Source organism: Panthera leo, chromosome D1, assembly GCF_018350215.1.
Source record: "Panthera leo isolate Ple1 chromosome D1, P.leo_Ple1_pat1.1, whole genome shotgun sequence".
In the NCBI taxonomy this organism is placed as follows: domain Eukaryota; kingdom Metazoa; phylum Chordata; class Mammalia; order Carnivora; family Felidae; genus Panthera; species Panthera leo.
The window spans coordinates 101693-173781 of NC_056688.1; the positions used below are offsets into that span (position 1 = coordinate 101693).

The 72089-nt window shown below is 42.7% G+C and overlaps 2 long non-coding RNA genes across 2 annotated transcripts; both read left to right on the forward strand.

Moving 5' to 3' along the window:
• Positions 1-21336: 21336 nt before the first annotated feature.
• Positions 21337-51701, forward strand: LOC122199549. The gene is made up of 4 exons (XR_006193555.1): positions 21337-21708; positions 48750-48888; positions 51132-51188; positions 51621-51701. It is a non-coding gene; the product is annotated as an uncharacterized LOC122199549 (long non-coding RNA).
• A 398-nt stretch (positions 51702-52099) lies between these two features.
• On the forward strand, positions 52100-55461 carry LOC122199550. Its single transcript, XR_006193556.1, has 4 exons — positions 52100-52163; positions 52271-52306; positions 52503-52668; positions 55374-55461. It is a non-coding gene; the product is annotated as an uncharacterized LOC122199550 (long non-coding RNA).
• The last annotated feature ends 16628 nt before the right edge of the window (positions 55462-72089 follow it).

Here is a 72089-nt window from a genome sequence, read left to right on the forward strand (position 1 = left end):
CCTGAGCTTGTCAGGCACATACTCCTGCATCAGGTCTTTGCACTCACTTTGCCTCGCTCTGTCGGGGATATACTTCCACGTGTCAACAAGACATACTCCCTCATTTCCGTCATAACCTTGCTCTGACATCACCTGCTCAGTGGAGTCTCTGCTAGCTCTCTATGTAAAACTGAAAACTGTTCCTTCTCCGACCTGAACACCCGATATCCCTTCCCTGCATTCTTTATCTTCCTGGCCCTTGGCACCATCTGTTTTTCTTTCTTGCTTGCTGGATGTCGCCTACTGCAGTCCCTGCCAGATTGTTGGCTCCATGGGGCCCAAAGACCAAACTCTCTTTGTTTAGGGCTGGTTCCTTAGGGCCCTCGAACAGTGCCTAACTCCTTCAAAGGCTCACACACCATTTGCTGAGCAAGTAAATATTAGGATTTCGTATTATTCTGCTGGGCCCGCCATCACAATGTACCACAGACTGGGTGGCTTAAGCAACAGAAATTGATTTATTTATTTTCTCACACTTCAGATCAAGGTGTGGCCAGGGTGGGTGTCCTCTCTCCATGACTGGTGGATGTCCTCCTTCCCACTGTCTTCACGTGGTCTTCCTTCTGTGTGTGTAGTTGCCCACTCTCTTCCTATAGGACACCGGTTATCAGACTAGAGTCCCTCCCCGCAAATGAGCTCATTCGACCTCCACTTTACCTTTCAAGATCTGGTATCCAAGTACAGTCCCATGGGTAGTTAGGACTTCAATGTATGGATTTTGGGGGCAAATCCATTCCATAACAGGTTTCTGTCTGTTGTACCTAGTCACTACCTACATGGGTTTTTTTTTCTCTATGCCCTTGTGCCCATTATTTGCTCACACAGTGCTAATCTCAGTTTGCCCTTAGCCCAAGTTATAACTCTGTTTGTTTATTTATTTGTATAGGCTTGCATCTTTCCCTTTATCAAATGGAAAACTGTTGCCAAAGCAGTTATTTTATGTTTTATAGGAAAACTAATCTTTTATGTCCTTACTGCATTTATGTTATATCCTATTCACTTTTGTTTAATGCTATTTGTGTGTGTGTGTGTGTGTGTGTGTGTGTGTGTGTGTGTGTGTGTTTGCAACTAAGTGAAATGTGCAATATTTGGTCATTTAAATAGATTCACTAATTTAGGCAAAGTCAGCCATAAACAAATGCAATACATTATGTCCAAAGTAGTCAAGCAGATTTTGCATCATGAGTAAAAGTTGCTTTATCTTAAATGAATTTGCTTTTCTCTTTTATTTTTAACAAGCCAAGTCAAAGGTGAATATATTCTTTCTGCTCACCTTGAGGCAGGGCAAGAGCAGATTTGTGTCAGAGCGCACTGTCCGTATTTATGAGAAACTAGGGAAATTAAGAAAGCCACTTAGGTACAAATCTTAGTGGGGACTCATGACTGACAGCTTTTCAACAATATTCTGTTGGGATGTCTTTTATTTACTGGGTTAATTTTTTTTTTAATTTTTAGTTAATTTATTTTTTAAATTTACATCCAAGTTAGCATAATGTGGAACAATGATCTCAGTAGTAGATTACTTAAAGTCCCTTATCCATTTAGCACATCAGCCCTCCCACAGTCCCTCCAGTAACCCTGTTTATTCTCCACATTTAAGAGGGTTTTTTTTATGTTTTTGTCCCCCTCCATGTTTTTATATTATTTTGCTTCCCATCCCTTATATTCATCTGTTTTGTATCTTAAAGTCCTCATATGAATGAGGTCCTATAATATTTGTCTTTCTCTGACTAAATTCCCTTAACATAATACCCTCTAGTTCCATCCATGCAGGTTAAATGGCAACATTTTATTTTTTTGGATTGCTAAGCAATACCCTATTGTGTGTGTGTGTGTGTCTGTGTGTGTACACCACATCTTCTTTATCCATTCATCCATCAATGAACATTTGGGTTTTTTCTATACTTTAGCTGTTGTTGATGGTGCTTCTATAAATTTGGGGTTCACTTTTCCCTTCAAAATAGCACATCTGTATCATTTGGATAAATACCTAGTAGTGCAACTGCTGGGTTGTAGGGTAGTCCTCTTTTTCATTTTGTGAGGAACCTACCTACTGGTTTCCAGAGTGACTGTGCCAGTTTGCATTCCCGCCAGCAGTGCAAGAGTTCCTCTTTCTCCGCTTCCTCACCAACATTGCCTGAGTTGTTAGTGTTAGCCATTCTCACGGGGTGAGGTGTTATCTCATTGTGTTTATGATTTGTACTTCCATGATGATCAGTGATGTTGAGCATTTTTTCATGTTTCATTTGGCCATCTGGATGTCATCCTTGGAAAGTGTTTGCTCATGTCTTTGCTCATTTCTTCACTGGATTACTTGTTTTTTGGGTATTGAGTTCGATATGTTCTTTATAGATTTTGTATACTAATCCTTTATCTCATATGTCGTTTGCAAATATCTTCTCCCATTCTGTTGGTTGCCTTTTAGTTTTGCTGATTGTTTCCTTCACTGTGCAGAAGCTTTTTATTTTGATGAGGTCCTAATCGTTCATTTTTGCTTTTGTTTCCCTTGCCTCTGGAGACTTGTTGACTAAGAAGTTGTGGAAGCAAACATCAAAGAGGTTTCTGACAGCTTTCTCCTCGAGGGTTTTGATGGCTTCCTATGTTACATTTAGGTCTTTCATCCATTTTGAGTGTCTTTCATCCATTTTGAGTGTGAGAAAGTGGTCCAGACTCATTCTTCTGTATGTCGCTGTCCAGTTTTCCCAGCACTCTTGCTGAGGAGACTGTATTTATTCCATTGGATATTCTATCCTTTTTGTCAAAGATTAGTTGGCCATACGTTTCTGGGTCCATTTCTGTGTTCGTATTCTCTTCCACTCATCTGAGTGTCTGTTCTTGTGCCAAGAGCATACTGTCTTGGTGATTACTGCTTTGAATACAGCTTGAAGTCCAGGATTGTGATGCCTCCTACTTTGGTTTTCTTTTTCAAGATAGCCTTGGCTATTCGGGGTCTTTTCTGGTTCCATACAAATTGTAGGATTCTTTGTTGTAGCTCTGTGAAGAATGATGGTATTATTTTGATAAGTATTGTGTTGACTATGTAGATTGTTCTGGGTACTATTGACATTTTAACAATATTTGTTCTTCCTATCCAGGAGCATGCAATATTTGTCTTTTCTGTGTGTTTGCCATCTGCAATTTCTTTCATAAGCTTTCTGTAGTTTTCAGTGTATAGATTTTTCACCTATTTGGTTAGATATTGCTAGGTATTGTATGGGTTTTGGTGCAATTTTAAATGGGATCGATTCCCTGATCCCTCTTTCTCTTGCTTCATTGTTGGTGCATAGGAATGCAACTGATTTCTGTGCATTGATTTTGTATCCTGCCACTTTGCTGAATTCCTGTATTATTTCTAGCAGTTTTTTGTTGACTATTGTGGGTTTTCCACATAGCGTTTCATGCCATCTATGAAGAGTGAAAGGTTGAGCTCCTCCTGGACGATTTGGATGCCTTTTATTTCTTTGTGTTGTTTGATTGCTGAGGCTAATACTTCCAATATTATGTTGAATACCAGTGGCGAGAGTGGACATCCTTGTCTTGTTCCTGACCTTAGGAGGAAAGCTCTCAGTGTTGCCCCTTTGAGGATGATATTAGCGTCGGGTCTTTCATATATGCCTTTTATGATCTCGAGGTATGATCCTTCTATCCCTACGTTCTTGAGGGATGTTATCAAGAAAGGATGCTGTATTTTGTCAAATGCTTTCTCTGCATCTATTGAGAGGATCATGTGGTTCTTGTCCTTTCTTTTATCGATGTGATAAGTCACATTGATTGTTTTGTGGATATTGAACCCGATTTGCATTCCAGGTATAAATCCCACTTGGTCGTGGTGAGTAACGTTTAAATGTATTGTTGGATCTGGTTGGTTCATATCTTGTGGAAGATTTTTGTATCCATGTTCATCATGAAAATTTGTATATACTTCTCCTTTTTAGTGGGTCTTTTTCTGGTTTTGGAATCAAGGTAAAGCTGGGTTCAGAGAAAATGTTTGGAAGTTTTCCTTCCATTTCTTTTTTTTTTGGGACAGCTTCAAGAGCATAGGTGTTAACTCTTCCTTAAATGTTTGGTAGAATTCCCCTGGAAAGCCATCTGGCCCTAGGCTCTTTTTCTTGGGAAATTTTTGATTAGTAATTCAATGTCTTTACTGGTTATGGGTCTGTTCAAATTTTCTATTTCTTCCTGTTTCAGTTTTGTTAGTTTATATATTTCTAGGAATTTGTCTGTTTCTTCCAGATTGTCCATTTTATTGGCATATATTTGCTGATAATATTCTCTTATTATTTGTATTTCTGCTGTGTTGGTTGTGACCTCTCCTCTTTCTTTTGTGATTTTATTTCTTTGGGTCCTTTCCTTTTTCTTTTTGATCCAACTGGCTAGTGGTTTATCAATGTTATTAATTATTTCAAAGAACAAGCTTCTGGTTTCATTGATCTGTTCTACTGTTTTGTGTGTGGGTGGAGGGGGGTTATTTGTTGTTTTTTTTTTTCTGTGTGTGTTTTTGTTTTTTTTTTCAGTTTCGATAGCATTGATTTTTGCTGTAATCTTTATCATTTCTTGTCTTCTGCTGGTTTTGGTTTTATTTGTTGTTCTTTTTCCAGCTCTTTAAGGTATAAAGTTAGGCTGTGTATCTGAGACCTTCGTACCTCTTTTGGAAGGCCTGGATTGCTATAAACTTCCTCTTATGACTACCTTTGCTGAATCCCAGAGGTTTAGGGGTGTGGTGTTATCCGTTTCGTTGGCTTCCATGTACTTTTTAATTTTCTCTTTAACTTCTTGGTTCACCCATTCTTTCCTTTTTTTTAATTTTATTTTTTATGTTTTAAAATGTACATCCAAATTAGTTAGCATATAGTGCAACAATGATTTCATGAGTATATTCCTTATGCCCCTTACCCATTTAGCCAAACCCCCTCCCACATCCCATCCAGTAACACTCTGTCCTACATAGTTATGGGTCCATTCTGTTTTGTCCCACTCACTGTTTTTATTTTATTTTTGTTTCCCTTCCCTTATGTTCATATGTTTTGTCTCTTAAAGTCCTCATGTGAGTGAAGTCATGTGATTTTTGTCTTTCTCTAATTTCACTTAACATAATACCCTACAGTTCTAACCACGTAGTTGCAAATGGCAAGATTTCAGTCTTTTTGATATGTATATATATATATGATTTATATATATATATATATATAAATCATATATATAAGTGATATATATATATATCACTTATATTTATCACTATATATATATATCATATACATATAAGTGATATATATATCACTTATATTTATCACTAACTATATATATATATATATATATATATATATATATATATATATATATATCACTTCTTTATCCATTCTTCCATTGGTGGACATTTGGGCTCTTTCCATACTTTGGCTATTGTTGATAATGCTGCTATAATCATGGGGGTGGTGCATGTGTCCCTTCAAAACAGCACACCTGTATCCCTTCGATAAATGCCTAGCAGTGCAATTGTCGGGTTGTAGGATAATTCTGTTTTTAGTTTTTTGAGGAACCTCCATACTGTTTACAGAGTGGCTGCACCAGCTTGTATTCCACCATTCATTCTTTAGTAGTATGTTCTTTAGTCTCCAAGTGTTTGTTATCTTTCCAAATTTTTTCTTGTGGATGATTTTGAGTTTTATAGCATTGTGGTCTGATAATATGCACGGTATGATCTCGAACTTTTTGTACTTGTTGAGGGCTGATTTGTTTTCCAGTATGATATCTATTCTGCAGATGTTCCATGTGTCCTGGAGAAGAATGTACATTCTGCTGCTTTAGGATGAAATGTTCTGAATATAACTGTTAAGTCCATCTTGTCCAGCGTCTCACTCAAATCCATTGTTTGTTTGTTGATTTTCTGTTTAAATGATCTTTCTGTTGTCATAATGGGGTGTTGAAGTCCCATACTATTATGGTTTTATTATCAATGAGCTCCTTTATACTTGTGATTAATTGATTTATATCTTTGGGTGCTTTCACATTGGGAGCATAAATGTTTACAATTGTTAAGTCTTCTTGGTGGTTAGACCCCCTCAATATGATACAACACACTTATTCATCTCTTGTTACAGTCTTTATTTTGACGTCTAGATTGTCTGATATGAGTAAGGCTACTCTGTCTTTCTTTGGCGATCATTAGTATGATAGATGGTTCTGCAGCCCCTCACTTTCAATCTGAAGGTGTCTTTAGGTCTAATATGGGTCTCTTGTAAACAGCATATAGATGGATCTTGTTTTTTTCCCCACCCTGTTACCTTGTGTCTTTCGATTGGAGCATCTATGCCATTGACGTTTAGAGTGAGTACTCACAGATATGAGATTATTGCCATTATGTGTCTTGTAGCGTTGGATTTTGTGGTGGTGTTTTTTTGTGCTATCCAGTCTTTGGTACTTTTGGTGTTTTTTTATTCTTTTTATTTTATCTTTTCTCCCCTCAGGGAGCCCCCCTGAAAATTCCTTGAGGAATTGCTTAGTGGTCACGAACTCCTTTAAGCTTTATTTGTCTGGGAAACTTTTAATCTGTCCTTCTATTTTGAATGACAGACTTGCTGGATAAGGAATTCTTGGCTGCATAGTTTTCTGATTCAGCACATTGAGTATATCTTGCCACTCCTTTCTGGCCTGCCAAGCCTCTGTGTGTAGGTCTGCTGCAAACCTGATCTTTGTTGTCTTCCCTTGTTGGTTAAGGACTTTTTTCCCTTGCTGCATTCATGATTCTTTCCTTGCCTGAGTATTTTGTGAATTTGAATATGATATTCCTTTTACTGGTGGATTTTTGTGGAATCTTATGAGAGTCCTCTGTGCTTCCTGGACTTTAATGTCTGTGCCTTTTCCTAGGTAAAAAAAAATATATATATCCGCTATGATTTGCTGACTTAACACTTCTATCCCTTTGTCTCTCTCTTCATCTTCTGGGAGCCCTCTGATTCTGATGTTGTCCTTTTTAATGAGACAGGGTTAGGTGTAGGTTGAGGGTTATGGTTAGGGTTAAGGTTAGGGTTAGACTTAGGACCCAGGATGCTCCAGGCACTGAAACCCCAACAGTGCACTTGTCTCCACGAAGGGCTGAGTGGAGTACACAAGGGAGGGTACCAGTCAGGATTAGTCTTTGGGTTCCAAGACCAGACAACTCTATGGGACGTTCTTCAGGTAGGCCTAAGAAATACTCTCTTGTAGGCACACTCGCGCTTTGGAAATCACATGGTGATGTTTCAGGTTCCATGCCAAGTGTTTCTGCACCTATTTTCGAACCCGTGTGCGTGTTGTAGTCAGACTTTGGAATTGGGTCCCATGGGGAGAGAGCCATAGCTATGGTTAGGGTTCGGACCAGGGACATCGACAGGGCTGAGACGACACCAGTATCATGAATTCCATGGAGGACTGAGGTGACGGCACATGCACAGCTGTGGGCCTGCTGTAGAGTTAGTGTGATAGATAGGGTTAGGAGCAGGTTGAGGGCTAGGGTTAAGATTACGGTTAGGGTTAGGGTATGTCCCAGGAGACTCCAGGCACTGACCCCACATCAGAGCAACTGTCTCCCCGAAGGGCCGAGTGGAGTACACAAGGGAGGATGCAGGTCAGGATTAGTCTTTGAGTTCCAAGTCCAGACAAATTTATGGGCCACCCTTCAGGGAGGCCTCAGGAATTCTCTTGGGCAGCTGCAGCCAGGCCTTTGAAAGGACATGGTGATGTTCCAGGTTTTTTGCCGAGTGATTCTGTACCACTTCATGCGCCCAGACTCGTGGTGTTTTCAGACTTTGGTATTGGGTCCCCATGGGGAGAGACCTTAGCTAAATTTAGGGTTCGATTGAGTGACATCACCAGTGCCGAAGCGAATCCAGTCTTGTGATCTCCATGGAGGGTTGAAGTGAGGGCCCATGTGAAGGTGCAGGTCATGAGTAGGCTTTGAATTGAGATAGGGTTAGGGTTTGTTGAGAGTTCTGGCTAGTGTTAGGGTTAGGGTTAGTTTCCAGGGGGATGCAAGCGCTGACCCCACAGCAGTGCAGTTGTCTCCCTGAAGGGCTGAGTGAGGGTACAGTGGATCGTGCTCGTCAGGATTAATTTTTGGGTTCAAAGACCAGACAACTGTATGGGCCACTGGTCGGGTAGGCCTCAGGAATTCTTAGGGGCAGCTACAGTGGGGCTTGGAAACAACATAGTGATGTTCCAGGTTCTATGCCAGGTGATCCTGCACCGCTTCAGGACTCCAAGTGTTGGGGTTGTCAGACTTTGGTATTGGGTACCCATGGGGAGAGAGCCTTAGCTAGGGTTAGGGTTCGATCCAGGGACATCGCCAGTGTTGATGAGACCAGTCTCGTGACCTACCTCGAGGGCTGAAGTGGGGGCCCATGTGATGGTGCGCTTCAAGTGTAGGGTTAGAGTTCGAGATAGGGTTTGGTTTCGCCTGAGGGGTCTGGTTAGGGTTTCTGTTAGGTTTAGGTCTCAGGAGCCTCTAGACACTGACCCCAAGGCAGTGCAGATGTTTCCCCAAAGGGCTGAGTTGAAGACACAAGGGAGGGTGCCGGTCAACATTAGGCTTTGGGTTCCAAGGCCAGAAAAATGTATTGGCCACCCTACAGGTAGGCCTCAGGAATCCTCTCATGCAGCTGCAGTTGCGGTTTGCAAATTACATGGTGAATTTCCATGTTCCATGCCGAGTATTTCTGCACTGATTGTTTATCTCATGTGTGTGCTGTTGTCAGACTTGAAATTTATTCCACATGGGGAGAGAGCCTTAGCTAGGGTTAGGGGTCGGTCCTGGGAAGTCACCAGAGCTGAAGCTACTCCAGTTTCATGATCTTCCTAGAGGGCTGAGTGAGGGCCCATGCGAAGTTTCAGGTGAAGTACAGGGTTAGAGTTAGAGATAGGGTTAAGTGTAGGTTGAGGGTTATGGTTTGGGTTTCGGTTTCAGTTAGGGTTACGTCCCAGGAGGCTCCAAGCACTGATTCCACAACAGTGCTGTTGTCTACCTGAGGGGCCGAGTGGTGTCCCCAGGGAGGGTTCAGTCAGGATAAGTCTTTGGGTTCCAATTCCAGACAGATGTATGGGAGACACTTCGGATAGGCCTCAGGAATCCTCTCGTGCAGCTGCAGTCGTGCTTTGGAAATGACGTGGTGATGTTCTACATTCCGTGTAGAGTATTTCTACACTGATCTCGAAACCGTGTGTTTGCTGTTGTCAGTTTTGGAATTGGTTCCCACGGGGTTAGCGCCTTAACCAGGGTTAGGTTTAGGTCCAGGGAAGTCGGCAGGGCTGAAGCGACTCCAGGTTCGTGATCTCCCTCGTGGGCTGAATTGAGGGCCCAGCAATGATGCGGGTCAAGTGTAGGGTTAGAGTTCAAGATAGGATTAGGTTTCGGTTGAGGGTTCTGTTTAAGATTACGTTTAGGGTTAGGGTTAGAATTAGGTCCCAGGAGGCTCCAGGCACTGAAAGCACAGCAGTGCCGTTGTCTCCCCGCTGGGCTGAGTGTACAAGGGAGGGTGCTAGTCAGGATTATTCTTTTGGTTCCAAGGCCTGACAACGCTATGGGTCACTGGTGTAGTAGGCGTCAGGAATCCTGTCAGGCAGCTATAGCCAGGCCTTCGAAAGCACATGGGGACCTTCCAGGTTCTATCCCGAGTGATCCTGCACCGCTTCTGGAGCCCAGGCATGTGGTGTTGTCAGACTTTGGTATTGGGTCCACATGGGGAGAGAGCCTTAGCTATGGTTAAGGTTCTGTCCCTGGACGTCGCCAGGTCTGAAGCGACTCTGGTCTCGTGATGTCCCTCCAGGGATGAAGTGAGAGCCCATGCGATGGTGATGGTCAAGTGGAGCGTTAGTGTTTGAGATAGGATTAGGTTTCGGTTGAGGGTTCTGGTTAGGCTTAGGTTTAGGGTAGTGTTAGGACCCAGGATGCTCCAGTCTCTGAACCCACAGCAGTGCAGTTGTCTTCCCGAAGTAATAAGGTGAGGGCACATGGTAGGGTGCTTGTCAGGATTAGTCTTGGGCTTCCAAGACCACACAACTCTTTGGGCCACTGGTCAGTGAGGCCTCTGGAATCCTCTCGGGATGCCGCAGCCGGGTCTTTGAAAGGACGTGGTGTTGTTCCAGGTTCTATGCCGAGTGATCCTGCACCGCTTCTGGACCCCAGGTGCATGGTGTTGTCACACTTGGTTTTGGGTCCTCATGGGGAGAGAGGCTTAGCTAGGGTTAGCTAGGGTTAGGGTTTGGTCCAGTGACATCGCCAGGGCTGAAGCAACTCCAGTCTTGTGATCTCCCTCGAGGGCTGAAATGAGGGCCCATGCGACAGTGCGGGTCAAGTGTAGGGTTAGGGTTACAGATAGGGTTAGGTGTAGTGTGAGGGTTATGTTTAAGGTTATGTTTAGGGTTAGGGTTAGGTTCCAGGAGTCTCTAGACACCCCACAGCAGAGCAGTGTCTCCCCAAAGGTCTGAGTGGAGTACACAATGGAAGGTGCCTGTCAGGATTAGTTTTTTGGTTCCAAGTCCAGACAATTATATGGGCCACCCTTCGGTTAGGCCTAAGAAGTCCTCTAGTGCAGCTGTCATAGCTCTTTGGAAATGACGTTGTGATGTTACACGTTCCATGGTGAGTATTTCTCCACCGATTCTTGAACGTGTGCATGTTGTTGTCAGACTTTGGAATTGGGTCCCCATGGGAAGGAAGCCTTACCTAGGGTTAGGGTTCGGTCCAGGGACATTGCCAGGGCCAAAGTGACACCAGTGTTGTGAATCCATGGAGGGTGACGTGAGGGCACATTCACGGCTGTGGGTCTGGTATAGAGTTAGTGTGATAGATCGGGTCAGGTGTAGGGTGGGTTATGGTTAGGGTTATGGTTAGGGTCAGGGTTATGTCCCAGGAGCCTCCAGGTACTGAACCCACAGCAGAGGAGTTGTCTCCCTGAAGGTTTCAGTGGAGTACACAAGGTAGGGTGCCGGTCAGGATTAGTCTTTGGGTTCCATGGCCAGTCAAATGTATGGGCCACCCTTCTGGTGGGGCTCAGGAATCCTCTCGTACAGCTGTCTCCCCGAAGGGCTGAGTGGAGTACACAAGGGAGGTTTCCAGTAAGGATTTGTCTTGGGTACAAAGTCCAGACAAGTGTATGGAATGCTCTTCTTGTAGTACTCATAAATCCTCTGTTGTAGCTGCAGTCGTGCTTCAGATATGACATGGTGATGTTCCATGTTATGTTGAGTATTTCTGCACCGATTCTGGAACCCATGTACGTGCTGTTATCAGACTTTTGAATTGGGTCTCCATGGGGAGAGAGCCTTAGCTAGGGTTAGGGTTCAGTACAGGGACGTCGCCAGGGCCGAAACGATACCATTCTCGTGAATTCCATGGAGGGCTGAAATGTGGGCACATGGGCGGGTGTGGGTCTGGTTTAGAGTTAGTGTGAGCGTTCGTGTTAGGTTTAGGTGTAGCGTTAGGGTTACGTTTCTGTTTATGGTTGAGATTAGTTCCCAGGAGGTTCTAGACCCTGAACCTACAGCAGTGCAGTTGTTTCCCCGAATGGCTGACTGGAGTGCAGAAGGAAGGGTACCGGTCAGCATTAGTCTTTGCATTCCACGGCCCCACACCTATATCCACACTCTTCAGTAGGCCTCAGGAATCCTCCTGTGCATCTGAAGCCCTGCTTTGGAAATGACATGGTGATGTTCCACGCTTCACACACAATTATCCTGCACCGCTTCTCAACCAATTGTGCCTGCTCTTGTCAGACTGTGGAAATTCGGTCTCCATATGCAGAAAGCCTTAGCTACAGTTAGGGTTTTGGCCAGGGAAATCTCCAGGGCTGAAGTGACACAAGTTCTGTGATCTCCCTGAATCGATGATATGAGGGCACACGCATGGTGCGAGTCAGGTGTAGGGTGAGTGTTAAAGATGAGGTGAGGTTTAGGTTCACGTGTATACTGTGGGCCACTGTTAAGATTAGGGCTTGGTCACAGGAGGCTCCTGGCACTATACCCCCAGTAGGGCCATTGTCACCCCACAAGGCTGAGTAGAGGGGTCTAAGGAGGTTCCCAGTCAGGCTGAGTTTTGGGTGCCAGTGCCACTCCTCGGTTAGACCTCAAGAAGTCCCCTGTGGAGCTCCTTCTGGTCTTTGGAAATGACATTGTGATATTCCAGGTTCCATGCTGAGTAATCCTCCTCCGCTTCTGGGCCCCATGTCCGTCATGTCCTCAGACTTGGGAATTGGGTCCCCATTAGGAGAAAGCTCTTGCCAAGGTTAAGTTTCGTTCCATGGATGTTGCCAGGGCCAAAGCGACACCAGTGCCATGATCACCCTGAGGGCTGAATGAGGGTCCATGCACGGGTGCGGGTCATGTGTAGGGTTAGGTTTAGAGTTGGGTTGAGGTTTAGTTTGAGCGGTATGTGAGTGTCACAGTTAAGGTTAGCGTTAGGTCCCAGGAAGCTCCAAGCGCTGAACCTCCGCAGGTTAGTGGTCTCCCCAGAGGATTGTGTGTGGACCTCATCAGAACGGGCTGTTCAGGCTTAGTCTTTGTGTTCCAGGAGCAGCCTCGTGTGTGTGCCATCTTCAGTTGGGCCTCATCAGCCCCCTTGTGCTGCTCCATGAGGGCATTGGAAATTTCATGATGATGTTCGATGTTCCATGTCGAGTAATTCTGTACCGCTTTGGGCCATTTGTTTGTGGTGTTCTCAGAGATAGGAATTGGGTCCCCATCTAGAAAGATTCTTAACTAGGGTTAATGTTCTGACCAGGGACTTCACCAGTGTGTATGTGACACCATTCCTGTGTGTCGTGTGCGTTGGGTTAGGGTTTGGGATTGGGTTTGGTGTTAGGCGTTAGGGTTATGGTTAGGGTTGTTGTTAGGGGTTACTGTTAGGGGTTAGAGTTAGGTTTATGCATTAGGGTTATGTTTAGGGTTATGGTTAGTGTTTAGTGTTATGGTTAAGTGTTAGGTTTAGGCATTAGGTTTGGGCTTGAGTTAGGCTTAGGTTTAGGGTTATGGTTTGGGTTTGAGAGTTAGGGTAATGGTTAGATGGTGGGGTTAGGGTAAGTTGATAGCATTAGTGTTAGGGTTTGCGTTAGGTTTAGGGATAAAGTGAGGTCTAGGTCTAGGACTTGGGTTCGGGTTATGGGTGTGGAGATTCGATTAGCGGTTAGGGTTAGGGTTAGTGTTCGAGTTTTATGGTTAGGGTTAGGGTTAGTGTTAGGTTTTATAATTTTAGGGTTAGCGGGTAAAGTTAGAGCATTAGGGTTATGGTTTTAGGGTTAGAGTTATATGGTTAGGGTTAGAGGTTTAGGCACAAGGTCACAGTTAGTTCAGGGATTGTTTACTTTCTCAGTTCGGTAGGGTTAGGTTTGGGTTTAGGTGTAGGGATAGGGACAGGGCTTAGTATTAGGGTTATGGTTAGGGTTAGCTGTTATGTTTAGGTGTTGGGATTTGGGTTATTGTTAGGGTTAGGTCAAGGACAAGAATTAAGTTATGTTTGCACTCCCACTTGGAACGGGGAGATGTTTATGCGTAGACATCGACCTGGACTGAGAAAGTAAACAATCCCTGAACTAACTGTGACCTTGTGCCTAAACCTCTAACCCTAACCATATAACCTGGATCTGGGAGGGAGTGTTCATTCTTTTCGCCCCTGTCTCTCTGCACCGGAGGTTCTTTTTGCCTTGCCCCATTCTTGCTTGGCTCTGGACTGTTTCACATCGCCACCCTGCCTCTCTAGGTATGGTAGGATTTCACGTACTGCCTCATCCGTTTTTGATGCATGGGGTGCATAGTTTTAATCTCTATATCATTTGTTTCTTTTTTGATTTTAATTATTTTCTTCATTCTGTCCTTTGTGAGTTTTGTTTGTTGTCCTTTGTCTGGTTTTTATTTTATAAAGTTATGGAGTTTACTTCAGTGTGTTTTTTTTTGTTTGTTTGTTTCTTTTTGCCTGAGGCAGACTTGTATTGTTATAAACTTCCCTGTTAGAACCAGTTTTCCTGCTTTACAGAAGTTTGGATTCTTCTGTTTTCATTTTCATTTGTTGCCATGTTTTTTTTTTTTATTTTCTCTTTGATTTGTTGGTTGAGCCATTGTTTGTTTAGTGGCATGTTAACTTCCATGATTTTGTGCCTTTTCCAGATTTTTTTTTTCTTGTTGTAGACTTCTAGTTTCATAGCTTTGTGGTCTGAAAAGACACATGGTATGGTGTCAATCAGTTTGATTTTGTTTTGGCTTGTTTTATGACCTAATATCGAGTGTGGGGAATGTTATGTGCACGTGAAAAGAATGTGTATTGTGCTGTTTTAGGATGGAATGTCTAAAATATATCGGTTAAGTCCATCTGGTCTACTCTATCATTCAAAATCTCTACTTCTTTGCTGATTTTCTGATGGAAATATCTCTCCATTGATGTAATTGGGGTGTTAAAGTGCCCTACTATTATTGGATGACTATCAATTCTTTAGTTTTGGACTGTTTTGTGTATTTGGATGCTCTCAGTTTGAGCGCATATATGTTTACAATTGTTCTATCTTTTTGTTCGATTGTATCTTTTATTATTATAGTGTCCTTTGTCTCTTGTTACAGTTTTATTTTTAAATCTATTTTGTCTGGTAAAGGTACTGCTAGTGCAGATTTCTTTTGAAACCTTAGTTCTATAATTAGTCTCTTGTAGGTAGAAGATAGATGGGTCCTATATATTTACTCATTCTATCACCCAGTGCTTTTTATTATGAAGAGAGTGAGCACAGGCATGGGAGGGCGGGGTGGGGGGAATGAGGGAAGAGAGAGACAGAGAGAGAGTGAGAGAGAGAATGAGAATGTGAATGAATCCTCACCAAGTTCCATGCTCAGTGCAGAGCCCAGTTGGGGCTCAATCCCATGATCCTGCGATCATAGCCTGAACCGAAATCAAGAGTCGAAATCTCAAGCGATTGAGCCATCCAGTTGCCCCTATCTGTCACCCAGTGCCTTTGATTTGAGAATTTATTCTGTTTCTATTCAATGTAATTGATAGACATGTACTTGTCCTATTATTACTTGATATTGGTTATTTCTGATTTTTTCTGATCCTTTGTTCTCTTTCTCTTATTTTGATTTGCTGGGTTTCTTCACAATTTCACAGTTGAAATTGTTTGTCTTTATACTCTGCATATGTATTAGTAGTGTTTGATTTGTGGGTATTATTAGGTTTGTACCTAACCACTTCTGTATATAGGAGTCTATATTAAGTTGATAGTTGTTTAAGTTTGAACCAGTTGTTTACTCCTCTCCTTCCCGTGTTGTAGCTATGTAGTGTTCCTATTTTGAAACCTTTCATATTGTGAATACCTTGACTGATGTTTTACAGATATACTCATTTTTATTGCTTTTGCGTTTCACACTTTAATATTGTCACTTTAGGTGTTTCTTTTCCACTTAAAGAGTCCCCTTTAACATTTCTTGCAAGGGTGGTTTGTTGATTGTGAACTCGCTTAGTATTTATTTGGGAACCTCTTGATCTCTCCTTCCATCTGAATGATAGTTTGCTGGATAGACTCTTTGGCTGCAGATGTTTTCCATTCGGCACCTTTACCAAACCGTGCTGCTCACTTACGGTTTCAAAGTTTCTTCTGAAATACATCCAGTGATAACTTTATGGGGTTTCCCTTGTAGGTAACTGTCAACTTTTGTTTTCTTGCTGTGAAAATTTTTCTTTATCACGACATTTTGGGTTTTAATTACTATACGACTTGGTGTGGATCTGCTTCTGTTGAATATAATGGGGGTTCTTTGTGCCTCCTGCTCTGTATCTCTTTCCTTCCCCGCATTAGGGAAGTTTTCATTTATTGTGTCTTCAAATAAATTTTCGGATTCTATTTCTCAGAGTTCTGAGAATGAGAAATAGGACAGAAAAGACTTATTGAAGGTTCTCTGATGAGTCACTGGCTTTGCATGCGTGGAGGATAGATTTGAGACTCAAATGAACAACCTACCTTTAACTTCTAAGAACTAGAAGAAAAAAACAATCTATGCCCAATGTTCTCAAAAGGGAGAAATTAATCCATATGAGAGTGGAAACCAATGAAACAGACCATGAAATCAATAGAAAATATGAAGAAGACCAACAGTGGGTTTTCAGAAGAGTGAAACAAAATTGTCAGGACTATACATAGACTATGCTAAGACATAAAGAGGACCAAATTCAAAAGAATTATACATAGAAGATATTATGCCTTATACAAAAGAAACATAAAGCAGACAAAGTGGCAACTATGGCCAAATTAGATGACAGAAAACTACCTACCTAGAAGAAATGGATAGGTTCTTAGAAACACACAACCTACCAAGATTGTATCAGGAAGATATGGAAGGTTTGCACAGACCCATTAAAGGAAGACTGTATCAATACAAGAAGATAACCAATGTAAGTAAATTGAATCAGTAATCGATGTTCTGCCAAGGAAGAAAACCCCAGGACCAGGTGGATTCATTGGTGAATTTAACCAAACGTTTGTAGAAGAACTAACAAAGCGTCCGACTTCAGCCAGGTCACGATCTCGCGGTCCGTGAGTTCGAGACCCGCGTCAGGCTCTGGGCTGATGCCTCGGAGCCAGGAGCCTGTTTCCGATTCTGTGTCTCCCTCTCTCTCTGCCCCTCCCCTGTTCATGCTCTGTCTCTCTCTGTCCCAAAAATAAATAAAAATGTTGAAAAAAAATTTAAAAAAAAAAGAAGAACTAACAGCAGTCCTCTCATTGATTCAAAAGGAATGAACACCACCAAACTCATTTCATGAGACTGGAATTACCCTGGTAGGAAGCCAGAAAGGATACTACCTGAACAGAAATCTATAGGCCAGTATCCCCGTGATGAATATAGATGAATCATTCCCAGTAACATACAGCAAACCAAATTCAGGATCACATGAAAAGGATCATTGACCGTGATGAAGGGTTTTTTCCCTGTAAAGGCAGGATGTTTCAGAAATGCATATCAATAAATGTGACCCCTCACATAATTGAATGAAATAAAAATCAACCAGAAACCAGACTCTTAACTATAAATAGCAAATGGAGGGTTACTATAAGTGAGGTGGGCAGGGGAATGGGTTAAATGGGTGATGGGCTATGGAGGGCGCTAGCAGTGAGGATCACTGGGTGTTGTATGTAAGTGATGGATGACTACATTCTATACCTGAAATTAACATACACTGTATGTTAACCAATTGGAATTTAAATAAAAACTTGAAAAAATAAATACTGAAGAAATGCATACATAAATTTAAACTAAACTAAATAAATACATTTTATTTTATTTTTTTTTCAATATATGAAGTTTATTGTCAAATTGGTTTCCATACAACACCCAGTGCTCAACCCAAAATGTGCCCTCCTCAATACCCATCACCCACCCTCCCCTACCTCCCACCCCCCATCAACCCTCAGTTTGTTCTCAGTTTTTAACAGTCTCTTATGCTTTGGCTCTCTTCCACTCTAACCTCTTTTTTTTCCTTCCCCTCCCCCATTGGTTTCTGTTAAGTTTCTCAGGATCTACATAAGTGTGAAACCATATGGTATCTGTCTTTCTCTGTATGGCTTATTTCACTTAGCATCACACTCTCCAGTTCCATCCATGTTGCTACAAAGGGCCATATTTCATTCTTTCTCATTGCCATGTAGTACTCCATTGTGTATATAAACCACCCTTTCTTTATCCATTCATCAGTTGATGGACATTTAGGCTCTTTCCATAATTTGGCTATTGTTGAGAGTGCTGCTATAAACATTGGGGTACAAGTGCCCCTATGCATCAGTACTCCTGTATCCCTTGGGTAAATTCCTAGCAGTGCTATTGCTGGGTCATAGGGTAGGCCTATTTTTAATTTTTTGAGGAACCTCCACACTGTTTTCCAGAGTGGCTGCACCAATTTGCATTCCCACCAAGAGTGCAAGAAGGTTCCCGTTTCTCCACATTCTCGCCAGCATCTATAGTCTCCTGATTTGCTCATTTTGGCCACTCTGACTGACGTCAGGTGATATCTGAATGTGTATTTCCCTGATGAGGAGCGACATTGAGCATCTTTTCATGTGCCTGTTGGCCATCTGGGTGTCTTCTTTAGAAAAGTGTCTATTCATGTTTTCTGCCCATTTCTTAACTGGATTACTTGTTTTTCGGGTGTGGAGTTTGGTGAGCTCTTTATAGATTTTGGATACTAGCCCTGTGTCCGATATGTCATTTGCAAATATCTTTTCCCATTCCGTTGGATGCCTTTTAGTTTTGTTGGTTGTTTCCTTTGCTGTGGAGAAGCTTTTTATCTTCATAAGGTCCCAGTAGTTCATTTTGCTTTTAATTCCCTTGCCTTTGGGGATGTGTCAAGTAAGAAATTGTTACGGCTGAGGTCAGAGAGGTCTTTTCCTGCTTTCTCCTCTAGGGTTTGGATGGTTTCCTGTCTCACATTCAGATCCTTTATCCATTTTGAGTTTATTTTTGTGAATGGTGTGAGAAAGTGGTCTAGTTTCAATCTTCTGCATGTTGCTGTCCAGTTCTCCCAGCACCGTTTGTTAAAGAGACTGTCTTTTTTCCATTGGATAATCTTTCCTGCTTTGTCAAAGATTAGTTGGCCATACGTTTACAATAGCATCCAAAACAATAAAATTTATTGGAATAAATTTAGCCAAGGAGGTGAAAGATCTCTACAGATAACTACAAAACCTGTGTGCAGAAATGGAAGAAATTCAATTTGCATGGAAGAAACAGAACACACAAGTCAGTGAAAAGCCACCCCATGTCCATCTGTAGGAGGAATTAATACAGATACAACGTCCATACTACTCAAAGCCCTCTAGAGATTCAGTGCTATCTCTATCAAGACTCCGATGCAATTTTTATGCAATTAGAAACACATATCCTCAAATGTATTTGGAACCACAAAAAGACCCTAAGTAGCCAATGCAAGAAAGGACAAAATAGGAGGCATCACACTTCTCGATTTCAAGCTTCATTCTAACACAAAGAAGTCAGTTATGTTACTGGCATAAGCACACACATAAGACAATGGAACGGAAATTGAGAGCCCAATCTAAACCCATGCATGCACAGTCAACTAGTATTTGACAAGGGAGTCAAAAATACACAGTGGAGAAGAATAGTCTCTTGAATAACTGGTGCTGGGAAAATTGGATATTCACATGTACAAGAATAAAGGTTAGCACTGTATGTTACACCACTCCCTAAAGAGTGAAAGGAAGAAACATAGATGTGGTTAGAGAGAAACAGTGACAAAGAGGAAGTACAAAGAGGAAGGTAGACACCTGCTCGAGGTATGTGGATGGCATTAGATGCATCAGGGGAGAGGGGATGTATGAGATGGCTCTGCGTGCTGGGGCAGAAAGGGATTGTATCATGGGCATCAGAGTTCCATGACCCCAAGACTCCAACATCCCTGGGTCCAAGCTCTGCAGAAGCCATTGGAATTGAACAGAAGAGTATCCCTCATTTCTTCTGGAATTGTGAGGCTCAGCCTCATGTTCTGTCATGGAGAGGGATGTCTTGAGGGAGATTGTGCTGCTCTTTGGCAGGTATACTCCAAGTCTGCCCTGTGGGGAGGTGTCCTGGGGCCATCTCTCTCACTGCCCCAGGCCCTGTTGGATTTCCCCTCCCCCCCACCAGCTGGCCTTCCTCAAGTTCTGAACCCAGGCATCAGGCATCATGTTGTCCCCAGGTCCTGAAGTCTGTACCTGGAAGAGGTGGACTGCTGATATTGATTTTAAAAAATTGACAATAAGGTCCATATCCTCCCTCTGGGACTAGCGGTGTGCATCCCAATCGTGGGTTGCTATCCTCCTGTCCACAACTAATCTGAGGATTCCAGAAGGTAGGTGAACACTTTAAAACACTCTAGTCTTCTCTTAAATCAAATTCAAAGACATTTTCTTGTCCCAGATTTTTTTTAATGCTGAAGAGATGGCAATTAGTAATTGAAGGCATAACGGTCCTATAGGATATTTACCTATATGACTGGTGGACATTATTTCATCCATCCATGTCCCTAAAGCACATTTCATTGGAAATATTATCCAAGGATACATACTGTAAATTCACAACTGATTCATAGCTCCCTGTAAGTTTCATTCTGACCTTGTCACATATGTGTCATCAAAAATATTATTAGTGACTTTTCAGATAAGCTCTTCACATCAAGATGGTGATGTTAGAAAATCTGGTATAAATGGAATTTCACAAATTCCAAATTAGGAATTATTTTTCATTTTTAATGTTTCTTTTTTCTTTTTTTGAGAGATCCCGAGCTGGGGAGGGGGGAGAGAGTGGGAGATACTGAAACTAAGGCAGGCTCGAGGCTCTGAGCTCTCAGGACAGAGCCTGACGCGGGGCTCAAACTCATGGACTGCAAGATCACGACTTGCGTCAAAGTCGGACGCTTAACCGACTAAGCCACCAAAACGCCCCAGGAATTATAGTTTATTGGCAAAGAAGGAGAAATTAAAAATAGTGTAAAGGATGTCTATTTTTAATTGAAATATTGTTCACACATTTGTTGTATGAGTTTTAGGCATACATTGTAGTCATTCCATATGTCTATAAATTATATTGTACTTAAGCACAAGTGTAGCTATCCTGTGAAAGCATGCAACAGTATTATTACAGGATTGACTCCATTGCATTGGCTGTCCCTTGTATCCCTAGGACTCATTCATTCCATAGCTGATGCCGGTATCTCTCTCAAAGGTGTTCATTCTTTATCTAACCTAAGTATTTTGGTGGTAAACACAATTACCACTTGCTCAGCAAGTGTAAATTGGCGGTCTATTTTTCTGTGAACATTGCTTAAAACATTACAAATGATGTCATTACGTTAATAAATTCGGTTTCATTCTTCACTCACAAGAAAGGAGAAGGAAAAGATTTCTTTGTGTCCCAGGCCCTGTCATTAAAACCTTTCCCAATGTGGAGAACAGGTTTAGTTGCCCAGGCACCTTCAGTGTCTCAGCTGAGTGACCAGGGCCTTCCACATTGCAAAAATGCCCATGATGGCCAACAGAGAGAGCTCGAGCACCGCAGACCCGGAGAGGCGGGTTTCTCTGCCCAGGCAGTGATGGCCAGCAGAGGGCGCAACATCGGCTTTTCTGACCCAGGGCACCTGAGAGCAGGAAGGGCTTTGATTGCTCCCAGAGTACTCAGGGCCTCTGCCGCTGCCTCAGTACAGAGAGCAGAGCTGCATTTCCAGCAGGTTGTGCCGCCCGCCCCAGGGGAGATCTTGGGAGCTTTGTAGCAACTTGGCATCTCCTGAGTCGCCAGAGAGAACTTGTCTTATTGTACTGAGTGCTGAGGAGTGGGCGCTGGGTGGCTTCCCTGGGCAAACTGGTTGCTGAGCTGCACAGGCCCTTGCGTTTTCTGGGCTGTTCCCGTGTTTCATTCCTCCCCTTCCCGGACAGTATTTGAACAAGACATATTTTACTAAAGGTCTCGTGGATTGCGGAGTCCCACGACATCACCTCATCGATGCAGTCGATGGTTTGTTGTTCCAGATTCAGGCTTGTTTCCGGGAAGAAACCCTGACAGAAATTCAGAAGAACGGGAGCTGCATTCCGTTAGGACATGAATACATGAAATGCTCGTCTTGGGAACCCCTAGAAGATTGAGCTGGGACCCACTTTCCGAGTCCTGCTAGAACCAGTGACCGAGGTAAGGGCACAAACTGTCCCCCACATCATACATGCCTTTTAAAAAGTTTCATGGTTATTTTTCCAACCTAATTAAGTGATTGCAAACTACAGAAAACCTGGTAGGTACCTGTCATTAACGTACGTTATCTTGAATTTAAATTGCAGTGAGTAAAGATACAGTGTAGTATTAGTTTCAGGTGTAAAATATAGAGCAACCCTTCCACACGTCATCCGGTGCTCATCCCAGGTGTACTTCTTAATCCCCAGCAGCTGTTTCACCCATTCCCCACCTTGCTCTGGAAGCCCTGTTTGTTTCCTAGTTAAGAGTCTGTTTGTCACTGTCTCCTCCCCGCCCCCCCCCCGCTTTGTTTTGTTTTATTTCCATGTGTTAGTGAAATCATCTGGTATTTGTCTTTGTCTGAAAGGCTTATTTCACCCAGGGTAACATTCTCTTGCTCCATCCAGCTCATGGCAAATGGCAAGATTTCATGTTTTTACGGCCTAGTAATATTACATTCCATATACCACATCTCAATTTATTCATCAGTTGATGGATGCTTGGATAGTTTCTGTAATTTGGCTGTTGTAGGAAATGCTGCTGTAAACATCATGGTGCATGTATCCCTTTGAAGATTTTGTATTCTTTGTGGAAATACCTTGTAGTGAAATTGCTGGATCGTAAGGTACTTCCATTTCCAGTTTTTTTTTTTTTTTTGAGAAATCTCCATAATGTTTTCCAGACTGGCTGCACCAGTTTGCATTCTTACCCACAGTGCAAGAGGGTTATTCTTTCCCCACATCCTTGGCAACACCTGCTGTTTCATCCTTCATTGATTTTCGTCATTGTGACAGATGTGATGTGTTATCTCATTGTACTTTTGAATTGTATTTCCCTGAAGATCAGTATTGTTGAGTATTTTTTCATGTGTCTCTTGGCCAGGTATATGTCTTCCTTCGGAAAATGTCCATTTTTGTCTTCTGCCCTTTTTTAATCAGATTTCTCATTTTTTGGGTGCTGTATAACTGTATATATTTTGGGCACTAACCCTTTATCTGATGTCGTTTGCAAATATCATTCTGTAGGTGTTTTAGTTTTGTTGATTATTTCCTAGGTGATGGAAGGTTTTAATTTTTATGAAGTCTCATTATTTTTGCTTGTGTTTCCCTTACCTCTAGAGATATATCTACAAAGACGTTTGTACAGGCAATGTCAAATAAGATACTACCCGTGTTATCCTCTGGGATTTTTATGGTTTCAGGTTTCACATATAGGTCTTTATCCATGTTGGATTTATTTTTGTGTATGTTGTAAGAAAGTGGTCCGTTGTTTTTGTTTTGTTTTGCAGGATGCTGTCCAGTTTTTCCAAAACCATATGTTGAGGAGCCTTTTTTTAAGTTTATTTACTTATTTTTGATAGAGAGAGAGAGCATGAAGTAGAGGGGCAGAGAGAAATGGAGACAGAGAATCCCATGCATGCTCTGCACTGCCCTGAGATCATAACCTGAGCTGAATTCACAATCACACGCTTTGTTGACTGAGCCACCCCTGTGTCCCAAGACTATCTTTTTTTCCATTGGATGTTCTTTCCTGCTTTGTTGAGAATTAATTGACCATATAGGTGTGAGTTCATTTCTGCATTTCTATTCTATTGATCTATGCCTCTGTGTGTTGTTGTTGTTGTTGTTGTTGTTGTTGTTGTTGTTGTTTTGCCAGTTCCATACTGTTTTGATCAGTATAGCTTTGTAATATAACCTAAAGTCTGGAATTGTGATGTCTCCAGCTTTGCTTTTCTTCTTCAAGTTTGTTTTGGCTGTATGGGGACTTTTGTTATTCCATACAAATTTTGAGATTATTTGTTCTTGTTCTGTCACAAATGTTTTTGTTAGTGTGATAGGGATTTCATTATATGTGTAGATTGTTTTGAGGAGTGTAGACATTTTTAACAGTATTTTGTGCTTCCCATCCATGAACATGAAATGTATGTCCATTTCTTTGTGTCTTCTTCCATTTATTTCATCAGTGTTTCATAGACTTTAGAGTACAGGTCTTTCAACTCTTTGGTTAGGTTTATTCCTGGTTTCTTGTGGCATTTGTGAGCCTGTCAATGGGATTGATCCCTTACTTTCTCTCTGTGTTAATTCATGATTTGTGTTAGAAATGCAATACATCTATGTAGCTTGATTTCTGTATATTGTGACTTGTGGAATTCATATATCAATTCTAGCAAGTTTTAAGGGAATCTTTCATGTTTTTTATAGAACACATCATGTCAGTTCCAAATAGCGAAAGTGCTACTTCTTCCTTGCCGATTTGGATGCCTCTTATTTCTTTTTGTTGTCTGAGTGCTGTGGTTAGGGTTTCCCGTACTATGTGGAATAACAGTGGTGAGAGGGGTCATCCCTGTTTTGTCCCTGACCTTGGAGGAAAAATTTTCAATTTTTCCCCATTGAGGTGAGATGAGCTGTGGGTTTTTCCTAGATGACCTTTATTATGTGCAGGTAGGTTGAGTCTCAATGTACTTTGCTGAGGGGTTTTATCATGAATGGATGTGACATTTTGTCAAATAGTTTTCCTGCATCTGTTGAAAGCATCGTATTGTTCTTATCCTTTCTTCTATTACTGTGGTGCATCATGTTGATTGATCTGTGAATGTGGAACCACCCTTGCAGCCCAGGAATATATCCCACTTGATTATGGTAAATGATTCTATTAATGTATTGTTGACTTTAATTTGAAGGTATTTTAATAAGAATTTCTGCATACATAGTCATCAGGCTATCGGGCTGCAGTTTTATTTAAAAATTTTTTAAACATTTTTTAAATGTTTATTTCTTTCCTTTGAGTACATAAAAGTGAGGGAGGGGCTCAGAGATAGGGAGAGAGAGAATCCTGGCCATGCCCTACACTGTCATGGCAGGGTCCAACATGGGACTCAAACCCACGCACCGCAAGATAATGTCCTAATCCGAAATTAAGAGTTGAACAGTAAACAACCCGAGTCACACAGGCGCCCCACCAGTTTTCGGTTTTAGTGGAGGCTTTATCTGGTTTTGGTATCAGGGTAATGATGGCCTCATAAGATGAATTTATAAGTTTTCCTTCTTTTTTATTTTTCGTAATAATTCGAGGAGAATACATATTACCTCTTTCTTAAATGGATGGTAGAATTCATCAGTTAAACCATCTGGCCCAGAACTCTTGTGTTGGGGGGAGATTTTTTTATTACTGATTTGATTTCTTTCTGTTTTCAGATTTTATGTATCTTCCTGTTTCAGTTTTGGTAGTTTGTGTGTTTATAGGAATTTGTCCATTTTTCTCAGAGTTTCCAATTTGTTGCATATAGTTGTTCATAATATTAACTTCTAACTGTATTTTTGTGGTGTGGACTGTTATTTCTCCTTTCTTATTTGTGATTTTATTTATTTGAGTCCTTTCTCTCTTCTTACTGAAAAGTCTGCCTAGAAGTTTTCATGTTGATTACTGTTTTCAAAGAACCAGCCCCTGGTTTCATTGATTTTGTCTAGTGTCTTTTTGGTTTGAATATCCCTGATTTCCCTGTGAATCTCTATTACTTCTTCCTTCTGCTGTTCTTCTTCTGATATGTGACCTAGAATATGATCAATTCTGGAGAATGTCCCATGTGCGCTTGAAAAGAATATGTACTCTGCCATTTTAGTATGGAGTGTTCTAAATATATCTGTTAAACCCATCAGGTCCAGTGTGTCATTCAAAGCCATTGTTTCCTTGTTGATTTTCTGTTTACAGCTTCTGTCCATTGATGTGAGTGATGTGCTAAAGTCCTCTACTATCGTTATATTATAAAAAATGAGTTCCTTTATGGTGGTTGTTAAATATTTTATATACTTAGTGATCGCATGTTGGGTGCATCAAAATTTACAATCATTGGATCTTCTTGTTTCATTGTCCCCTTTAGTATGAGATAGCGTCCATCTTCATCTCTTGTTATGGCTTTATTTATTTATTTATTTATTTACTTACTTATTCATTTATTTATTTTAATTTAAGTCATAGTTGACATACAGTGCATTCTCGGATTCGGGAGAAGAATTTGGTGATTCATCCCTTACATACAATACCCAGTGCTCATCACAACAAGTGCTCTCCTTAATACTCATCTGACATCTAGCCCAGCGCTGACCCATTTCCCTCCATCAACCTTCGTTTTCTTTCTCTAACATTAAGAGACTCATGTGGTTTGTTACCACTCTTCTCGTTTCCTTCCCCCTTCCCATGTTTTCATCTGTTTTGTTTCTTCAATTCCACATGAGTGAAATCCTATATTTGTCTTTCTCTGATTGACATATTTCACTTAGCATAATACATTCTAGCTCCATCCACATCATTGCAAATGGCAAGATTTCATTCTTCTTGAAGTTGAGTTATATTTCTTTGTATATACATATGTTTGTATATATGAACGTACACATATGTACATATATATATATATATATATATATATATATGCGTATACATACACACACACACACACACACACACACACCACTTCTTTATACCTTCATCAGTTGATGGATACTTGGGCTTTCTCTGTAGTTTGGCTACTGTTGATAATGCTGCTATAAATACTGGGTTCATGAAATGTCACTATTAGGTATTTACCCAAAGTGTACCAAAATAGAGTCTCGGTTTTAAAGGTTATTTTGCCTGATATAAGTATTGCTACTGGCTTTCTTTTGACATTATTGGCATAATAAATGTTTCTTTATTCCCTCACTTTAAATCTGAAGGTGACTTAAGTCCAAATAAATCTTTGTAGACAGCATCTAGATAGGTGTTGTTTTTGTTTGTTTGTTTGTTTTGTCCATTCTGACGCCCTATCCAATGTCTTATGATTGGAGCATTTAGTCCATGTACATTTAGAGTGGTTATTAATAGGTATATATTTAGTGCCATTCTACTAGTTGTTTTGCCATTGTTTCTTGGTGTTTTCTCTGATCCTTTCTTGTCTGTAACACTTTTAGTCCTAGATTTCCACTCAAAGAACCCGATTTAAATATTCTTTTCTTTTGACTGGTAGTACATTTCTTTACTTCTTTTTAATATCTCTCTTTTTTAAATTTAAGCTCAAGTTAGTTACTTTATAGTGGAATACTGTTTCAGCAGTAGAATTTAGTGATCCATCAAGTACAAAATATACCCAATACTCATCCCAAGTGCACCCGTAATGCCCATCACCCATTTAGCCCATACCCCTATTCAATAACCCTCCTGGAACCCTGAGTTTCTTCTCTGTATTTAAGAGTCTCTTATTGTTTGACTCCCTCTCTGTATCTTATTTTTGCTTTCCTTTCACTACGTTCATCAGTTGTATTAAATTCCACAGATGAGAGAAATCATATGATGTGTGTCTTTCTCTGACATATTTTGCTTAGCATAATCAAGTCAGGTTCCATCCATGTTGTTTCAAGAGCAAGATTTCATTCTTTTTGATCGCCGAGTAATATTCCATTGTATGAATATACCACATCTTCTTTATCCATTCATCTGTCAATGGTCATTTGGGCTCTTTGCATAATTTAGCTATTGTTGATAATGTTGCTATAAACATTGCAGTGCATGTGCCACTTCGACTCAGCGTTAGTGTATCCTTTGGATAAACACATGGTAGTGCAATTGCTGGGGCCTAGTGTAGTTCTATTTTTAGTTTTTCTGACAAATCTCCATACTATTTCCAGAGTGGCTACACCACTTTGCATTTCCACCAGCATTTCAAAAGCGTTCCCTTTCTCTGCATCCTTGGCAAATCTGTCTTTTTCGGAGATGTTAATTTTAGCCATTCTGATAGGTGTGAGGGGATATCTCATTGTGGTTTCGATTTGTATTTCAGTGATGACGAGTGAGATTGAGCATCTTTTCATGTGTGACCAATCTGAATGTCATCTTTCTTAAAGTGTCTCTTCACGTCTTTTGCCCATTTCTTCACTGGATTATTTGGTTTTTGGGTGTTGAGTGTGATGATTTTTTATAGATTTTGGATACTAACCCTTTATCTGATATGTCACCTGCAAATATCTTCTCCCATTTCATTCAGTGGCCTTTCAGTTTTGCTGATTGTGTCCTCTGCTGTGCAGATGCTTTTTATCTTTAGGTCCCAAAGTTCATTTTGGTTTTTATTGCCCTTGCTTTGGAGACATGACAAGCAAGAAGTTGTTGTGGCCAGTATCAAGGAGGTAGATTGCCTGTTTTCTCCTCTAGGATTTTGATGGTCCCTTTCTTACATTTATATCTTTCATCCATTTTGAGGTGTGTGTGTGTGTGTGTGTGTGTGTGTGTGTGTGTGTGTGGTTTAAGAACATAGTCCAGGTCCAATCTTCTCACTGTCCAGTTTTCCCAGTACCATTTGCTGAAGAGACTTTTGTTTTTCCATTGGATACTCTTTCCAGTGTTATCAAAGATTACTCGGCCATATGTTTGAGGGTCCATTTATGGGTTCCCTATTCCATTCCATTGATGTCTGTGTCCGTTTTTGTGCCCGTACCATACTGTCTTGATGATTGCGGTTTTCTAATACACCATAAAGTCCAGATTTTAATGTCTCCAGCTTTGTTTTCTTTTTCAACATGACTTTGGCGATTTGGGGTCTTTTCTGGCTCCCTACAAATTTTAGGGTTGTTTGTTCTAGTTCTGTGAGAAATGCTGTTGTTATTTTGATAGGGATTGCATTGAATGTGTCGATTGCTTTGGGTGGTATTGACATTTTAATAATATTTGTTCTTCTCATCCATGAGCATGGAATGTTTTTCCATTTCTTTGTGTTTCTTCCATTTCTTTCATAGATGTTGTATGGTTTGTTCCTTTATTTTTTTAATGTTTGTTTATTTTTGAGAGAGAGAGAGAGAAAGAGAGAGCACATGAGCAGGGGAGGGGCAGAAAGAGAGAGAGAGAGAGGGAGACACAGACTCTGAAGCAGGCTCCAGACTCCGAGCGGTCAGCACAGTGCCCATCACGGGACTCAGACCCACAAATGAGGGATCATGTCCTGAACCGAAGTTGGCACTTAACCGACTGAGCCACCCAGGCGCCCCTCTATTGTTTTAAGTGTACTGATCTTTTACCTCTTTGGTTATGTTTACCCCTGGGTATTTGATGGTTTTCAGTGCAGTTGTAAAGTACATCAATCCTTGATTTCTTTCTGCTGACTCATTATTGGTGTATAGAAATGCAGTCAACTTCTGTATATTGATTTTATATCCTGAGACTTTCCTGAATTCCAGTATCAGTCCTACAAGTTTTTCCATGGAGTCTTTTGGATTTCCTTGGAAAGTATCATGTCTGCGAAGAGGGAAAGTTTGACCCTCCTTGCCAATTTGGACGCCTTGTATTTCTTTTTGTTGTCTGCTTGCTGAGGTTAGGACTTCCAACAGTTTGTGGAATAATAGTGGTGAGAGTGGACATCCCAGTCGTGTTCCTGACCTTAGGGGGAAAGCTCTCAGTTTTTCCTCAATGAAGATGATATTAGCTGTGGGACTTTTGTATCTGGACATACTGATATTCAGACAAGATCTTTCTATCCTTCCTTTCATGAGTACTTTTTTTTTCATCAAGAAAGGATGCTGCATTGTGTCAAATGCTCTTTCTGCATCTATTGAGAGGATCATATGGTTGTTATCCTTTCTTTTATCAATGTGATGTATCACATCAGTTGATTTGCAGATATTGAATGGGTGGTGCATCCCAGGAATAAATCCAATTCATTGTGGTGAATAATTATTTGTATGTATTGTTGGATCCGGTTCACTACTTTTTGTTGAGAATTTTTGCATCCAGGTTCATCAGGGAAATTGGTCTGTAGTTTTCTTTTCTGGTGGGGTCTTTGTCCAGTTTGGACTCAAGGCCAAGCTGGCCTCATAGAATGAGTTTGGAAGTGTTCCTTCCATTTCTCTGGCCATGACCTTATCTTTTTCTTTCATTTGGGATGCATTCCTCTTGTCTTGGCATTTTGGCTGAGTATTTGCCTTCTCTGTGTTACAAAAGCTCATTATGTTAGCTGCCTGTGAGATGAATGGCTTTATGAAAAGGAGGTCATCTAGTGTCCAGGGCCTGACCATCAGGGAGTGTCTGTGGTGTGTGTTGCATACACTGTTTTGTGTTCTGGCTGCACTGTCCTTCAGGCCAGTTGTATGGACAATGTATGGTCCTTGGCCAGAATGTGCTGAGTTTTATCTAGGTCAGCTCCGATCTGCTTCTTAAATGAGACTTGAAATGACTGCCACTCGAAGTGAAGCTCTGCAGAACTGTCTGGTCAAGAGAGGTGATGTGGTCATGGGCTTCCGCTGGTCTCCTGGGGAAGGGGACACCTCCATTGGGACTGAAGCAAGCCTGATTGACCTAGAAGGCCAGTCTCACCAGAGCACAGGAATGTGGGGTTGATGTAAGCATGTTAGGCAGCCAGTGTGGGGATGACATTGTTTCCAGCAGATGGCTCTGTGTTTATGCTGTGGGGAAGAGGAGGAAAATGGTCCCACACACCTCCTCTGTCCTAGCTCCTTTGTCCCCTTGTTGTGAACACTGCCTCTCAGGGATGCTCTCCATGATGAGTGTATAATCGCCCCACTGCGTGCACCAGGCGATGTACAGGTCACTGTTTCCATACCATCTGCCTGTAAGTAGTTTGCTGCCTTCTCTCAAGGATTAGGCCAGTGCCCTCAGGGCTGTATCCCAGCCAAGCCTGCTAACCTTTGAAACTCCACATTCTCGGGGTCTGGATCGCTTGGTTAAGTGTCCGAGTCTTGATCCTGGCTCAGATCATGACCTCGTGGTCATGGGCTTCTCTCTCTCCCTCTATTCCTGCCCCTCCCTTGCATGTGCTCTCTTTCTCTCTCTCTCTCTCAAAATAAATAAACTTAAAACAAATTTAGTGGCATGGAATACCTTATTTAGGCGAGATTTCCTCCCTGAGGGAATGGCGGGGGTCTGTCAGTTAAATTTCCAGCAATGACTAGGAATTTCATTGCTGACTGGTTAAAGGTTACATTCCTACAGGAATGAATTTAGGGATAGTGACATGAGGCCTTAACGTAAGTAACTCCATGATGGTCCTGTGAGTTTTCTTTACATTCCAAACCCATATTTTTGCACATCAATTTTTTTTATTAAAAACATAACCCTAAATAATATTTTAGCCATCTACTGCCAGCCCGATGATCATATCCTGTAAAACTGTGACCATCTCCTAATCATAGATGAAGATCAACTCTGTGGCTCTAAGATTTTTGTGACTCTAAATTACATTGATGTATGTTACTTAGATCTTTGTGAGTCTAGGTTACTGCTGGCCTCCTGAAATCTTTGACCCAGGGACACCCAGCCAGGTTTCTGAGCCATCACTTAGGCACAGAAGCACCCTTTCCAAGTCACCTCTTCCTAAAGTGTGTCTTTCCCTCTGGTGCTTCTGGGTCTTACCCTTTTGCAGATCACATGCTGTGATGGACATCCCCTCATGAAAACCTGTCAAAGTGGACGAGAGAAACCTGCTTGCCTGTGACTGCCACTTCATGGTCACATATTTTCCTTCTGAAACCCCTTGAACACCCTATCATTCTTCCAGACTTTGAACATCTCTTTGATTTGGAAATATTTCATTCTCTTGTATTCCTGCTAAAAATATGCGTGAAAATATTAAAGCAAGGATTCTTTACAATAAGTGAGCCAGTCACAATGATCCATCTGGCCGTGTGTACGTATGTTTTCTTTTTTGGACACTCTTCAGGCATGATGTGAAGTACATCCTGTAAAATCTGAGTATCATTCATTATCTAGGATAACCGCCTTTATGGAAAGCCATTTAATGACATGTTCATTCAAGATCCGAAAAACACTTAATTTACATACCACATAATACAGTGGTGTATACATACGTTATTATCTTAAAATATGTAAAGTGGATGTTTCTATGAAGTGTATATCATGCATTCAATTTTCTGTACCATGAATGCTATTATTTAAATTACACAATAGTAAGAACAACAAGACTAGGTACATGGCCATCACTAGTAACTAATACTAGAACTAGTCATATAATATTAGGTGTTGAAAACATAAAACCATGATTACTAATAGTATTTTCAATCATGGTGGGCTTCTAGTTACCAGAAAAATTGGGAAGATATTATTGAGTCTCCACATACATCAGAGTGTTTTCTGACTATTGATGTCCTCTAAGTCGATACATGATCACAATCAATATCCCAAAGAGATATGGTAGTATTAACTAACTTTATATTTGTATTCAGATTGCTTCAGTTTTAACCTCTTCTGTCCCAGACTCATCCCAGCTGGCACATTACAGTCATCCTGTCTCCTTCGGCTCCACTTGGCCATGACAATTTTTAGATTTTTCCATATTTTTCATGATCTGCAAAGTTTTGAGGGTACGTTTGTAGAATGTATTTTGTAGAATGATCTTTGGTTGGGATATGTCTAACGTTTGTTCAAATGCTTAGGCTGACTACTGTGTTTTGGAGCAGAAGATCCAGAGGCATAGTTCCATCCATAATTATCACTTCACATAAAGGTTGTTTACTCTGAAGATTTGGGTCTTTTGTGGTTCTGTACAAATTTTAGGACTGTTCTAGTTCTATGAAAAATGTTTTTGCTATTTTGATGGCGATTGCATTAATTGTGTCAGTTGCTTTGGGAAGTATAGACATTTCCATGAAATTTGTACTTCCGATCCATGAGTATGGAATATCCTTCCACTTTTTTTGTGTCATCTTGTATTTCTTTCATCACTTTTTTATAATTTTCAGAGTATAGGTCGCTCACCACCTTGGATAGATTTATTCATAGATACCTTATTATTTGGTGTACAACTGTAAATGGGACTGTTTTCTTAATTTCTCTCTCTACTGATTCGTTATTGTCTAGAAATGCAACAGATTTCTGTACAATGATTTTGTATCCGGTGACATTGCTGTATTCATTTATCACTTCTAGCAGTTATTGGGTGGACTCTTTGGGGTTTTCTATATATAGTGTCATGTAATAGGCAAAGTGTGAAAGATTCACTTCTTCCAGATTTGGATTAGTTTTTCTTTTCTTCCTTTCTTTTCTTTTCTTTTGTCTTTTCTTTTCTTTTTTTTTCTTTTCTTTTCTTTTACTTTAATTTACGTTGTTTTGTTTCGTTTCGTTTTGTTTAGTTTCATTTCATTTGATTTATCTGCTGGCTGTAGCTTGGACTTCCAGTGCTATGTTTATTAAAAGTGGTAAGAGTAAACATCCTTGTGTTTTCCCTGACCTTATAGGAAAAGCTCTCAGATTTTCTCCATTAAGGTTGATTATAGCTTCAGGGTTTTCATAGAAAACATTTATTGCATTGATGTATGTTCCCTGTAAACCTACTTTAGGGGGTTATAATCATGAATGGATGTTGTAGTATGTCAAATGCTTTTTCTTCATGTATTGAAATGACCGTATGGTTCTTTTCTTTTAACGTTTATTAATTTTGAGAGAGACAGAGTGTGAGCAGGGAAGGGGCAGAAAGAGTGGGAGACACAGAGTTCGATGGAGGCTCTTGGCTCTGAGTTTCAGCACAGAGTCTGATGTGGGACTTGAACTCACGAATCATGGGGTCATGACCTGAGCTGATGTCAGACTGCTAAAGGATTGAGCCACCCAGGTGCCCGATCATATGGTTCTTATCCTTTCTCCTGTTGATATATTGTATCACATTGATTTGCAAATACTGAACCACCCTTGCAGCTTGGGAATAAATCCCACTTAATTGTGGGATATATTTACAGTTGTTATATCTCCTTTTGGACTGTACCCTTTACTGTTATATAACGTCCTCCTCTGTCTCTTGTTATGTACTTTGTTTTAAGTGTATTTTTTCTGATACAAGTATTGCTACTCTAATTTTTTTTTTCATCCGTTCTTACACCCTATGTCTCTAGATTGGAGCATTCATTCCATTTACCTTCAAAGAAATGATTGCTATGTATGTATGTATGTATGTATGTATTGCCATTATATTACCTGTTTTCTTGTGGTTTCTAATGATTTTCTCCGATCCTTTCTTGTCTGTCTTTCATGTTTTGCTTATTTTCTTTAGTGAAGTATTTTAATTTATTTATCTTTATTCTTAGCATATTTGTGACTGGTTTTTGATATATGGTTACTGCTGGGTTATTTACCTAACCTCTTCTGCGTTTAGCAGTTTGTACTAAGCTGATGGTCATTTACCTTGGAACCCATTATGTTCTTCTCCCTAGGTTTTTGGTAGATGTTATTATATTTCAAATCCATATCTCTGAGTTCCTTAACTATTTTTTACAAAAATATTCATGTTTTACTTGATTTGTGTCTTTTACGTCTATAGTGTCACTTTTGGTCTCTCCTTTCCACTCAAAGAGTCCCTCTTCATATTTCTTGCAGGACTGATTTAGTGGTACAAACACCTTTAGTTTTTGTTTGGGAAAGTCTGTGTCTCCTTCCATTCTGAATGATAGACTTGCTGGATAGAGTATTCTTGGCTGCTGATTTTTCCATTCAGCACTTTGAATATGTGATGTCACTTGCTTCTCGCTTGCCAAGTATCTGTTCAGAAATCTGGTAGCTAGCCTTATGGGTCTTCCCTTCTAAGTGAAGGTCTCTTTGTGTTGCTGCATTTAAGAGTTTTTCTTTATTGTCACTGTAATTTGCAAGTTTGCTTACAATATGTCTGGATGTTGGCCTGATTTTGTTCATTTCGATGTGAATTCTCTAGCCTCCCGCATGGGGATGTTTGTTTCCTCCCCCAATTAGGGCATTTTTCAGCTATTGTTTCCACAAATAAATTTTCTGCTGCCTTTTCTCTTTCTTCTGAGACTCCTACAATATCAATATTGTTATCTTTGCTGTAGTCACTGAGTTCCCTTAGTCTCATCTCACGTTGCAGAATTCTGTTCTCTCTCTTTGGTTCAATGTGATTAATTTCCATTACTCAGTCTTCGAGGACACTGGTTTGCTCCTCTGCTTCTTCCATCCCTTTGTTAGTTCCAGCAAGCATGTCTCTCCTTTATCGTGTCCTCAATGTCTACTGTACTATTTCTTATCTTAGTCAGTCTCACTCTTCTACTCATTTCACAACTCTAATGAGTACCCTTATGATCATTGCTTTCAAATCTGTATCAGGTATGTTACCTACATCTCTTTGGCTTAGATCTCTGGCTGTGACTTTGACTAGGTCTTTCATTGTGGATAAACATCTCTGTGTGTCCATTTTGTCTGTCTCTCTGTCTCTATTTGTCTGTGTTAAGAAAGTCAGCTGTACCTTCTGCTCTTGAAACTAATAACGTTATGAAGAAGAGGTCCTGGAGAACTCAGCAGTGCACATCTCCGTTTATAGGACCTGGACCTTCAGGAGGCTATCGTATAGGTACTGTTCACAGCCTGCTGCTGTGTCTGGGTTACTTTTCCTGTTAGTGCAGGTGTCTGCACTGACTGCGTGCTGTTTTGGGCTGTGCTTTGTCTCAGTGGTGTTAGTGGGACCCAGGCAGGCCAGCTGTGGGGTTGTATGTCCGCTGGATAACTTGGGCACAGGGCAGGAGTGTTAGCAAAATTTCACAGGGCTACAAGTCCTATGCCAGATTTCCCGATGTCCTTTGGTGGCTGGGGGCTGTGGCCCAGCGGTGGAAGCTAGGGGCTTGAGGATATGCACAGAGCATGTCTGTGCCTGGGGACATGTGGCTTAGTGAGACAGATGAGGGTGCCTGGATATCTACAGCTGGGTGAGGTGCAGATGTGCACAGCATGTTGTGGCAGCTATGCATGCAGCTTGTCAGACAGGGTGCCCTTGTGGTTTGAAAAATGTTTGGCCTGAGACCAGCAGGCTTGGTTTGGTGAGTCCCCTAGTGAACCCTTGGGACTGGCGCACTGCTAATGGGTTAGTTAGCAAGTGTCTGTGCAGCCTCACCCTCTTGTGAGTGCTTCTATGCTTATTCTGGGAGGCTGGGGGAGAGGAGTGGTGCCTGTGAGCTCCCTCATTGTTGGAGAAGTCCTCCAACACACTCCAGAATCAGCATGAATACATCTGTCTCCTGTTCCCTCGGCATTGTGCAAAATGCCATGTTTACATTGCCTCTCTACACACGCAGGGATCTGGCTATCACTCATCCTCCTGGATCTCCCAGTGCTGGGTCAGCTGACCTCCAAAGCTCCTGGATCTGAACACAAAGGCATTCAGCCCCTCTAAGTTTTAATGCCCATTGTTATGGAGATTAGTCTTCCCCCTATGACCTCCCTGGTGTGGGGCGCACTTTTTCTGTCCCCTTCTGCAGGCAGATGGCCTCCACCTTTCTGACATTCCTAACCTTTCTGATGCAGCTTCTCTCTACTTCGGTGTGGAGTTTGTTCTTCCAGTCTTTGGATCGCTCTCTGGTTCATGGACTTGGATGTGGAAGTTATGCAGTTGAAAACATGGGACAGGGTGAGCTCAAGGTCCTCTTACTTTGCTATTATTAATTTTTTTAATGTCTTATTATTTTGGATTTTTGAGACATGGGAAGACAGACTCATATCACACATGCACTTCAGGATTGGAAAGGAACTTTCCCACATTTGCTTCTATTATTTTATGTTTTGAAACTCTCTTTAATGAGGTACAATTACATATAACCTCAAGTTAAAGGGTATACTTTGATGAGATTGAGGGTACAGGACCATGGGTACAGCACCATGAAATCATATGGTTTCTCCCTAAACCTTCCATCATGATCCCTTTTTGTCTAATGCCTATGTTGCTTTTGAAGTAAGGACTACTTTTTTTCCCCCATGTTTTCACATATTGCCCAGGTGTCTGAAAGCTGGCATTGGGGTATCTCTTTTTCCGATAGTCTATGTTCCCATAAGTTTTGCAGTCGGTTTACCTTTGGACTTTTGCTTCTATTGTATTTCTCTGTATGTTCACATACTCTCGTTGCAATACCTTAATGATGAGGTCTTCATCATCGCTTTAATTTTCACTAAATGGTATGAGCTGCAGTTCCACTTATGACAGAAGGCACAGGCTTCCTGTGATATGTATTCAAGAGCAAGGCAGATATCCTGAGCACTTGAGCTGAGAATGTCACCCTGTCTTTTTGCCGGCCCTCTTCCCTTCCCTGCGAGACAAGAATCTCCTTTTGTTCACACAGAAATGTGGGTGAAGTCAGTAGAAAACATTGCCTTCTCTCCTCTTCCCTTTATATCTCAAAATCCTTGCCACTATCTTCTGCCTTTCCCTTTCTCTGACTCAATCTCCCAGGCCCACTGTTCCACTCCAGCCATGATCAGGGTGTCCTCCAGCTGCTGGCCTCTGCCCTGTCCATCCCTCAGTGAGAAATCTGGAGTAGGATTATGCATTTCACAGGACTGATCAAGAAATATGTGATCCTCAGAGCCCTCCTGCACAAGGTTGCTGTCCATGGAGACATGGCATCCTGAGGGAGGATCTGACTCCATGTGTGGCCTCCTCACTCATCTCCCACAGTCACCGCTGGTCACTGATCCTTACCCACCATTACAAATCAGCCATATGCTAGGGTCATGTACCTGTCTATCTGACCCCAAGACAGGAGTCAGTGAATATTTCTGAAATAAATGAACACAAGCACCCCATGCATCTAGATATAGGAAGTTACCATCAACCCAGAAAACTCTCTTGGGCTCCTCTGCAAAAAGGGCAATCTTGCTACTATCCTCCATCACTGCAATTTCTGCTAGTTTGTTACCTGTGTGTATAGGAACCGCACTGTGTGCATTCGATGGGGGGTGAGAGTAGGTCCTCCTAGAAGCAAACACTGAAACAGAGACAGAACAGTGAAAGTACTATTAAGGGATACTAAGAAAAACAAAGTGGAGAGCGCAGGGTGAGCAGAGAAAGCATGCGGGCAGATCTGACACATTTTTAAGATATATAATCACCATACTCTGTCACCTGACACAGTCCTAGTCAAATTTCAAAATCGTTGTCGTATAAGGCAGTGAGATTTACGAGATTTGGGGTTATTTCCCTATGGTCTTATGTTTTGCTACGTGCATTCCCTCTTCGGTACTTAATCTGTGGCCTCAGATGAACACTTTAGTGTGTGGATGCATCTGCGAGTCTATATGTAATGGAATATGATTGTCTTCAGATCTCAGATGTAGAACTCTGATATACACATTCTCGTAATTATCTTTTTCTTTCTTTGTCTGGTAGGGCCTGAATCTTAATAGAATAAGTGTGCCGTTGTCTTCTTTAAAGTGGCAATCCCCAATCCCTGGGCAGAGGCGTTAACCATCTGGTTTAATGAACTTCTGTGACCATATTTTTTTGATGATCATTTGTGTGGAGATATCTTAATTGAAACTGTGAGAAGGGTGAGTGGATATTTCCCAGACATTTTGCAGATGCATTCTGTATTCAATGTCTTCTTTTCATTATGTCCTTAGAAACAAATATTACCCCTCTTTCACAGATAACCCATCTCAGGCTCTGTGTAGGTCCCACTGAGAATTGGTGTTCTGGCTGAGATAGCAGGAACACAGGGAAACCCTCGGGATATTGTGATAGAAGTTTAAGGAGATAGATGCAATGCCGTTGTCAGGTTATGTCAGGGGTCCAGCAGGGGTGGCATCTGGGCATCCCTGAATTGTAGGTCTACCCAGGCTAAAGGCCAATGCAGGCACTCAGCTGATCTAGATCCTGTCTTCACTTTTAGTCTCACTGAAGGATATGAACTTAGGCAGACAAGCATTTCCTTAAGACCAAGTTAAATTTCCTATATATCCAGGGCATTTTTTTCACCCATAAATATCCAGAACCTTCAGACAACGCAGGGAGACAACAACCTTTTTAGATGATCACCTGGGTGCACTTTGACAAATATGACATTTTGGAGAGGAAGCTTGCATTGTGCACTGAGAGTGATCCCACATAGCAGCTCCGTGTGGAACTCATGCTCCCTGCTCAGGCTGTGGTCAGGAATGGCCTGCAACTGCATCTCACTGACCCCAGGACCCTCCCCTCTGCACTTCCTCAAACTCTGCTTACTGTCCTCTAATTTCTCAAATTTCTATTCCTGTGTGATTCAAGTTTCCCCCATTCCTTCACTGGTGCTTCCATTATGGTGACCACAAGGTCTGTGTCATATAATGCACGTGCCCCATTTCACACAGGACACCTAAGGCACCTACACTTAGGGGTGCATCTCATCCTTCACAGAACTCAAAACATTGTGTCTGTAAAATATGCACCAGTACGCCCGATACATCTGTCTTTGTGTAAAAATCCTCTTTCTTTTTGACAGGAGAAACCTAAAGCTGACCTCATTACGGGGAAATGATACAGTCCATTGAACATATGTCCTGAGAAACTTGAGATATGTTACAAAGTCCTCAGGCAGTTTTGCAGTTGAATTGCCAAGCCCTAACAACCATCTCTACATTTTTCCCACAAAGTGTTTCACGAAGTAGATGAATATGCTTTAGAAATCCCTAACCACTTCAGTTTATCTACCCAAATAGAGGAGGCAGAGAATGGGGGGGGGGGGGTAGTTCATAGCCCATGACTGGTGATGAAGGACTGTCCATGGGGTTAGGGTTAGGGGTTAGGGTTAGCGGTTCGGGGTTAGTGTTAGGATTAGGATTAGATGGTTAGATTTAAATGTTAGGATTAGGGTGAAGGTTAGGTTTAGGGTTTAGGGGCTAGGGTTGGGGTGATGGTTAGTGTTAGGGTAGGGCTTAGGTGTTAGTGTTAGTATCAGCATTAGCTTCAGGGTTAGGGTCACGGTCAGGGTAGTGTCAGGGTCAGGGGATAGGGGTTAGGATTTAGGTTTTATTGTTTAGAGTTTAGGTTTTAGGTTTTGGGGTAGGTTTTAGGTTTTTGTGGTTACGTGTTAGTGGTTAGGTTTTAGGGTTATGGTCAGTGTCAGTGTTTGGTTTAGGGTTAGTGTTTAGGATTTATGGTTTACGGATTAGGGTTAGAGTTTAGTGTTCAGGTCTAGGGTTTAAGTTTATGGTTACAGTTAGGATTTGGATTAGAATTTGGGGTTTAGGGTTCAGCGTTTCGGTGTAGGGTTTAGGGTTAGTATCATTGTTGCGGTTCGGGTTAGGGTAGGTCAGTGCCATGGTTTGTGTTAGGGATAGGATTTAGGGCTATGATTCAGGTTAGGGTTTGTGTTTGGGTTAGGGTTAGGAAAAGTAGTTAGGATTAGGTCCTAGCACATTGCAGGGACTGATCCCACAGCATTGCAGTTGTCTCCCCAAAGGGCTGAGTAGAGGTTCCAAGGTCAGTTTCCTGTCAGGATTAGTCTTTTGGTTCCAATCCAGACAACTGTATGGGAGAATGTTCTAGCAGGCCTCAGGAATATTCTCGGGCAGCTGCAGCCAGCTTTTGGAAACGACATGGTGATGTTCCAGGTTCTAAGCCAAGTGATCCTGCACCACTCCTGTACCTAGGGCGTGGTTTTGTCATACTTTGTTATTGGGTCTGCATGGGTAGAGAGCCTTAACTAGGGTTATGGTTTGTTACACGGACGCCGCCAGGGCGTAAGCAACTCTAGTTTCGTGATCTCCCTCTAGGGCTGAATTGCGGACCCATGCGACGTTGCTTCTCAACTGTAGGGTTAGGGTTGAGATAGTGTTAGGATTCGGTTGAGGGTTCTGTTAGGTTTAGGCATAGGTTTAGGGTTATGTTCCAGGAGATCTAGTCGCTGAAACCAGAGCAGTGCAGTTGTTTCCCTGAAAGTCTAATTTGAAGGAACAATGGAGGGTGCCGATTAGGATTAGTCTTTGAGTTCCAAGGCTAGACAACTGTATGGGCCACCAGTCAGGTAGGCCTCTGGAAATCTCTCTGGAGCTCCAACCGGTCCTTCAAAAGGACATAGTGTATTATGTGTCCTATGAGGAGTGATGCTGCACCGCTTGTGTTCCCCAGGCATGTGGTGTTGTCATACGTTGTTATTGGGTCTAATAGCGAGAGAGCCTTATCTAGGGTTAGGGTTCGGTCCAGTGACGTTTCCAGCTCCAAGTGAAACCAGTCTTGTCATCTCCCTCGAGGTCTGAAGTGAGGGCCAATATGACGATGCGGAGCAATTGTAGGGTTTGGGTTCGAGTTAGGTTCTGTTTCAGTTGAGGTTTCTGATTAGGTTTAGAAGTAGGGTTCGGGGTTTGTTCCCAGGAGGTTCAAGGCGCTAAACACATAGCAGTGCACTTGTCTCCCTGAAGGGCTGAGTTGAGGGCACAAGGGAGGGTGCCGGTCAGGATTTGTCTTTGGGTTCCAAGGCCAGACAACTCTATGGGCCACTGGTCGGTTAGGCCTCAGGAATACTTTCGAGCACCTGAATCCCAGCCTTGGAAATGACATGGTGATGTTCCAGGTTCTATGTGGAGTGATCCTGCACCGCTTTTGGACCCCAGGCGCGTGGTGTTTTCAGATTTTGGTATTCGGTCCCCATGGGAAGAGAGCCTTAGCTAGGGTTAGGGTTTGGTCCAGGGACGTCACCAGAGCTGAAGCAACTCCCGTCTCGTGATCTTCCTCGAGGGCTGAAGTGAGGGCCTAGGTGATGGTACGAGTCAAGTGTACGGTTAGGGTTCGAGACTAGGTTAGGTTTTGGTTGGCGGTTCTGGTTGGGGTTAGGGTTATGGTTAGGTCCCAAGAGGCTCCAGGCACTGAACCTACAGCAGTGTGGTTGTCTACCCAATGGGCTGAGTTGAGGGCTCAAGGGAGGGTGCTGGTCAGGATTAGTCTTTGGGTTCCTATTCCAGATATCTCTATGGGCCACTTGTTGGGTAGGCGTCAGGATTCCTCTCAGATAGCTGCAGCCGGGTTTTGGAAACGACATGGTGATGATCCAGAGTATATGTTGAGTGATCCTGCACCATTTCTGCACCCCAGGCGCTTGGTGTTGTCAGACTTTGGTATGAGGTCCCCACTGGGAAAGAATCTTAGCTTGTGATAGGTTTCGGTCTAGGGACGTCGCCAGGGCCAAAGCCACTCCAGTCTTGTGATCTCCCTCGAGGGCTGAAGTGAGAGCCCATGTGACGGTGTGCTCAATGTAGGGTTAGTTTTCGAGTTAGGGTTAGGTTTTGCTTGAGAGTTCTGGTTAGCATTAGGTCCCAACAGGCTCCAGGCGCTGAAGCCACAGCAGTGCAATTGACTCCCCGAAGGGCTGAATTGAGTGCACAAGGGAGGGTGCCCTCAGGATGAGTCTTTGGATTCCAAGGCCAGACAACACTGTGGGCCAGTGTTCGGGTAGGCCTCAGGAATACTCTTGGACAGCTGCCACCGGGCCTTGGAAATGACATGGTGATGTTCCAGATTCTATGCTGAGTGATCCTGCACCGCTTCTGGACCATAGGCGCGTGGTGTTGTCACTTTGGTATTGGGTCCTTATGGGGAGAGAGCCTTAACTAGTGTTAAGGTTCGGTCCAGAGACAACACCAGGGCCGAAGCGACTCCAGTCTCGTGATCTCCCTCAATGGCTGAATTGAGGGTCCATGCAACGGTGTGAGTCATGGGTTGGGGTTCGAGATACCGTTAGGTTTCTGTTGAGGGTTCTGGTTAGGGTTAGGGTTAGGTCCCAGGATTCTCCCTACACTGAACCCACAGCAGAGCAGTTGTCTCCCTGAAAGGCTGAGTTGAGGGCACAAGGGAGGGTGCCGCTCAGGATTAGTCTTTGGGTCCCAGACCATACAATTCTATGGACCACTCATCAGTTAGGACTCAGGAATTCTCTTGTGCACCTGTACTCAGGCCTTGGAAATGACTTGGTGATGTTCCAGTTTCTATGCCGAATGATCCTACATCGCTTCTGGCCCCCAAGCACATGCTGTTGCGAGACGTTGGTGGGTCCCAATGGGGAGAGAGCCCTAGCTAGGGTTAGGGTTCGGTCCAGGGATGTCCCCAGATGCAAAGCAACTCAAGTCACGTGATCTCCCTCGAGGGCTGAAGTGAGGGCCCATGTGACGGTGCGGGTCAAGTGTAGCATTAGGTTTCGGTTGAGGGTTCTGGTTAGGAATAGTGTTAGGTCCCAGGAAGCTCCTGGCACTCAGTCCACAGCAGTGCAGTTGTCTCCCCGAAGGCCTGGGTTGAGGGCACATGGGAGGATGCTGGTCATTTTTAGTATTTCCGTTCCAATTCCAGACAACTGTATGGACCATTGGTCGTGTAGGCCTCAGCAATCCTTTCGGAAAGCTGCAGCCGGGCCTGAGAAACAACATGCTGAGGTTCCAGGTTCTATCCGGAATGATCCTGCACTGCTTCTGGACCCCAGGCGTGTGGTGTTGTCAGACTTTGGTTTTGGGTGCCCATGGGTAAGAGCCTTAGCTAGGGTATGGTTCCATCCAGGGTTGTCGCCAGGCTGAAACAACACCACTGTTGTGAATTCAATGGAGGGCTGATGTGTGGCTGTGAGTCTGCTGCAGAGTTAGTGTGCTAGATACAGTTAGGTTTAGGGTGAGGGTTATGTTTAGGTTCACCGTTAGGGTTAGGTCCCAGGTGAGTGAAGGCAGTGACTCTACAGCAAAGCAGTTGTCTTCCTGAAGGCCTGAGTGCAGTACAGAAGGGAGGGTTTTCGTTAGCATTAATCTTTGGGTTCCAAAGCCAGACAAACATATGGCCCACCCTTCGGTTAGGCCTCAGGATTCTTCTCGTGCAGCTGCTGTCGTGCTTTGCATATGACATGGTGATGTTCCACGTTTCATGCCTAGTATTTATGCACCGATTCTCGATCCCATGTATGTGCTGATGTCAGACTTTGTAAATGAGTCCCCATGGGGTTAGACACTTAGCTAGGGTCAGGGTTCAGTATAGGGAAGTCGCCAAGTCCGAAGCGACACCAGTGTTTTGAATTCCATGGAGGGCTGAAGTGAGGGCACATACGCGGCTGTGAATCTGGTTTAGAGTTAGTGTGCTAGATAGGGTTAGGTGTAGGGTGAAGGTTGTGTTTAGGGTTACAATTAGGGTTAGGGTTAGGTCTCAGGAGGCTCTAGGCACTGAACCCACAACAGTGGTGTTGTCTCCACAAAGGGGTGAGTGGTGTCCCCAAGGGAGGGTGTCAGTCAGGACTAGTCTTTGGGTTCCAAGGCCAGACAAATGTAAGGGTCACCCTTCAGGTAGGCCTCAGGATTCGTCTCGTGCAGCTGCAGTCGCGCTTGAAATGAGATAGTGATGTTCCACATTCCATGTCGAGTATTTGTGTACAGATTCTCGAAACCTTGTGCATACTGTTGTCAGACTTGGAATTGGGTTCTGACGGGGAGAGAGCCTTACCTAGGGTTTGTGTTAGGTCCAGGAAAGTCAGCAGGAGTGAATCGACTCCAGTTTCGTGATCTTCCTCGAGGACTGAATTGAGGGCCCATGCGAGAGTTCGGGTCAAGTGTAGGATTTGGGTTAATGTTAGGGTTAGGTGTAGGGTGAAGGTTATGGTTAGGGTTACGTTAGGGCTAGGGTTAGGTCCCAGGAGTCTCTAGGCACTGACCCCACCGCAGAGCAGTTGTCTCCCCGATGGGCTGAGTGGAGTACACAAAGGAAGGTGTCAGTCAGGATTAGTCTTTGGTTTCCATTGCCAAACAAATATTGGGCAAGCTTCATATAGGCCTCAGGAATCCTCTCGTTCAGCTGCAGTTCCGCCTTGAAAATGACATAGTGATGTTCCACGTTCCATGTCAAGTATTTCTGCACTGATACTCGAACCTATGTGCGTGCTCTTGTCAGACTTTGGAATTGGGTCCCCATGGGGACAGAGCCTCAGTTAGGTTTAGGTTTCGGTCCAGGGGCGTCACCATGGCAGAAGCCATAGCAGTTTTGTGAATTCCATGGGGGGCTGAAGTGAGGGTACGTGCGTGGCTATGGGTCTGGTGTAGCTTATTGAGGTTGATAGGGTTAGGTGTAGGGTAAGGATTATGTTTAGGATTAGGGTTAGTTTTAGGTCCCAGAAGACACCAGACACTGATCCCATAGCAGAGCTGGTGTTAACCCGAGGGGTTGAGTGGAGTACAGAAGAGAGGGTGCCGGTCAGGATTAGCCTTTGTCTTCCAAAGCCAGAGAAATGTATGTGTCACCCTTCGTGTAGGACTCAGGAAGCTTCTCGTGCAGCTGCAGTCGCGCTTTGGAAATGACATGGTGATGTTCCACGTTCCATGCCAAGTATTTCTGCACTGATTCTCGAGCCCATTTGTGTACTGTTGTCAGACTTTGGAATTGGGTCCCCGAGCCTTAGCTAGCATTAGGGTTTGGTCCAGGGAAGTTGCCAGTCCTGAAGCAACTCCATTTTCGTGATCTCCCTCGAGGGCTGAATTGAGGGCACATGCGAGGGTGTGGTTCAATGTAGGGTAGGGTTAGATATAGGGGTAGGTGTAGGGTGAGGGTAATTGTTAGGGGTGCAGTTAGGGTTATGGTTTGGAAATAACATGGTGATGATATATATTCCATGCCAAGTATTTCTACACCTGTTTTCGAACCTTGTGTGTGCTATTGTCAGATTTTGGACTTGTTTCCCCATGGGAGAGACACTTATATAGGTTTAGGGTTTGGTCCAGGAATGTCACCAGGGCCAAAGCAACTCCAGTGTTGTGAATTCCATGGAGCTCTGAAGTCAGGGCACATGCGCAGCTGTGGGTCTGGTGTAGACTTAATGAGATAGATAGGGTTCGGTGTAGGGTGATATTTATGGTTAGGGGTACTGTTAGGTTTACGTTTAGGTCCCACGAGACTCCAGACACTGACCCCAAACAGAGCAGGTGTCAACCTGAAGAGCTGAGTGTAGTACACAAGGGAGGGTGCCCGTCAGTCTTCGTATTTGGGTTCCAAGACCAAACAAATGTATGGGCCACCCTTTGGGTAGGCCTCAGGATTCCTCCCGTGCAGCTGCAGTTGCACTTTGGAAGTGACATGGTGATGTTCCAAGTTCCATGCCAACTATTTCTGGATCAATTCTTGAACCAGTGTGAGAGCTGTTGTCAGACATTGGAATTGGGTCCCAATGCATACAGAGCCAGAGCTAGGGTTAGAGTTCGTTCCAGCGGTGTGGCCATGGCCGAAGAGACTCCAGTGTCGTGATCTCGCTGGAGGGCTGAATTGAGTGTCCATGCGAGTGTGCAGGTCAAGTGTAGTGTTTGGGTTAGAGATAGGGTTAGGTGTAGGTTGAAGTTTACGATTAGGGTTATGATTAGGGTTAGGGTTAGGTCCTAACCCAGCAAGCTCCAGGCACTGAACGCACAGCAGAACAATTGTATCCCCGAAGGGCTGAGTGTAGGACACAAGGGAGGGTGCCTGTCAGGATTAGTCTTTGGGTTCCAAGGCCAGGCATATGTATGGGCCACCCTTCGGGTAGGCCTCAGGAATCCTCTTGTGCAACTGCAGTCATGCTTTTGAAATGACATGGTTATGTTCCATGTTCCATGCTGAGTATTTTTGCACCGATTCTCGAATCCTTGTGGGTGCTGTTGTCAGATTTTAGAATTGGGTCCCCATGGGGAGAAAGCCTTAGCTAGGGTTAGGGTTCAGTCCAAGGAAGTCGACAGGGCTGAAGCGACTCCAGTCTAATGATCTCCCTCGAGGGCTGTGTTGAGGGCCCTAGAGCAGGTGGGGGTCAAGTATAGGGTTCAATTAGAGATAGGGTTAGGTGTAAGTTGAGGGTTATGTTTAGGGTTATGGGTAGGGTTAGTTTTAGGTCCCTGGAGGCTCCAGGCACTGAACCCACAACAGTGCAGTTGTCTCCCCGAAGGGCTGAGTGGAGTACATAAGGGAGCGTGCCGGTCAGTATCAGTTCATAAGATCCAAGACCAGAGAGATGTTTGGGCCACCCTTGGAATAGGCCTCAGGAATCCTGTCGTGCAGCTGCAATCACACCTTGCAAAAGAAATGGTGGTGATGTTCCATGTTCAATTCCGGGTATTGTTGCACCGATTCTCGAACCCGTGTGCGTGCTGTTGTCAGACTTTGGAATTGGGTCTCCATGGGGATAGACACTTAGCTAGGGTAAGTGTTCGGTACAGGGAAGTTGCTAAGGCTGAAGCGACACCAATGTTGTTAATTCATGGAGGTCTGAAATGAGGGCACATGTGCGGCTGTGGATCCGGTTTACTTTTCATGTGCTAGATAGGGTTAAGTGTAGGGTGAGGGTTATGGTTAGGGTTATGTTTACGGTTAGTGTTAGGTCCCAGGAGGCTCTCCATCCATGTAGTTTCAAATGGCAAGATTTTATTCTTTTTGATGGCTAAGTAATATTCCAGGGTGTGTGTATGTATGTATGTGTATACACACACACACGCACACACACACATATACATACCGTGTGTGTGTGTGTGTGTGTGTATGTACGTCTGTATCCATTCATCCATCGATGGACATTTGGGCTTTTTCCATACTTTGGCTATTGTTGATAGTGGTGCTATAATCATGGGGGTGCATGTGTCCCTTCAAAACAGCACACCTGTGTCCCTTAGATAAATGCCTAGTATTGCAATTGCTGTGTCGTAGGATAGTTCTCTTTTTAGGTTTTTGAGGAGCCTCTGTACTGTTTTCCAGAGTGGCTGCAGCAGCTTGCATTCCACTGTTCATTGTTCAGTAGGATGTTCTTTATTCTACAAGTATTTGTTATCTTTCCAAATTTTTTCCGGTGGTTGATTGCGAGTTTCATAGCATTGGGGTCTGAAACTGTGCACGGTATGATCTCTATCTTTTTGTACTTGTTGAGTACAAGTAAACATAAAATTATTTATGTTTACTTATTTTAGAGAGAGAGACGCAGCATGAGCGGGGGAGGGGCAGAGAGAGAGGGAGACAAAGAATCCGAAGCAGGCCTCAGGCTCTGAGCTGTCAGCACAGAGTCCGACACAGGGCTCAAACTCACAAACCATGAGATGACGACCTGAGCTGAAGTCAGATGCTTAACTGAATGAGCCTCCCAGGCACCCACTTTAATGAAATTTTAAATGACACCGTTCAAAGTGCACTTGCTACCTTGCAAACTCAGAGAGAGAGAAAGAAATGTGAAGAATCAGGAAGTGGTTAAGAGTTGGCTACTGAGTTTTACCGTAATTTGGCTTTGGAGGGTTTTTGTTCATTGGGTGAAGTGAGCACAGCATATTTGCCTGCCATTTACCACAGTAGACAATGGGCCTCTGGGAGCCAAAACTCTTTCTGACCAATGAGCTGGAATTTTACTAGGACCGCCAAGATGAGATTTGCTATTTCAAGGACCAGGAGTTATCTTTTATTTTCACAACTAGGTAATTATCACATCATTCAACTTTGCCCTCCAAGATATGTAGAAAATACCCAAATATAGTTGAGAGAGAAAGGGTGATAGCCAAAGTGTATAATCCTTTCCCTTTAAAAAATATGTTTAAATTATGCTTTATGATTTTTTTTAAATTTTAGTGAGGGGGCATGCAAGTGGGGGAGAGGGGCAGAGGGAAAGAGAGAGAATCTTAAGCAGGATTCACACTCAGTGTGGAGCCCAACACAGGTCTGGGTCACATGATCCTACAATCATGACCTGACCCAAAATCAAGAATCTGATGCTCAACTGACTGAGCCACCCAGGTGCTCAATAGTCTCTTTCTCTCTGAATGCTGAATAGTAAATTTTCAACGTGAATGGGGGATAAACATGCATACATACATACATACATACATACATACATACGTACGTATATCACTAAGAAAGCCATGAGTTGTTAGACATGAACTATTTTCCATCATCTTTGTCTTCTAGTTATATTCATGCCTCAAGGTGTTTGTTGATTGCAATGCACGATCTTGCTGTGTGAGGTACAAATTGTTGTGTGATCAGTTTTCCGTGAAAGTCTTTCCTCATATCTGTCTGAACCACAAGATGCAAATGTTGAATTCAAGGATGTAGAGCTAAGAGCCTTCAGGTCCAATAACTGTCAACTAGAAGTTATATTTTCTGTTGGGGAGAAATCCCCATATGATGGCAATGACTTTGCATTGGTAAGGGAAAGAATACTTTCATGCCTTCGTGGTTCTTGCCTTTTTTCTGTCTCACCAAAATCAAGACTCAGGTCATGTGCACGTTTATCAAGAAAACACCTTTTTTTTTTTTTTTCCAGAAAATAAAAACGCCCTGGAAGACAAGTGTGATGCATTGAGGTCTGTGAAAGCCACAAAGGAAGCAAAAGTCAAACAGCTGAAGGAGAAAGCACATAACCTGGAAGAATTCTATGAACAAAGAAAAGTGCCTACAGAAAAGTAACATGGGGGCGCTTGGGTGGCTCAGTCGGTTGAACGTCCAAATTCGGCTCAGGTCATGATCTCACGGTCCATGAGTTCAAGCCCCATGTCAGGCTCTGTGTTGACAGTTCAGAGCCTGGAGCTTGCTTTGGATTCTATATCTTCCTCTGGCCCTACCCAACTCGCACTCTGTCTCTATCAAAAAATGAATAAACGTTAAACAAAATTTAGAAAAGTAAGATGTTCATGTGAGAACTGTCACAAGGACCGGATTGTATGGGAGAACATGGCAGCCAGTAGAGATAATTGTATTTCTTTTGGAACTGGGTCCAGAGTATTTTTGCCCAATGCATTCAGTAGTATTGGACCTTCCCTTCCTACCTTGCTTTCTGTAATGTAACCTGCATTTTCCTTTCTGTCCTAAGTGCTTGCCACACATTGTGTCATGTTTTGGGGGTGGAAGAGGGAAGGTACCATCATTAATAACTTTAATACCTGGATCCACTCTGGATCCACCTACAATGTCCTACAGGTTTCAATCGCATCACACTGTTTTGTCACCCAGCAATTAGGTCATTTTTCTTCAGGACCAGACATGGGTCAAAAATGTGTGGGGAAAAAAAATGAATTATCTTGCTGCAGAAACAATGGAAGTTGCTTTCTGGAAAGTGGGTAGGGGTACCAGCAGTACTGGATCCCTGCATCCATTCTGCCAGTGAGATTGCTCACTGCAGGCCCAATCCCTAAGAAAGTCGTTTCCTGTCCCCTGACTTTTTAAGTGTAACTCTTCTGAGTCTTGGCCAAAGCCCGCAGCTTCACTAGGGCTCATCTTTGCTGGCTGCCCCTGAACTACACTTGTTTACTTCTAAGTCTGTGCCCATAAAGTTGTTCAGCTTCTTTGCCATTCAAATGTATGCCCCCCACCTCAATGATGAGTCCTAGGGAGTTTGGGTCCAACTGCCAGGCTGGCTTTGTCCTGGGCTTCCTTCTTCTCCATCTTGGTCTTGTGTGTCTTTGTGGGGTTGTCAGACACTTGGTGCATTCAGTAACATGTTTCCTCCTTTGTACAGTATTTCCTTTTGTTCTCAGGAGGAGATGCGGGACTTTAGAGTCCCTCACTCGTGTTGGAAAATGAAGTCTTCTCTTCCCTGGAGACTCACCTTATATTTGTCCTTCCCACAGCTGGGGCTGGGGTTAGGGCTTGCTCTGTCTCACTGGCATCTTGTTTTTGTTAACTCGTAAGCACTTTCTGTGAGTGGGTGCAGCACCCTGACCACCTCTCTATCTTCAACCCCTTACAACAGAGTCACTACATTACAACCACTCCAGCGAGCATTTGCCGAAGGACTGCCTGAGAGGCCAGAAGGAAATGCATGTGCCTTTCTCTGTCTAGTGCTTTTGTGTCATTTTCTAAGAGATTTTCAATTTTGCATGTGATTCTTGAGTACATCAAGTGTCAAGTTGAAACCATCTCAATCAACACCACAAAGAAAATAGTCTGAGGGCAACACAGCAACCCAGCCTTGCCAAGCATTGCCTTTGGCTGCCTTCACTATCAACGGAATGAGTCTTGTTAAAGTAGATTTGGCTCCATGAAGTTGAGAGTTTTCCACCTGAAATCTCTTTCCTGGAAGTAATCCCAGACTGTGTGACAGTTCATATCATGTTGTACGTCAGGAGATGATGTTGTTCTAAGATTGGCCTTTTGAAGGTGGAGGCAGGGGTTGCAGTCCTGAACTCTAGCGATGTCTGGGAGTGAGGTGCAATGTTAGTGAAACCATATTCTGGAAGGTCGTCTTTCAGGTGATTGCCTGTGTCATGGTACAACTTTTGGACTGAGAATCAGGGCTCCCCATGGAGGTGTAAGACTAGTGATGATCCCCTGTTTCATCCTAATGGGTACAGTTGGTCAGATATGGTTTTTCACTCACTGATGAAATGAGTCTTCACCATCTCAAACAAAAGACCAACTCTGGGAAGGCACAAAGTACAATGTTATTTGATGACTTTATGATAAAGGAGAGGAAACGAGAACTAGAAAGACAGTTCCAATAGTAGAGACGTGGCAGCAGACAGAAGTTGAATTTTCTTGAACTTAAATGGGGTGTTCACTTCATTTCTCTGATTGGGTTGTCAGTCTGTGCATTTATGGGAGAATTGGGGGAAAGGATATTTGCATAGGACTTCAAGAGTGCTGGGAGGTAAAAAGGGAGAACCTCTGGACCTTGTTCCTGACTGTGTATGTATCTTTCCCATCATAGGAAGCTGAAAATGACACTGTGAACTGGTGGCAAAGAAGAATCAGCTGGCAGCTGCAGGTAAAATTTGAAAATAGCTACTTAAGGGGCGCCTGGGTGGCTCAGTCGTTTAAGCGTCCAACTTCAGCTCAGGTCATAATTTCACAGTCCGGGAGTTCGAGCCCATGTCAGGCTCTGTGCTGACAGATCAGAGCCTGGAGCCTGTTTCAGATTCTGTTACATCTCTCTCTGTCCCTCCCCCGCTCATGCATGTGCTCACTCTCTCTCTGTCTCAAAAATAAACATTAGGAAAAAAAAGAAAATAGCTACAGAAGAAATAAACAAGTACAAGTGAGTTCAACTAGTAATTACCAGCAGCTCATGAAACCGCTGTTCATTTTTTGGTTTTTAATCTTTGTGCAGTGTTTAAAGTCAACATATGCATAGAGTATTAACAGATAAAAAAGGTAAGTTTAGAAAGAATAAAACAATTAAGTTTCTAAACATTTGCAGATCTCAAGTAGTGGCCAGACTGTGTGGAAACTTTGTCCATGCTAACATTCCTCGGAGGTGGTGTCAATTGTCATCATATGTAGGAAAGCAGTGTGTCATACAATGAATCATACCCATCAACGTGGTAGTGCCATTTCATGGCCCTCATCTTTGCAACCCTGGGAAACATGGTGAGGATATAAGTTATAGAAGAATAGATCTTTATGATAAAAGACACTTGTCACATGATGAGTTAGAGAAAGATTGAAAATGGGAAGGAATTCTATGAACTCTGAACCCTACAGGCATGGAATAATGAGTAAGAAAAAGATGTAACAATAGCTTTGATCCTACTGGTCATTGATAATCATGTGCAAAGTGTTTCATGTGTAAGAATAAATTGTATCCTGGGACAAATATGAGGTTGTTGGGAACGTGGGCAGCTTATTTAAAATCATACCCAATATCGGGCCTTATCTGACAAGAGCAATTGTAACTCACAGGCAACAAATTGAACAAACACGGGAACAGCTGCAGCAGGCAGAGCTCCCCTTTAGATACCAGGTAACCTGAGTTCTGCCTGACATACTGAACCCTTAGCACCTCACGCGGGTGAGTGTAGTGGCCCTAGGAATCCCTGGCCACGGGCTTTTCATTGTTGGCTTTTTCAGCTTGCAGTTCATGAGAAGAATGCTCAGGACAACTAGGTAAGTGTTTTCTTGTTTCCTCCTCTTTCTTTGGTGCACAGTGTGGCACCACCTTCCGACTGAAGGTGGATGTGTTTTTTCTCCCCCAGATCAAGACTCAGATCTGGGACAGGGAGATGGTGGAGCAGGGCAGGGAGGTCGCTTACTTGAAATACAGGTGTGGTCATTTGACTTGCGTTTTTATGGGTGTTTCCAGGGATGACGCCTGCACTGTTTGTTGTCTAGTAGACGACGCGGTGTTGCAACTCTTATAGAAGTCCATTATTTTTCTGTATCCAAGACTGGACGGGATGGAAGCAAAGAGGCTGCCTGAGGGATACATGAGGCAGAAACCAATCACTGCAAGAACCCTCCACGGAGAGGTAAGGAGCACGTTGTGATGTGCCACAGTCTAATTTCTGCTGTGCAGCCTGTTCCTGTGTGTGATCATCGTGTGGTCTGGAAAGAATCACAAGCAGTAAGGACGGCAGGTGGTCTGAAGGGGTGACAGAAGGGTGTTCTCCTCTGCTGCCGCAGACAGTGAGGCACTTGTCCCTGTGACTGGTGGAGCTCATGCCCCTCCTCTGACGGTGACCCTCCCACCTCCTCTAACATCCCGGTGTCTGAAGAGCCTGGAAAGGATGACAGGACATGGGCCTCATCCTTCTTCCCACCCGGACTCAATGTGAAGACTTTAGTTTATTTGAGGAGAAGGTCATTTATTCACTAGTTTTAACGGTCTTTCTTTTTGTTTGTTTTTGGGAACTGTACTCCTACATCCCTCATTTCAAGTTCCATAAAGCTTAGCTTAGTCCTCTGATGGTATCAGTGCAACTCTGCAGGTTCACTGCTAACTTCTGACAGTTTTCCTTTTCTCGATAGTGTCAAATTAGTCTTTCCTTATATACTAACTGCTCTCATGTGGAAGGTAGCTTGTAGATAAGCTGGGAGATTGAACAATTTGCCTGAAGCCTGAAGAAATGCACCCTTCTTGAGGACTCATTGAGGATATACACCAAACCAGTATTCTCAATGTTATTCTTTTTTGTTAATTTTATTTATTTTGAGAGACGCATAGACAGAATGCCAAGCAGGCGCCACACTGTCAGTGAGGAACCCAATGCTGGGCTTGAATTCACAAGCTGTGAGATCATGACCTGAGCCAAAATTAAGAGTTGGATGCTGAATCCAAGCATCCTCAGATTCTTTTTTTTTTTTTTTTTTTAATTTTTTTTTAACGTTTACTTATTTTTGAGACAGAGAGAGACAGAGCATGAATGGGGGAGGGTCAGAGAGAGAGGGAGACACAGAATCGGAAGCAGGCTCCAGGCTCTGAGCTGTCAGCACAGAGCCTGACGCGGGGCTCGAACTCACGGACCGTGAGATCATGACCTGAGCCGAAGTCAGACGCTTAACCGACCAAGCCACCCAGGTGCCCCTGATTAATTCTTGATCTGTAATGGAATCGTGATTTCCCATGATGTATACTGAGAAAACTGTTTTACTGGTGAATTCTAAATTGCTAGTTTGCCTGGCCTGTCCACAGTTATGTGATTAATTATGAAACAACATGAACTAGGGCACCATGAGGTCTTTATCAAGGTGAGAGGATGGTTCTCCCCCTTATCCTTGGGGACCTGACCATAGGGAAAAGTTTAAGATATTTGAGGAATGAGTTGAGGGATTGTTTTCATTCCGCACAGTCCTCTAAAAGCAGAATAAGCCTCTGTCCCTTCTAGGGTCTTTAGTAGATCGAGAAACTGCTGAAACCTTTGTGGGTTACAGCGACTCTGACTGTACCAAGAATGCATACAAGGACAAGGTAAATGCCAGGGCCATTCTCAGTTGTAACTCTTTTTTTTTTTTTTTTTTAATTTTATTTATTTTTGAGACAGAGAGAGACAGAGCATGAGCAGGGGAGAGTCAGAGAGAGAGGGAGACACAGAATCCGAAACAGGCTCCAGGCTCTGAGCTGTCAGCACAGAGCCCGACGCGGGGCTCGAACCCACGGACCGCGAGATCATAACCTGAGCCAAAGTTGGACACCCAACCGACTGAGCCACCCAGGCGCCCCTCAGTTGTAACTCTTTTGGGAAACCCTCATCTTTATGTACAGCATGCTCCCCCGGCCTTGTCTCATTTTGCGTGTTGTGTGATATGTCTGTTCGTTCTTTCTTTTCCAAATGCACACTCATAACCCAGGAGCCCACAGGCTTCTCAATTTTTAGTCTGTCAGCTTTCTGTGGTAAGTTTAGAAGCCAAAAGCGCTTAGAGACTGAGTACCTTAAGGTTTTTCCATGAGTTTCAGGAAATAATGAGAGGAGGATGACTGCACACTCCAAACAGAGGTCTCCCGGCCTGGGTGATCCCTTCCAGACCTCACCTCTGTGGGAACAGTGTGGCTGCTGTGTCTTCCTTTCTTGATTCTGGCTAGGAGATGAACCTGTTAGAAACGACATCATGACTCCAACTTTTTATTATGTGCCCTGTGCCATTTAGAGTGGTCATAGAGAAAGCCAATGTCATCACCTTTCTGTCTTTGTTGGTAAATGACTTGTCTGGAATCCGCCAGCTATACCTTAGGTAAAAAACAATTTGAACACTGTGTCCTTCTGTTGTGTTTCTATGAGCAGTTTCTGGTTGTGTCCCCAGTCACTGTTAGAGCTGATATAATCTCATGACACATACCAGTTTTATACCAAAACACTTGCATGAAATCTGTTATGTGAATTTCTCCCTCTTTTTTTCCGTTGCACATAACTACTCTGTGTCCTTTAGTATGCTTAAAGTCAGAATTCCCTATGAATTAAGATGAACACATCTGAACTTTGTAGACATTCACCACAAGTAACTCATTCTTCACAGAAGACTCTCATTCCCCTGCAAGATTCCAGGCATCCTCCACTCCCCAGAGGTCTCCGAGGCCTTTGACAACACTTCAAGAGGGAAGACTCCTTTCTCAGGGAGAGGACCAGAGGAGGCACAGTGAGGGTCCGGTTGCAGAACGTTTTGCCAGGAGTGGCTGTGATTCCATGAGCAGAATATGAGTCGTTTATTCCCAATCATTTTTTTTGTGTTCCTAATATAGCAAAAGCAGAGCATCTGGAGTCGCCGTAGAGGAGGGATGCAGGGTGAACCTGGACATCGATGGCTGCCTGTCGGGAGAATGCTACTACATTAATCTGTAATTACTTCTGTTAACCCTCTAGGACAGGACCCTTGCCATTTTACTTCCGCAGACATGGGCAATGATGTGTGGTGGCAATAGGTTAACCTCTTGCATCTACTACCCCAAGCTGTAGGTTGTATCCAGTGGCAGGGACAGACTTTTCAGGTACTGATGCTACTCTCTTGGATCCTGGTGGTAGAGAGGTGGCAGGTGCTGACACCTTCTTCTCTGGGTTACAGCTGCTTTTGGTATTTGTTCTCTTGTCTGGCATATGGATGTAGCTGTCACTTCTGTTCTGCTGGGAGGTCTGGATCCTGGGGACCTCCTCCGTTAACTGGATGATTCTGCATGCCCTACCCTAGACATGCCCCACCCCCATGGACTATTCGGCACGTCCACCTCCTGAACCTTAGTGGCCCTGAGGCCACCCGGAACCCCTCCACCTGCAACACTTGGTAAGATGATCTGAGCACTAGGATTTGACTCTAAAACACACTCACCTTATTTTGTTGCTGTTAGGTCTTGGGCCAAGGTGCAGAGGCGGTACCACAGACCATTGTGATGCAACGGGAATGTGTCTGCTGCCATTACCATATTCGTCAAGTTGCTCAGGATCTCTTCTTTGTCCTTTCCCCCACCATGGGTTGGTACAGGCATCTCTTGTGGAAAAGGAATGGGGCCATATGCAGAAAAGCAGACATAGCGCTTCAGCAGAAATGCCCTGTACACAGTCCACTTGCTGGGATCTGTGAGGCATGAGGCACAATGTAACGTACGTCCATCTAGTTGTGCTCACAGCCATCCATAGTTGTTCTATGAGTGATGAATACATCTGAATCAGGGTTTTTAGGAGTCTTCATCAAGTTATAAGGGATGGTTCTTCAAGTTCTTTTTGGGTATCACCGGAGGCATGTGGGACACCCTGTGCATGTAATTTGGGATCTCACTGGGACAAAGAGTTTAAGTTGACGGAAGTATGAGGGGAGGGTTTTTTGTTTTGTTTTTGACCTCCAAACAGTCTACTCAAGTCAGAATAAACCTCCATCCCTTCTAGAGCTTTTTGCAGGTCCAGAAGTAGGTGTCACAACCAAGAGTGACATCGACACTGGCTCTGCCAAAACTACCAAGAAGCACAAAGTAAATACTGTGGCCATTTTCAGTTCTAAGTCTTTACGGACAGCCACATCTTTCTGTACAGGACACACTCCTGTCATTGTCTCTGGTTTGTGTGAAGTATGGCCTGTCTGCTGTTTTTGTTTTTTTTTTCCCCAAATGCAAAACCTTTACCACCGAGTCTATGGGATTCCCTATTTTCCAGCTGGCATCTCTTTGTGGTAACTTTAGAAGCTAAGCGTGCTTAAGGGTGAGAACCATAGGGCTTTTCCAATGTGTTCCTGGAATAAATCAAGGAGGATGACACCACACTCCACTTGGAAGTCTCCTACCTTGCCTCATTCTTTGTGGATCTCCTCAATGTGGAATCATTGCTCTTGCTGTTTCTTCCTCTCCTGTTTCCTTCTATTGAGGGTTTTAATGTGCTCAGAAAAATCTGTGGGTATCCTTACAATTTGAAAATGCAAACTGCCTTCACTCCAACTTATATTTTTGTATGTGTCATTTACAATGGTCTTAGACAAAGTAAATTTCATACCCATCAGCATTTTGGTAAACATGCTGTCCAGAGTCCCTTCAGGTGTGCCCTGGGCACAAATATCTGAACTATAAGAGGTGGCATATTTGCCATAGAAAACATGCACTGAAACTTAAGTTGTGAAGAGAAAAAATCCAAAATTACCTGTGTGTCAAGTCCCCACGGTGTCCTTCGCTTGTGTTCACATGAGCACATTCTCTCGTGTCCTGTGTCACAGGTACAGCTAAAACATGGAAACTTACACCAGACATCAAAGTGCATTTGTGTTAATTTTGTCTTTTAGAATTTCAGCTCATTTTTCCAGAGGACACAATTACCCTGCAAAGTGTACTGCACTTAAGCTGAGAAGTACCTCTGAATTCAAATAAATTAGCTGAACCCAACTAACATGTATAGGCTACCTGTTTCTCTAAGAGCATGCTTTCCCAGGTCCTCTACAGGCCCTCACTGTGCCCATGGATAGCACTTCCAGAGAGGAGGAGATCCCATTGTCGGGACAATAGTTTGGACACAGGCAGGGGCTTAGAGGCAGAACTTTGAGCCACGAGGGCTATGATTCCATGTGTGGACACTGGCTTTGTCATTCCTTCTCATTCTGTAGTTCTTCACATACACAATAAACAGCCTCTGTGGTGGAGGGGATGAAGGGTGGAGTGTGATCCTGGACATAGTTGACTTCCTATCTGGAATATGCTACTTTGTTAATTTAGTATTCAGCCTATAAATCTTCTGGGAAAAGGACGCTTGCTGTTTCTATGTTTCCAGACACGTGGGGACATTAGTTTACCCCAATCACATCTTCTTCCCACCCCAAAGCTGTAAGTGGAACCCAAAGTATGGGTAGAGATTTTGGCACTGATGCTGCCCTCTTGGAACCTGGTGGTGGGGAAGCTAGTAGGATATGAGCACTGCTGCTTTGGGTTTCCGCTTTTTGCTGGTGTTGGTGCTCGGTTCTGTCCTATGAACTTACCTTTCATTTCTTTTCTGCAGGCTATTTTGTATGCAAGAGTCCTGGTCCTTTCCCAGGATTGCCTTGCAGGCTGTACCCTGTGGACCACCCTTCACCTCCAGTCATGGGCTATAGGCCACATCCCCCTCCTCCACCTACTCTATTTGTTAAGATGACCTGAACTGGATGAGTGGCTGGTAAAGTATATTCATCTTCTTCATGATTGACTTTGTGGCAATGATGTAGAGATGGTTTTGAGTCTTGGCAATCCAACAACAAACTGCCTGAGGACACCGTAGCATATCTCAAGTTTCTCAGGACATACATACAATGGGCAGTGTCATGTCCCTGTAATACAGTGAGCTATACATTTCTCTTGTCAAATGAAAGAGGAGTTTTTACACAAAAGCAGACGTATCAGCAGTACTGGTGTGTATTTTGGAGACACAATGTGTTAGGTTCTGTAATGAATGAGGTGCACCCCTAAATTTTGGAGCATCAGGTGTCCTGTGTGAAAGAGGGGCATTCAAGAAGACATCCGGATGGCCAACAGGCACATGAAAAGATGCTCAACGTCTCTCCTCATCAGGGAAATACAAATAAAAACCACACTCAGATATCACCTCACGCCAGTCAGAGTGGCCAAAATGAACAAATCAGGAGACTATAGATGCTGGAGAGGAGGTGGAGAAACAGGAACCCTCTTGCATTGTTGGTGGGAATGCTAACTGGTGCAGCCACTCTGGGAAACAGTGTGGAGGTTCCTCAAAAAGTTGAAAATAGACCTACCCTATGACCCAGCAATAGCACTGCTAGGAATTTACCCAAGGGATACAGGAGTACTGATGCATAGGGACACTTGTACCCCAATGTTTATAGCAGTACTCTCAACAATAGCCAAATTATGGAAAGAGACTAAATGTCCATCAACTGATGAATGGATAAAGAAATTGTGGTTTATATACGCAATGGAATACTACGTGAAAATGAGAAAGAACGAAATATGGCCCTTTGTAGCAACGTGGATGGAACTGGAGAGTGTTATGCTAAGTGAAATAAGCCATACAGAGAAAGACAGACACCATATGTTTTCACTCTTAGGTGGATCCTGAGAAACTTAACAGAAACCCATGGGGGAGGGGAAGGAAAAAAAAGAGGAGGTTAGAGTGGGAGAGAGCCAAAGCATAAGAGACTCTTAAAAACTGAGAACAAACTGAGGGTTGATGGGGGGTGGGAGGGAGGAGAGGGTGGGTGATGGGTATTGAGGAGGGCACCTTTTGGGATGAGCACTGGGTGTTGTATGGAAACCAATTTGACAATAAACTTCATATATTGAAAAAAATAAAAAAAAAAGAAAGAGGGACATTCATTAAATGATGCAGCCCTTGTGATCACCATAATGGAAACACCAATGAAGGATCCAGTGCAAAAACGGGGGGACCTTGAATCATACAGGAATAGAAGGGAAGTTGAGCACAGTAAGCAGAGTTTGAGGAGGTGCAGAGGGGAGGGTGTTGGGGTCAGTGAAATGCAGTTGGAGGTCATTCCTGGCCCCAGACTGAGCAGGGAGTATGAGGTCCATACGGAGCTGCTATGTGGGATTGCTCTCAGTGCACAATCCAGTGTTCATCTCTAAAATGTCAGCGTGTTGCCAAAGTGCACGCAGGTAATCCTCTAAAAAGATTGTTGTCTCCCTGGATTTTCCTCAAGGTTCTGGATATTTGTGGGGGAAAAAAGCTCTGGAGATATGGGGAATTAACTTGGTCTTATGAAAATGCTGTATGCCCAAGTTCATATCCCTCAGTGAGACTAAAAGTGGAGACAGGGTCTAGATCAGCTGAGTGCCTGCATTGGCCTTCAGCCTGGGTCAACCTACAATTCAGGGCTGGCCAGATGCCACCACTGCTGGACCCCTGTCATCACCCTGACTACAGCTTTGCATCTCCTCAAACTTCTCTCATAATATTCTGATGCCTTGCCTGTGTTCCTGCTGTCTCAGCCTTAATACCAGTTCTCAGTGGGACCTACACAGAGCCTCAGCTGTGTTATATTTGTTTCTAAGGGGTAATATTTGTTTCTAAGAACAAGAGAAAAAGAAGACATTCAGTGCAGAAAGCATCTGCAAAATCTCTGGGAAGTGTCCTCTCACGCTTCTCACAGTTTCAATTAAGATATCTCCACACAATGATCCTCCAAAATAGATGGTCTCGGGAGTTCACTAAACTAAGACTGTTAACAACTCATCCCAGGGAGTGGGAATCACTGTTTTAAAAAATAAGACAATGTCCCTCGTTTTTCTATTAGAATTCGGGCCCTGTCACACAATGAAAGAAAAGATAATTATGAGAATGTGTACATTCAGAGACCTAGATCTGAAGACAATCATTTTCTTTTTTTTTTTTTTAATTTTTTTTTCAACGTTTTTTATTTATTTTCGGGACAGAGAGAGACAGAGCATGAACGGGGGAGGGGCAGAGAGAGAGGGAGACACAGAATCGGAAACAGGCTCCAGACCCCGAGCCATCAGCCCAGAGCCTGACGCGGGGCTCGAACTCACGGACCGCGAGATCGTGACCTGGCTGAAGTCGGACGCTTAACCGACTGCGCCACCCAGGTGCCCCAAGACAATCATTTTCTATTACACATAATCTCACAGATGCAGCCACACACTAAAGTGTTCATCTGAGGCCACAGATAAACTACAGAAGACAGAATGCATGTAGGAAAACATAAGATCACAGGGAAATAAACCAAAATCTCTTTGCCTTATAGGACAACTCTTTTGAAATTTGAAGAGGACTGCACGGTGACAGACAATCGTGTTTGTATATACATTTTAAGAAGGTGTCAGATCTACCTGAATGCTTTCCCTGCCCATCATGTCCCCTCCACTTTGTCCTTCCTACTGTCCCATAATCTACCTTTCATCGTTTTGTCTCTGTGTCAGCGTCTGCTTCTAGGGCCATCTACTCTCGCTCCCCACTGAGTGCACACAGTGGGGTTCCTGTACACACAGGTAACAAAGTGCCAGAAATGGTGGTGATGGAGGATAGAAGCAAGATCCCCCTTTGTGCAGGGGAGCCTGAGGGAGTTTTCCGGGGTGATGGGAACTTCCTATATCTAGATTGATGGGGTGCTTATGCTCAATTATTCTGGAAATATTCCCTGACTCCATTGTGCCTTGGGGTCAGATAGACAGGTATCTGTCCTTAGGAAATGGCCGAGTTCTAATGGTGGAGAAGGATGAGGGACCAGCAGTGACTGTGGAGAGGAGTGAGGGTCACACCCATGCCCCGCATGCCAGGTCTCCACAGACAGCACCACATCTAGGAGGACTCTGAGGAGCAGAGATTTCTTGATCAGACCCATGAACTACATAATCCTCCTGTAGTTTCCTCACTGAGCGATGGCTAGAGCAGAGGCCAGCAGCTGGAGGACACCCTGATCATGGCTGGAGTGGAGCAGTGGGCCTGGGGGATTGAGTCAAGGAAAGGGACAGGCAGAAGGTAGTGACAGGGAGTTTGAGAGAAAAACGGAAGAGAAGAGAAGGGACCCTTCTCTGCTGACTTCACCTACATTTCTGTGTGACCAAAACGAGACCCTTGTCTCCCAGGGAACGGAAGAGGGCTGGCAAAAAGACAGAGTGACATACTCAGCTCAAATGCCCAGGGTATCTGCCTTGCTCTTGGACACCTAACACAGGAAGCACGTGCTTTCTGTCATGATTGGAACTGCAGCTCATACCATTTAGTGAAAATCAATCCAATTATGAATCCCTCAGCATTAAAGTACTCAACAAAATTAAGTGAACAGACTGAAAAATACAACACAGGATAAAGTCCAAAGGTAGACTGACTGCAATACTTACGGAATACAGTCTATCAGAAAAGGAGGTAGGTTCCCTAGTGCAGGCATTCAGACACGTGGGCAATATCTGAAAATGTAAAAAAAAAAAAAAAAAAAAAAAAAAAAAAAGTAGTCCTTACTTCAAAAGCAACGTTAGTGCTAGACACAAAGGGATCATGATTTAAGGTTTAGAGAGCAACCATATGACTTCATGGTGCTGTATCCATGAGATCAAGTCTCATCAAATTATACCCTTTAATTTGAGGCTCTTTGTTATATGTAAATTATACCTCATTAAAGAGAGTTTCAAAGCACAAAATACTAGAAGCAAATGTGGGAACGTTCCTTTCTAATCCTGAAGTGCACGGGTGATATGAGTCTGCCACTGTCTCAAAAATCCAAAATAATAAGACATTTAAAAAATTAATAATAGCAGAGTAAGCAGACCCTGAGCTCACCATGTCCCATGTTTTCAACTACATAACTTCCACATCCAAGTCCATGAACCAGAGAGGGATCCAAGACTGGCACAACAAATTCCACACCTAAATAGAAGCTGCATCAGGAAAGTTAGGAAGGTCAGAAAGGTGGAGGTTGGATGTCTGCAGAAGGAGCAGAGAAAGTGAGCCCTCACACCAGGGAGCTGACCCAGGGAAGACTAATCTCCATAACATTTGGCATTAAAACCCAGGGGAGCTGAATTCCCTTGAGTTTAGATCCTGGTACTTTGGAGGTCAGCTGACCCAGCACTGGGTGATCCAGAAGGATGAGTGATAGCCAGGTCCCTGCCTGTGTAGAGAGGCAACGTAAACATGGCATTTTACACAGTTCCCAGGCCACAGGAGACGTATGTATTCATGCTGATTCTTGATTCTTGGCTCAGCTGGCCGGCCTGGGTCCCACTGACCCCACTGAGAGCAAGCACAGCCCACAACAGGCACGCAATCATTGCAGACCCCTGCACTGAAAGGAAAAGTAACCCAGACAGAACAGTAGGGAGTGGGCAATACCCATACAATATCCTCCTGAAGGTCCAGGTCCTATAAATGGAGACGTGCACTGCTGAGGGCTCCAGGACCTCTTCTTCATAACGGCATTAATTTCAAGATCAGAAGGCACAGCTGACTTTCTTAACACAGAGAAATAGAGCCAGAGCGACAAACAAAATGGACACACAGAGATGTTTATCTACAATGAAAGACCTAGTCAAAGCCACAGCCAGAGATCTAAGCCAAAGAGATATAAATAACATACCTGATACAGAATTTAAAGCAATGATCATAAGGATACTCACTGGAGTTGCGAAATGAGTAGAAGAGTGAGACCCCTGACAGAGATAAGATATAACACATTTAGACACTGAGGACACAATAAAGGAGAAACATGCTTGCTGGAATGAACAGGGGATGGAAGAAGGAGCCGAACAAACTAGTGACTTCGAAGACTGAGTAATGGAAATTAATCACACTGAACCAAAGAGAGAGAAAAGAATTCTGCAACGTGAGGTGGGACTAAGGGAACTCAGTGACTACAGGAAAGATAATAGTATTCATATTGTAGGAGTCCCAGAAGGAAGAGAAAATGGGGAAGAAAATTTATTTGAGGAAACAATAGCTGAAAACTTCCCTAATTGGGGGAGGAAAACAAACATCCACATCCAGGAGACTAGAGAACTCCCATCAAAATCAGGCCAACACACAAACCTATTGTAAAGAAACTTACAAATTAGGGTGAGAATAAAAAAAAACTCGTAAAAGCAGCAAAACAGTCCTTAACTTAGAAGGGAAGACCCATAAGGCTAGCTACATATTTCTGAACAGAAACTTGGCAAGCCAGAAGTGAGTGACATCACATATTCAAAGTGCTGAATGGAAAAATCAGCAGCCAAGAATACTCTATTCAGCAAGGCTATCTTTCAGGATGAAGGAGACACAGACTTCCCCAAACAAAAACTAAAGGAGTTTGTAAAACTAAACCAGCCCTGCAAGAAATATTAAGAGGGATTCTTTGAGTGGAAATGAAAGACCAACAGTGACAGTATAGAGGTAGAAGACACAATTCAAGTAAAAAATGAACATTTCTGGAAAAAAATCAGTTAAAGTACTCAGAGAAATGGATTTGAAATATAATAACATCTACCAAAAACCTAGGGAGGAGAAAGTAATGGGTTCAAAGGTAAATGACCATCAACTTAATACAAACTGCTAAATGCAGAAGAGGTTATATAAACACTTAACAGTAGCCATATCCTAAAACCAGTCATAAATATGCTAAGAATAGAGATAAAGAAATCAAAATATATCACTAAAGAAAATAAGCAATACATGAAAGAAAGGCAAGAAAGGATCAGAGAAAATCATTAGAAACCACAACAAAACAGGCAACAAAATGGCAATGCATATATACATATCAATAAATTTTGAAGGGAAATGGAGTGAATGCTCCAATCTACAGAGGTAGGGTGTAAGAATGGATGAAAAAACAAAACAGATTCAGATGCCTACAAGTGACCCACTTTACACCTCAAGAATGATAGTGAGGATAGAGAAACATCACACAAATGAATGTCAAAAGAAAGCTGGAGTAGCAATACTTGTATCAGAAAAAATACACTCAAAAAAGTACATTACAAGAGACAGAGGAGGACAGTATATAACAGTAAATGGTACAATCCAAAAAGAAGATATAACAACTGTAAATATATCCCACAATTAAGTGGGATTTATTCCCAAGCTACAAAGGTGGTTCAATATTCGCAAATCAATCAATGTGATACAATACATCAACAGGAGAAAGGATAAGAACCAGATGATCGGGGCATCTGGGTGGCTCATCCTTTAACAGTCTGAAATCAGCTCAGGTCATGACTTCATGATTCCTGAGTTCAAGTCCCGTGTCAGACTCAGTGCTGAAAGCTCAGATCCAAGAGCCTCCTTCGAATTCTATATCTCCCTCTCTCTCTGCCCCTCCCCTGCTCACGCTCTGTCTCTCTCAAAATTAATAAACATTAAAAGGAAAGAAGCATACAGTCATTTCAATACATGCGGAAAGGAACATTTGACAAAGTACAACATCCGTTCATGCATGTAACCCCCTAAAGTAGGTTTACAGGAAACATACATTAACGTCATAAAGGTGATCTATGAAAACCCTGCAGTTATAATCAACCTTAATGGGGAAAATCTGAGAGCTTTTCCTGTAAGGTCAGGAAGAAGACAAGGATGTTTACTCTTACCACTTTTAGTACACAAATTACTGGAAGTCCTAGCCACAGCCAGCAGACAAACGAAACGAAACGATTTGCAGATTACATGACACTATATATAGAAAACCCTAAAGAGTCCACCCAATAACTGCTAGAACTGATAAATGAATTCAGCAATGTCACAGGATACAACATCATTGTACAGAAATCTGTTGCATTTGTAGACAATACAGAAGCAGTAGAAATTGAAATTAAGAAAACTGTCCCATTTACAGTCGTACACCAAAAATAAGATATCTATGAATAAATCTAACCAAAGTGGTGAGCGACCTATACTCTGAAAAGTATAAAACAGTGATGAAAGAAATTCAAGATGACACAAAGAAATGGAAGGACATTCCGTACTCACGGATCAGAAGCACAAATATAGTGAAAATGTCTATACTTCCCAAAGCAATTGACACAATTAGTGCAATTTCCATCAAAATACCAACAGCAGTTTTCACAGAACGAGAACAGTCCTAAAATTTGTATGGAACAAAAAAAGACCCCAATCTTCAGAGTAAACAATCTTTATGTGAAGTGATAATTATGGATGGCACTATGCCTCTGGATCTTCTGCTCCAAAACACAGTAACTCTGGCTTAAGCATTTGAACAAACGTTAGACATATCCCAACCAAGGATCATTCTACAAAATACATTCTACAAACGTACCCTCAAAACTTTGCAGCTTATGTAAAATATGGAAAAATCTAAAAATTGTCATGGCCAAGTGGAGCCTGAGGAGAGAGGATGACTGTAATGTGCCAGGTGGGATGAGTCTGGGCTAGGAGAGGTTAAAACCGAAGCAATCTGAATACAAATATAAACTTTACTTCATACTACCATATCTCTTTGATATATTGATTGTGATCATGTACCAACCATTATGACATCAATAGTGAGAAAACAGCCTGATGTATGTGGATACTCAGTATTATCTTCCCAATTATTTTTTTTTTTGGTAACTAGAAACCCATCATGAAAGAAAAGATTATTAGTAATCATGGTTTTTCAACACATAAGATTATATAACTAGTTCCAGTATTAGTTACTAGTGATGGCCATGTACCTATTCTTGTTGTTCTTACTATTGTTTAATTTAAATAATAGCATTCATAGTACAGAAAACTGAATGCATGATAAACACTTCATAGAAACATCTACTTTACTTATTTTAAGATAATAGCGTATGCATATACCACTCTATTATGTGGTATGTAAATTAAGTATTTTTCTGATCTTGAACGAGCATGTCATTGAATGGCTTTCCATAAAGGTGGTTATGCTAGATAATGAATGATACTCAGATTTTACAGGATGTATGTCACATCATGCCTGAACATTGTCAAAAATAAAAACATACACGCGGCCAGATGAAGCATTGTGACTGGCTCACTTATTGTAAAGAACACTTGCTTTAATATTTTCACGCATATCTTTAGCAGGAATACAAGAGAATCAAATATTTCCAAATCAAAGAGATATTCAAAGACTGGAAGAACGATAGGGAGTTCAAGGGGTTTCAGAAGGATAAGATGTGACCATGAAGGGGGAGTCACAGGCAAGCAGCTTTCTCTGGGCCCATTTGACATGTTTGCATGAGGATATGTGACTTGCCAAAGGGTAAGTCCCAGAAGTACAAGAGGGAAAGACAACACTTTAGCGCGGGGTGACTTCGAAAGGGTGCTTCTGTGCCTAAGTGATGGGTCAGCAACCTGGCTGGGGGTCCCTGCGTCAAAGACTTCAAAAGGCCAGCAGTAACCTAGACTCACAAAGATCTTAGTAACATAGATCAAAGTAACTTAGAGCCACAAAGATCTTAGAGCCACAAAGTCGATCTTCACCTATGATTAGGAAATAGTCACAGTTTCACAGGATATGATCTTTGGGCCGGCAGTAGATGGCTAAAATATTAGTTAGGGCTATACATTTAATTGAAAAAATGTATGTGTAAAAATGTGGGTTTGGAATGTTAAGAAAAATCACAGGCCCATCATGGAGTTACTTACTTTAAGGCCACATGTCACTAAACCTAATTTCATTCATGCAGGAATGTAACCTTTAACCAGTCAGCAAAGAATTTCCTAGACTGTGCTGGAAATTTAACTGATAGATCCCTGCCATTCCCCCCAGAGAGGCAGTCTTGCCTAAATAAGGTATTCCATGCCACTTTTTTTTTTACATTTATTCAAGTTAGAGAGAGACAAAGAGAGCACATGCAAGAGAGGGGCAAGACAACAGGGAAAGAGATTACCGCAACCAAGAGGTCATGATCTGAGCCAGGATCAAGAGTCAGACACTTAAGCAAGCCATCCAGGCACCCCAAGAATGTGGAGTTTCAAAGGTTAGCAGTCTTGGATGGGATACAGCCATGATGGCACTGGCCTACTCCTGACGAGAAGGCAGCCAACAACGTGCAGGCAGATGGCATGGAAACTGATCTGTACAACACCTGGTGCACACACTGGGGAGATTACACACTCATCGTGGAGAGCATCCCTGAGAAGCAGTGTTCACAATGAGGGGACAAAGAGCTAGGACAGAGGAGCTGCGTGGAAACATTTCCCTGCTCTGTACACCACCCCCCGCCCCCGCCAAAAACAAAACAAAACAAAACAAAAACACAGAGCCATCTGCTGGAAACAAGGCAATCCCCACACTGGGCGCCTAAGCTCCTTACACCAACCCCAACTTCCTGTGTTCTGGCGAGACTGGCCTTCTAGGTCATTGAAGCTTGCCTCAGTCCCAATGGAGCTGGCCCATTCCCCAGAACACCAGTGGAAGCCTATGACCAGACAACCTCTCTTGACCAGACAGTTCTGCAGGGCTTCACTTCTAGTGGCAATCGTTTCAAGTCTCATTTAACAAGAAGATCGGAGCAGACTTAGATAAGTCTCACCACATTCTGGCCAAGGACCATACATTGCTCATACAACTGGCTTGAAGGATAGAGCAGTCAGAACACAAAACAATGCATGCAACACACACCAAAGGCAATCCCCTGATGTGCCAGGCCCTGGACACTAGATGATCTCCTCTTCATAAAGCCCTTCATCCCAGAGGCAGGTAACATAATGAGATTTGGTAACAGAGAAGGCATATACTCAACCAAAATGCCAAGACAAGAGGAATGCATCCCAAATGAAAGAACAAGATAAGGTGATGGCCAGAGAAATGGAAGGAACACTTCCAAACTCATTCTATGAGGCCCGCATGGCCTTGGTCCAAACTGGACAAAGACCCCACCAGAAAGGAAAACACAGGCCAAGTACCTGATGACCCTGGATGCAAAAATTCTCAACAAAAAGTAGCAAACCGGATCCAACAATACATAAAAAGGATCATTCATCACAATGAGGTGGATTTTATTCCTGGGATGCACAACCAATTCAATATCTGCAAATCAACTGATGCGATACATCACATTGATAAAAGAAAGGATAACAACCACATGATCTTCTCAATAGATGCAGAATAAACGTTTGACAAAATGCAGCAACATCCTTTCTTCCTGAAAAAAAAAAAACTCATGAAAGGAGGGATAGAAGTATCGTGCCTCAACATGAGAATATCTAGATACAAAAGTCCCACAGCTAATATCATCTTCAATGGCAAAAAAATGGAGAGCTTTCCCCCTAAGGTCAGGAACACGACAGGGATGTCCACTCTCAGCACTGTTATTCACCATACTGTTAGAAGTCCAAGCCTCAGCAATCAGACATCAAAAAGAATACAAGGTGTCCAAGTTGGCAAGGATGAGTCAATCTTTCCCTGCTCACAGACACGATACTCTCCGTGGAAAACCCAAACAATCCCACCCAAAAACTTCCAGGATTGATACAGGAATTCAGGAAAGTATCAGAATATTAAATCAATATGCAGAAGTTGATTGCATTTCTATACACCAGTAATGAATCAACAGAAAGAGAAATCAAGGAATTGATGTCTTTACAACTGCACTGAAAACCATAAAATACCCAGGGATAAACCCAACCAAAGAGGGAAAAGATCAGTACAGTTAAACATTAGAGGGTCTCCTGGGTGGCTCAGTCGGTTAAGTGCCGACTTCGGTTGTGGACATGATCCTGCATTTGTGGGATTGAGTCCCTCGACGGGCTCTGCGCTGACAGCTCAGAGTCTGGAGCTTGCCTCAGAGTCTGTGTCTCCCTGTCTCTCTCTCTCAGCCCCTCCCCTTCTCATGCGCTCTCGTTTGCACTCTCTCTCTCTCAAAAACAAATAAACATTAAAAAAAATTAAAAGAACAAACCATACAACGTCTATAAAAGAAGTTGAGGAAGACATAAAGAAATGAAAAAAACATCCCATGCACATGGATTAGAAGAACAAATATTGTTAAAATGCCAATACTACCCAAAGCAATCGACAAATTCAATGCAATTCCTATCAAAATAACACCAGTATTTTTCACAGAGCTAGAAACAACAATCCTAAAATTGTATGGAACCAGAAAAGACCCCAAAGGGCCAAAGTAATGTTGAAAAAGAAAAACAAAGATGGAGACATTACAATTCTGGACTTTATGGTGCATTAGAAAGCCCGAATCATCAAGACAGTATGGTATGGGCACAAAAACGGACACATAGAGCAAAGGACCAGAATAGGGAACCCAGAAATGGACCCTCAAACATATGGCTGAGTAATATTTCACAAAGCAGGAAAGAATATCGAAAGGAAAAAGAAGAGACTCTTCAGCAAATGGTACTGGGAAAATGGGACAGTGAGAAGTATGAACCTGGACTATGTTCTTAAACTACACTCTCTCTCTCTCTCTCTCTCTCTCTCTCTCTCACACACACACACACACACACACACACACACACACACACACACATATCTCAAAATGGATGAAAGATCTAAATGTAAGACAGGAAACCATCAAAATCCTAGAGGAGAAAACAGGCAACCTACCTCTTTGATCCTGGCCACAGGATCAACTTCTTGCTTGTCATGTCTCCAGAAGCAAGGTCAATAAAAACCAAAATAAACTATTTGGACCTCAAGATAAAAAGCTTCTACAGAGCAGAGGACACAATCAGCAAATCTAAAAGGCAACTGAATGGAATGGGAGAAGATATTTGCAGGTGACATATCAGATAAAGGGTTAGTATCCAAAATCTATCAAGAACTTAATCACACCCAACACCCAAAAACCATATAATCCAGTGAAGAAATGGGCAAAAGACATGAGGAGACACTTTAACAAACATGATATCCAGATTTGTCACACGTGAAAAGATGCTCAACCTCATTCCTCATAAGTGAAATACACATCAAAACCACAATAAGATATCCCCTCACACCTATCAGAATGGCTAAAATTAACATCTCAGGAAACGACAGATGTTGGCAAGAATGCATATGGAAGGCTTTTGCAATGCTGGTGGAAATGCAAAATGGTGTAGCCACTCTGGAAAATAGTATGGAGATTCATTACAAAAACCAAAAATAGAACTGCACTAGGACCCAGCAATTGCACTACTAGGTATTTACACAAAGGATATACTAACGCTGACTCGAAGTAGCACATGCACTCCAATGTTTATAGCAGCATTATCAACAATAGCTACATTATGCAAAGAGGCCAATTGACCATTGACAGATGAATGGATAAAGAAGATGTGGTATATTCATACAATGGAATATTACTCGGCGATCAAAAGGAGTGAAATCTTGCTATTTGCAACAACGTGGAGTGAACTGGACTTTATTATGATAAGCAAAATATGTCAGAGAAAGACACACATCATATTAAATTCCACAGATGAGAGAATTCATAACACTGAAGAACGTAGTGAAAGGAAAGGAAAAATAAGATACAAACAGAGATGGAGTCAAACGATAAGACACCATTAAATATAGGGAAGAAGCTCAGAGTTCCTGGTAGGGTTACTGAATAGGGGTATGGGCTAAATGGGTGATGGGCATTAGTGACAGCACTTGGGATGAGTACTGGATATATTTTGTAATTGATGGATCACTAAATTCTAATCCTGAAACTGTGTTCCACTATAAGGTAACTAACTTGAGCTTAAATTTTAAAAAAGAAGAAATATTAAAACTAAGTAGAGAAATATACTACCAGTCAAAAGAAAAGAATATTTAAATCGGGGTGTTTGAGTGGGAATGAAAGACCAAAATTGTTACAGACAAGAAAGGATCAGAGAAAACAAGATACAATGGCAAAACAACTAGTAGGGCACTAAATATATACCTATCAATAACTACTCTGAATGTAAATCGACTAAATGCTCCAATCAAAAGACCTTGGATAGGGAGTCAGAATGGACAAAAAAAAAAAAAAAAAGAAAAAAAAAAGAAAAGAAACAAACAAACAAAAAAAACCACCCAAGGCCTATCTAGGTGCTGTCTACAAAGCCTTATTTGGACTTAAGTCACCTGCAGATTTAAATTGAGGGAATGAAAAAACATTTATCATGCCAATAATATCAAAAGAAACCCATTAGCAATACTTATATCGGACAAAAAAACTTTAACCCGAGACTGTAGTTTGGTACCCTTTAGGTCAATACCAAGTAGTAAAATTGCGTGCACCCAAAATGTATAGCAGCTTTATCAACAGTAGCCAAATTATGGAGAAAGCCCAAGTATCCATCAACTGATGAAGGTATAAAGAAGTTGTGGGGCCTGTGCATATGTGTGTCTGTGTATTCATGTATATGCCTGTGTGTATATGTATGTATGTACATATATACATATGTTCATACATACATACATATACGTATGTATATATACATACGTACGTGCATACATACATACATATATACAATCAAATATGTCTCAGCTTCAAAAAGAATGAAATCCTGCCATTTGCAACGATGTGGATGGAGCTAGAATGTGTTATGCTAAGTGAAATGTGCCAATCAGAGAAACACAAATATATGATTTCACTCACGTGGAA